This window comes from Corylus avellana, chromosome ca4, assembly GCF_901000735.1.
Source record: "Corylus avellana chromosome ca4, CavTom2PMs-1.0".
NCBI lineage: Eukaryota > Viridiplantae > Streptophyta > Magnoliopsida > Fagales > Betulaceae > Corylus > Corylus avellana.
This window is the reverse complement of record NC_081544.1, coordinates 25,320,621-25,388,811: the sequence shown is the minus strand read 5'-3', so window position 1 is coordinate 25,388,811 and position 68,191 is coordinate 25,320,621. Positions and strand designations below refer to the sequence as shown.

The 68,191-nt window shown below is 36.2% G+C and overlaps 8 protein-coding genes and 2 pseudogenes across 8 annotated transcripts; 8 read left to right on the top strand and 2 right to left on the bottom strand.

Annotated features, from left to right (window-relative positions):
• Positions 1-5,745: 5,745 nt before the first annotated feature.
• On the top strand, positions 5,746-6,102 carry LOC132178285 (early nodulin-75-like). The gene has a single exon (XM_059590726.1). The coding sequence runs from the start codon at positions 5,746-5,748 to the stop codon at positions 6,100-6,102; it is 357 nt and encodes a 118-aa protein (XP_059446709.1).
• A 5,582-nt stretch (positions 6,103-11,684) lies between these two features.
• On the top strand, positions 11,685-12,041 carry LOC132178283 (early nodulin-75-like). The gene has a single exon (XM_059590725.1). The coding sequence runs from the start codon at positions 11,685-11,687 to the stop codon at positions 12,039-12,041; it is 357 nt and encodes a 118-aa protein (XP_059446708.1).
• A 3,773-nt stretch (positions 12,042-15,814) lies between these two features.
• LOC132178282 (early nodulin-75-like) lies at positions 15,815-16,591 on the top strand. The gene has a single exon (XM_059590724.1). The coding sequence runs from the start codon at positions 15,815-15,817 to the stop codon at positions 16,589-16,591; it is 777 nt and encodes a 258-aa protein (XP_059446707.1).
• A 1,824-nt stretch (positions 16,592-18,415) lies between these two features.
• Positions 18,416-25,208, top strand: LOC132178281 (cytochrome P450 94C1-like; annotated as a pseudogene).
• Positions 25,209-30,364: 5,156 nt separating this feature from the next.
• On the top strand, positions 30,365-31,349 carry LOC132179508 (early nodulin-75-like). Its single transcript, XM_059592245.1, has one exon. It carries the CDS (start codon positions 30,370-30,372, stop codon positions 31,144-31,146), a length of 777 nt encoding a protein of 258 aa, XP_059448228.1. The 5' UTR covers positions 30,365-30,369; the 3' UTR covers positions 31,147-31,349.
• Positions 31,350-32,592: 1,243 nt separating this feature from the next.
• On the top strand, positions 32,593-33,552 carry LOC132178280 (early nodulin-75-like). Its single transcript, XM_059590723.1, has one exon. It carries the CDS (start codon positions 32,593-32,595, stop codon positions 33,550-33,552), a length of 960 nt encoding a protein of 319 aa, XP_059446706.1.
• Positions 33,553-40,039: 6,487 nt separating this feature from the next.
• On the top strand, positions 40,040-40,711 carry LOC132178279 (early nodulin-75-like). The gene has a single exon (XM_059590722.1). It carries the CDS (start codon positions 40,040-40,042, stop codon positions 40,709-40,711), a length of 672 nt encoding a protein of 223 aa, XP_059446705.1.
• Positions 40,712-49,115: 8,404 nt separating this feature from the next.
• On the top strand, positions 49,116-49,604 carry LOC132178278 (repetitive proline-rich cell wall protein 1-like). Its single transcript, XM_059590721.1, has one exon. It carries the CDS (start codon positions 49,116-49,118, stop codon positions 49,602-49,604), a length of 489 nt encoding a protein of 162 aa, XP_059446704.1.
• Positions 49,605-55,960: 6,356 nt separating this feature from the next.
• Positions 55,961-58,159, bottom strand: LOC132178687 (uncharacterized). The gene has a single exon (XM_059591189.1). The coding sequence runs from the start codon at positions 58,128-58,130 to the stop codon at positions 56,166-56,168; it is 1,965 nt and encodes a 654-aa protein (XP_059447172.1). The 5' UTR covers positions 58,131-58,159; the 3' UTR covers positions 55,961-56,165.
• Positions 58,160-62,602: 4,443 nt separating this feature from the next.
• LOC132178277 (uncharacterized) lies at positions 62,603-65,785 on the bottom strand (annotated as a pseudogene).
• Between the last annotated feature and the right edge of the window lie 2,406 nt (positions 65,786-68,191).

Here is a 68,191-nt window from a genome sequence, read left to right as displayed (position 1 = left end):
CCTCCGTCTCTGTACATATGGTGCATTTTAGAAATCGTTCTAGTAATATTAATATAACCATAATAATTTTAAAAAATAAATTACATAATACATTTTTTTTATACGATCCGTAAACCCCACATAAACCCAATACGAAATTAACGAATTAGAGCATTTCCATTGGAAGAGCCAAATGCTACTTTTATCTAAAATGACTCTTCAAATATTTAAAAAAACCCTACATTGGATTAGTCAAAAGAAAATGTAAAATAGATATTTGATTAGAGCATTCTCAATGGAATAGCCAAATGTTACTTTTATCTAAAATAGCTCTTCAAATGTTTAAAAAACCCCTACATTGGATTAGCCAAAAGAAAATGTAAAATAGATATTTGATTGGAAGAGCTAAAAAAAAGGCTAAATGTAGCAGCACTTTTTAAGGGAGCCATTTTATTTTTTATTGTTTCTCTCACATGTTTTCTCTTTTTCCCAAATTTTTTCCTACTTTTTCTCTGCATGTTCTCTTTTTTCCAAAACTTTTCCCATTTTTTCTCTCACATGTTCTCTTTTTCCCAAACTTTTCTCACTTTTAATAATATTTAAATGATATAGATAAAAATATAGTTAATCGAATGTGGATGCATTAAAAAATTCATTAGCTAAACTAGATAAAAGTGAGTTTTAATGAGCTATTTTGCATAAAAATTTGACTTATTTATTGAGAATGCTTTTAGGATTGATCTAGGAGTTTTACTCGTTTAATTAAATAAGGTATACATAACATATATATGTCTATTCATAAAAACAGCCGCCTTTGTCATTTTTCAACAAAAAACGTTGAAATTTTCATAAAAAATCTTGAAAAAAGCAGATACATGCGTTTCATCAGATAACTTTAAATGAGATATTAATTAATTAGAGCTTAGCGTACGTATATGCTTATCAAAAACGCACTTTGATGGCCTTTTCTTCTCCCCATCTTTTCCCAATCTGATTATTGCAGGACGGGTACTTCCACTAAGTGTTAGCGTAAAATAAGGAAGCTTAATCTCTATCTGATTCTGTCGATCGAATGCGACTGCCAACAGCCAATGCTGCTTTATTTTCCATTATGTCTGGTAACGTCTAGGGCAGGCTTGTGTATCTGTTCAACCAGATCATGCTACGTGTCTACTCTATCTTATTTTGAGACATGATCAATGCCAGAATATTATACCTCGATCGCTTCTAGAGTACTTTGTCGTATTGCCAGGCTAGCTGCAGCTTTTGTCGTATTGCCAATTTTTTCAATTTTAGTTGCTCTAATTTTCAGAAATTATTGTGATTGATTCTCAGAACCCATATTGAAGAGTACTTCCAGCGTTACGTACGACATGCCGTGTCCAAAGTAGCATTAGATCTATCTTCTTCTAACATGAAAGAGGTCGATGAATTTGGGTTTTGGACATCTCGGGACATATGTTGAATCCCAAAACTGATACAATTTTTACAAAAAAACACCTCCAAATTTTAAAAATAATACTAATTAATTACGTTACGTTCTCGAATTATCATTCTACAGTACTCACATGCATGTACTTACTAGTTTTTCATTTGAATATCCAAATTATCCCTACATTTTAGAAGGTAAGGTGATACTTGACCCCTTCAAATTACTTACTTAATTAGTTATAAGTTATATCCTCGGTTAGATTATATATGGCTTTAAAATAATTGCCAACCAATGACACGTTTATGCATATGCTATATTTTGACTTCAAATACCCAAACCCCTAAAAACTGTAAAAGACAAAAGATATAAAAATATATATAATAAAGAAAAATTATTAAAACTAAAAAGATTGGAAGGGGGAGGGGGAGGATGGCTGAATCATGCCGCCTGCAGGCTTCGATGGTCATATCAGCCACCACCTTCTCAACATTCCTCTTTTCTTTTATAATTTATTTATATTATTTTCTTTATCTTTTGCAATGAAGTGCTAGTTTGAGAACATATATGCATCAAGTGTCACTTTTTAAAATGTAGGGATAACTAATTGGGTCCCCAAGGGATATCTCAATAAGCTGAGGACCATGTCTTATGAAGATGATGTCACTAGTTCGAATCCCCCCTCTCCCCTCTTGTGTGGATATGTCAAAAAAAAAAGAGATAATTAATTGGAAGTTGAATAGGAGAGAAAAGATTACAGATGAGATCCACAAACCTACCACTTCCAAACAATTAATTATTGGAAGAGGATGTGTGGCACTTATAAATCCAATTCTACTCTTTTTTTTGTTAGATTTTATGTTGGTGGTAGATCATGTGTCAAAAATATAAGTCTAGGTTTAGAGTTGGGGTTCAAAACAAAGTTAAAATTTTTTTTTGAAATGGAAATCTGAGGATTTCATTGATTAAAGATCACGAGCATAAAGCTCTTACAGCACAAAACATAAAGCTTTGCAAAAATCATAGCTACATGCTATAAGGTTACAAAGTCATTGATACAAACAAAAATTCTTACAATCAGGTGCTATCTATGACTTCAATCTTCCGCTAACTCATATACAAATACAGTTAAATAGCAGCTCCGAGCATACTAGATTTAAGGCATGGGTAGCCAAATTTTCTAACAATATTTATTTAAACTGGCCGTGAGAGACAACTCCTCACACCTAATTATCCAAGCCGTGAGAAATAACCCCTCACACCTAATTATTCATTATCACTCATAAGGGTAGATCTATAGATAAGAAACTTCTTATTCAAAATAAAAAATACAAACAACTAACAAGCAACCGTAGCGGCCGGGGAGAAGATGAACGACACAACACAATGGAAGGTGGACAGACGCATAGCAGAGAGGCCGAAGTTGCTAATCTGGTTAGAGAATACCTACAAAAATAGAGAGGGAAAAAAAAAAGGGGGAGGGGGATGGTAGGAGCAGGGAGTAGAAGGAGAAGGAGAGAAGAGGGAGCAGATCTACTCCCTCATCCTCTCAAAACTGTTTTATAAAACAAAGTTAAAATTGAAGAACAAAATACTCTGATTATAAATCCGTTTGATAGTCGTTAATTAGAATGTGTCCTTTAATAATTGAGATCCAAGCTAAGAGCTTCGCTCGCGGTCTCCATTACAAGATGTTTGAATAGAGGTCTTCTAGTGTCAACTTTTTATTTTATTTTATTTTTTTAATATTTATTTATTAAGAAACTAAAAATAAAGAAATGAGAGAAATATTAACGTCGATCAAGTCATAATTATAATTAACCCCTAGATATATATGAGAAAGTACGCTTGCTTTTGCTCACAAAAATTCTGGATCATATCACGGACTATAATCATTGATGATCAAGCTGATGGACAGAGTTCAAATTAAATGCACCAAATTAAGCAAACTTCTACCTTATTAACTTGTCTTCCTTTGGCACAGGCATAAGACCAAGATGTACTATTTGTGTTGGATAACCTTCGGGTTGAGGATGAAGTAAATTGGTGTGGGGCCTTAATTCTCAAGACTGGATTTTTAGTTTTTAGTTTCTTATTTTATTTTATTTTTTTATTTTAGCTTTTGTCTTTGAGCTACCTATAACCTAGATCTAGTATGCACGAAGCAGATATGTTTCTTAAATGTAATTATATATGGGTTAGCGAAAGCTTGAAGTCATTTTTATGACTTTGTAATCTTCATAGCTTTTGGCTATGATTTTTCAAAGATGTATGTTCAATAATGAAAGAGCTTTATGCTCGTGAAATTTCATCAATGAAAGTTCCATATTTTTTTTTAAAAAGAAAAATATATTAGAATTTTCGAAGAAGACGTGTAGGTGTAGCTATGATGAAGCTCTGAATTAATGAAGCACGTGTATCAATTCATACTGGTAGTTGGAATTGCATACACGGGGCATGCATTAATCATCGCAATGAATTAATGTGGGCGGAAAAGGAGAATCCAATAATGATGATTTTGATAAGAGTAAGTATAGTGGGGCAATTAACTAATTAATTAATTAATTAGTTCCTTCTGATTTGTATCATATCATACGACGACACATGAGGACTGAGGTCCCTCTTTTTCCCAAGTTTTGGACCAAATTCATTGTCACGTACGTATGTCGACTCACATGTTGGCTTCTTTGGTGTTTCAAATTAACACGCAACTAGTTTTACGACGGCACTTCTCCATTTCCCACTTAGGATAGCGACCTTAATTGACGACGACATATAGCTATAGCTACTTTTCAAAATTTCAAAATATATTAGGCAACAGACTATATCAGTTTTAATTTAAACACTTCTAAAAATTAAATGCCTAGTAATTATTAATTAATAAGAATAACAACAACAAAATCCTAATGTTTTAAAAAGTGGTCACAGGCCTACAGTAAGGCAAAAGAAAAAGAATTTGGGACATTGCTAGATTATCGTACGTAATTGACAGTCCAAGGAAATAAACAACATTGTAACAGCAAAGTTGCAATTTCCTTTGTCGGTGGTCCAATAACTGATCTTCACATCTCTGTGAACTCGGGAGCCAAACTTTGATGTGATGACCCAATTGTAGCTTTCATTTGACCCAACATTCTTGATTATTTATTTTTTATACTGGTTTGAGTTAAATTCAATTTGGCCCATTGAATGATAGCAATGAGTGTGGTAGGGATTTTGTTCAGATCGATCTGTATGTTATCAGTGACAGTGAGCCGGATGGGGGTGGATACTGCCCATGCCTCCAAACTTTATTTTTATTTTTTTAATTATATATAATAAAATATAATTTTTTAACGTTTTTAATTTTTTTAAAAAATTATTTTTTTAAAAATTAATAATATGGACACGTGTCAATTTGTGATTGGTGCTAACGTGGCGTTTCATCAAATTTTGGACGAAATTTAGATGAAAATACTATCTCTATCTTTATGCAAACCAGAAGTATCTCCTGATTCTTGTGATAAAAAGTAAATATAGGGGGCAAAAAATAAAAAAAGTTAAACCACATGAGTAAATAAAGTATTTAGCCCTATTTTAAATTCTTTAATTAGGCTTTATTCTATCTTCTTGTATGGTTTATTTTCTTCTTTTATTTAGTCTAGATTTACTTGTTGATCTTCACTCCCAACCACTTTATAAATAAAAATCAGTGTAAGACTGTTCATGATATACTTCAACACTAAATGTAGCTCTAACCCTTCTTGAGTTCTTTCTCTGCTTTCGCTATCTTTCTCTCTCATATCTACGAAACCTAAAAAACCCAAGCTAAACTATATAATATTATTCAACGTGATCGATCACTGAGTTTTTCTTGTTTGTTTCGATTGATTTGTTTTCACCAATCGGATCTTAGATTTTTCATACATCCTAACAGAACTCTAGTCTACACTTTCTTTTGTTTTTGTTGGTTCCCCCGTCGGTGCTGCTACTCTACACAAACCATACTAAGGATCTTACCCAAACCAAATGGAAAAAGTAAAGACAACTAGGGAGTAATATTTAAAAGAATATATAGAGGATTTTATCCAATTATAAGCAGGCAAAGAGGTGGCAAAACTTTTTTTTCTCAAATTACCTGCCCCAGTCGCAACTTAAGCCAATAGTCCAACTTGTCGACTCTGTGGGATCCAAAGGCAATATTATAATTCTCATTGTGATTCTTGTGACTCGACAACCTACAGACACGATTAAAATATATACGCCATGTACGTGGCGAGAGAAGATACGCTCCGACCCATTATAAAAGGCCATCGAATTGCACCAGTTTTGCTTCATCCTAAACCCAAGAGCCCAAAATGTCTCCCAAATACTTGCTACTATTGTTGCTTGGGGTGGTGCTTCTCACCACTCACTCTCTTGCTGATCACCACAAACCTCCCCACAAACCACCACACCACCCTCCTACAGCGGAGGAGCTCTCCCAGGAAGAAACGGCATCAACCTTGGATGGCAAAGGCCACAAGGGACACAAGCCGCCACACCACCCTCCTGCACTCGACGAGTCTCTTGATGAGAAAAAGCCAGACCCGGAACACAAGCCACCGCATGGGCATTTCCCACGACACCCTCCAGCAGAGGAAGCTAAAGACTCGCACAAACCACCCCACCATGGTGGCCACAAGCCACCGCACAAACCTCCTACGGCCAACTGAGTGCTTAGGCTAAGTATGTATGTGTAATAATATAATAAGAGCTGCTATCGATCATAGATGATGTATCAGTTGTTGTTGCTGCTGCACTTGTACGTCTTGTAGCTTATGAGAGCATGGCATGCACTTAATTTGCTCCAGTTGTGTAGAACTTTCACTGTCACCGCTCTATTTTAATATGATATCTATGCTTATATTATGATTTGGCTTTCTTCTCCGCTGGTAGTAAAAGTTTATATATACTATGGAAACAGTATTTTAGGGCAAATATTCATAATGGTGTTGATTGATGACTGGCACCGAGAATAACATCGATCATCACTATAATATTTTACAAGAAGAACAAATTATATCAATTATATGAGATAAAATAGTTTATTAATTTGACCTTTAACAGAAAAATCATGACTCCAGTAAGATATAATTGTTAAAAGAGCAGAAAAAAGAAAAAGATAAAAAATGAGATATAAGATATGTACAATAGAAGAGTAATATTATACACACTCATATTTCCATACTTTTTTAGGGGATTTTTAAAATCAACATTGAATTTTAATCCAATAAATAAAGATTTAAGTTATTTTAAAAGGCACAATATAATGAGTATTTGTGTAGCATTACGCACAATATAATAGTACATATGAAATCAGCCGATCAACATACATGTTGTTGTCAACAACTGTCCACTCTAGAGTTATATGTTTCTCACTAAAGTAAGGACATATCTTTTAGCTTTCATAATTCTACAGGCCAAGAATCTTTTGAATGTCTCTTATATCACGCTTACAAAATTTTACCATGGGCCACTACAATCATCAGCACCACTAACAATATTGCCGCATCTTCCTTCCATCTTGAGGATTTTTTTATTGCTACATAAATACTATTATTTTGTTGATCTTTCATTTGATTCTCTTAACTTTTTCTTCTATAATTGTACTGCATATTTGACTCATGTCTATTAAAAATAAAAAGGCCGTTGGTTGCTCTGTATCATATAATATTGAACTCATGGACATAAATACCCTCCCTGCCAACGCTGTGTCTGGAAGACGGAATGTTAGTTGTAGACCATAAAGCACATGTACAATTAAAGGACCAATGATTTTAAAACACATGGGTAACACTGAAACAAGGGACTTCAGGCAGATAAAAAGGATATTCTGGGCGCTTGATTATTTATGCCATTGGATATTTGCATAAGTTCAAAAGGATATTCTGGGCCCTTCATTTAGACCATCAAACCCTATATATATATATATAGCACAATTCATTACTTTGGACGACGCTTTGCTCTTCCTATATATATAGGGAAGCATGTCATGATCGATGCATGCATATATGTCTCAAGTGATGAGAACTTGGGCTGGTATGGCTTAATTATCCTATGAAATCATTCATCTTACAACCACGTTTGCCTTCTCTCTTGAATCTGGAACATCAATTTTTTTAACTGGAGATGTTCAGTACTTTTGTGTACAGGATGTAAGCAGCATCCTTTCTTTCATGGACTCTGACATTCTTAACATTACTAGAAAATTCCAGTGAAAAGAAAAGTTTAGTCCAATGAAAAAGTCAGTTGAGCTAATCAACTTCTTCTTTTTCAATGTTTGTATTTTTTTTTTTCTATTTAATGCGGGAGATGGGGATTCGATGGTTGCCATTAATGTAAAACTCTGCCTGCTGGTTGCAAGTTTGCAACTATTGTTATAATTTAAGATAGTTTGCTAAGTCGTAGTTCAATCGACTGAGACCACACCTAATGAATTAGAGGTTGCTAGTTCGAATCCCCCTCTTCCCTTTTGTGCGGACATGTTAAAAAAAAAAAAATAGTTTGCTAAACTATTTCTAGTTAGTGGCAAATGTTGGTTGGGTATTCTTCTAAAAGACAAATTATTGGGGTGTCGGTTGAGTACTGTGGCCAACTACCGATGGTATTCATTAGGCTTGGTTTGGCCAAACCTAATAGTCTTTAGGGGTAATCCAGCATCTCATTTGGAGTTTGGTGGTAGTTTGGTCACTATTTTTGGTGTTTCGGGGTGGTTTGACACTCCTCTCTCATCTTTTATTTTATTTTTTCATGATTTCGTATTTTTAAATGATGTGATGGTGCTTGTGAGTAATGCGTAACATATTGAGAAAGTGTAAAAAAGAAGAAGTAGTAATATACTTAAGTGAACCTAAATTTATTAGCTTAACTTTTTGAGATAGAGTGATACTCAAATGTATATATATATATATTAATGTACTCTTAATTATGAACTCTATATACATTTATCTCTCTAACAATGCTGACTCAATCACATGTATACGTACGTGTCAAAATTTGAACAAGTGATTTGATAACTGTGCATACCTTAATAAGTAAATTAATATATTTTAAATTTAATAAAATATCAAGCCAGTACAGTATCTTTTCTTGGTATTTATTTTGAGAATGAGTTACGATAAAACACGAGGATCTCTTCTTTAATCTAACCACGGAAAAAAACAAATTGACAGATAATGCGACAGAGTCACAGAAACCATCGGAAAATGGTACATGTCGGTGCTTTTAGAATGAAGTGGCATTCTTTAACAACTACATGATCGGTGTGACTCTGTCCTCAACAGTTCACACTCATTTTTGAATGAGCAAGCTAGACGCTACGTTATCTTCCATATTTAATATGGCACCTTAAAGATCGATTGATACCTGCGACCCCACAGATTTTAACAAAAGTTTCAGGTTACAGACCACTGAGGCCAGCCGCCGACGGTGCTGGCCAGCACTAGTCAATTAAAATAGTAAAGGTTTCACTTTGTTTGCATCTTTCTTTTAATTAAGTAACCGGCCTATGTGGGAGATGGAGATCAAACACCATGTGGGAGAATATTCCACTTAGTTTATCGAAAGTAGCGGATCACTGTACATTTATCATGCCGACATATATTAGATTGAACGGCGCATAATGTCGGATCCATACTTCAAATATTGCATGTGGATTTAGCCAAGTTTATCCAAACTAGCTGACATATGACATGACGACATATAGATATAGAGATTGGGTTGAACATCGTCGCACAACGTCGGATCAGTACTACAAATTTGGTGTGTTTTGCTTAATTATACTTTCTAGTCCTACTGAGACGACTTGAGTGGACTGCGTACGTACATGTTACATGACCAATATGTGGAAAGATATGCACAGGAGGCCTAATTAGGATATAATAATAATAATAATAATAATAATAATTCAAGGGAAGATTTAATATTGAACAATTGATACTAGGAAAAGCCTGCTAGGTGCATGCATTGTCAAACTTTTGAACTCAATAGGGACCAAAATGGACCCCTCCTACACATACAAAATACTGAAGAAGAACACTTAATTGACTTTGAAGTGTGCCTACATCCTTTTACAATAAAAGCAAAATGCGTAATGACATATGACATGACGTAGTCTATTGTCTCTCATGCCTTATAGAAGGCCAAGAATTCTTGTTGATTTCAAACCATCGAGAGACCAAAACATGAGTAGCAAATACTGTCTAGTGTTGCTCCTTGGGGTGGTCATCTACGTTCACGTATGTTGTGTAATCGTTTCTAGTGTTTGTAGTTTGACCAGTATCTTATGATCGAGCATCGACATGTTGTGTACTCAATTTGTATGAATTTTTTATCACGTGCGACACATTTCAATATTGCTTAAATTTTATGGGTTTGATAAAAGAGTTTTGTTTTAAGGGTTTTTTTTTTGTCGGAGAAAAGCGAAAAGAAGTTATTTGGTAATAAAAAGAAGGAAATTGATTTTTTTTGTTCAGAAAAATTAAAAATTAGTTTGAATTTGTTACCAAAAGTATAACTTAATTTATGTGTAGGGATTGGAGACAAAACATAAAGCCACATTTCCCTTTTCGCATAAAGCTGCAAACTATTCTTATTATTTAATATTTACACATATAACTATATATGATCACTTGTCTCAATGGTACGTAAAATCTCATTACTCAAATAAAAATCTAACGACATTATATTCAGCTGTAAAATAAAAATAAAAAAGTGAAGAAATTAAAGGCATTATGGGTACGTTGGTCTGATAAAACTTTTTAGAGTATTCAAAATTAATTAAAGATAGGTTTTCTAACTAATTCTCAGCATTTTTTTTTAGAAAAAACGACTAGAATGAGTCCACATGTCATCTTCATCTCTCCCGTTTATTAAAAAAAAAAAAAAAAAAAACAGTCAACACACTACCAAAAAAAAAAACAAGTTAGTGGCACTTGGCTTAGTGTCGTTTCACCAAACTTAAGCAATAAAACGACGCCTCTGAACTAATTTGAACAATGAGGTAGCACTTTTTATGATTTTCAAACTAATTGCACAATTCTATGATTTTCAAACTAATTTCTAGCACTTTTTATAAAAAAAAAAAAATTGAGAATTAGTTCACGTGTCATTTCATTTATTGGCGTATATTCTAAAATGCCAAGAATTATTTGGCATCTCTCATCGTTGAAGAAATTTGTAGGCTTAATTCATCTCATAAAATCGGTTTTATAAGAGATGATTGTCCACTTCTTATAAATATACCTAAGGTTTGATCCACAAGCAATGTGAGATTATTTCTTAACACCCTCCCTCACGTGCAGGCCAATATTTTTTCCGATCCTTGTCACAGGGTAAGTGGGCTTCATTCATCTTGTGGTATGCTCTGATACCATGAAGAAATTTGTGGGCCTAACTCATCTTATCAAACCGGTTTTATAAGAGAGAGTTGCACACTCTGTATAAACATGTCCAAAGTCTTATCCACAAGCAATATGAGATTCAACAAACGTATGTAGATTTATGCCAAAAAATTAACGACGCCTTAAGCAAATGCCGATATATATACAATTTTTAGCGACTTTAATTATTATTATTATTATTATCTGTATCTGTGTAGTGATAGGCAGAGCAACCATGGGATAAAGTAAATGTCGTTGAATTTAAAATAAAGTGGCATTTTTTAATTTAATGGTTACGTCTTCATGATTGGGTACCATTGAGCCCAAAACCAAATATTTAACCACCACATGATCGGTAGGCCTCTATCTTCAACCGTTCACACTCATTTGTGAATGAGCAAGAGACTAATTTAAAGATTGATATATTTGTCTACCATTTTTTAAGCTGATTGGTGGACATAGTAGTCAATTAAAATAATGCCTGTTGGCAATTACTGACTTGTTTTCAACAATCGGATCTTAGATTTTTCATACATGCATCCTAACAGAACTCTAGTCTACACTTTCTTTTGTTTTTGTCTACACAAACCATGCATACTAAGGATATAAAGGATTTTATCCAATAACCAGGCCAAGAGGTGGTATAACCATTTTCTCAAATTACCTCCCCCACTCGCGACTTGAGCCAATAGTCCAACTTTTCAACTCTGTGGGATCCAAAGGCAATATTATAATTCTCATTAATTATGATTCGACAACCTGCGGACTCAATTAAAATAGACCATGTACGTGGCGAGAGAAGATAGGCTCCGGCCCATTATAAAAGGCCATCGAATTGCTCCAGTTTTGCTTCATCCTAAACCCAAGAGCCCAAAATGTCTCCCAAATACTTGCTACTATTGTTGCTTGGGGTGGTGCTTCTCACCACTCACTCTCTTGCTGATCACCACAAACCTCCCCACAAACCACCACACCACCCTCCTACAGCGGAGGAGCTCTCCCAGGAAGAAACGGCATCAACCTTGGATGGCAAAGGCAACAAGGGACACAAGCCGCCACACCACCCTCCTGCACTCGACGAGTCTCTTGATGAGAAAAAGCCATACCCAGAACACAAGCCACCGCATGGGCATTTCCCACGACACCCTCCAGCAGAGGAAGCTAAAGACTCGCACAAACCACCCCAGCATGGTGGCCACAAGCCACCGCACAAACCTCCTACGGCCAACTGAGTGCTTAGGCTAAGTATGTATGTGTAATAATATAATAAGAGCTGCTACTGATCATATATGATATATCAGTTGTTGCTGCTGCTGCACTTGTCTTGTAGCTTATGAGAGCATGGCATGCACTTAATTTGCTAGCTCCAGTTGTGTAGAACTTTCATTGTCATCGCTCTATATTAATGTGATATCTATGGTTTTATTATGATTTGGCTTTCTTCTCTGCTGGTAGTAAAAGTTTATATATACTATGGAAACAGTAGTTTAGGGCAAATATTCATAGTGGAGTTCATTGATGGTTGGCACCGAGAATAACATCGATCACTATATATAATATTTTACAAGAAAAGGAAATTATATCAATCATTTTACAAGAAAAATCCTGACTCCAAAAATATATAATTGTTAAAAGAGAGGAAAAAAAGAAAGAAAGAAAGAAGGAGATATAAAATACAATATAAGAGTAATATATACTACACAGTACACACTCCTATTTTCACACTCTTTTAGGGAATTTTTAAAATTTTTATTGAATTTTAATCCAAAGAATAAAAATTTATCACAAATTCAATTATGGTTTTAAAAAGTACTTAAAAAAGTATAAAAATGGATGTGGAGAAGTGAGTATTTGTGTAGCATTACGCACAATATAATAGTACTTACGAAATCAGCCGGTCAACACGGGTTCGATCAACAACGTACTGTGCATACTCGAGGGTTATATGTTTCTAGCTAAAGTAAGGACTTATTTTTTAGCTTTCATACTTCTACAAGCTAAGAATCTTTTGAGTGTTCGTTTATGGCACTTACAAATTTCTACCATGGGGGCCACTTCAATCAACACCACTAACAACATTGCCGCATCTTCCTTCCATGTTGAGGATTTTTTATTGCTACATAAATACTATTATTTTGTTGATCTTTCATTTGATTTTCTTAACTTTTTCTTTTAAAATTGTACTGCTTATTTTACTCATGTCTATTAAAAATAAAACTAAGTTAAGGAAATGAAGGGGAATTGAAATGGAGAAGATCCTTTTCTGTCTAGAACATGGAATGTTAGTTGCAGAAAATATTAAAGCACGTGTACAATTAAAGGACCACTGGTTTTAAAACACTTGGGTAACACTAAAATAAGGGAGTAGTTCAGGCAGATAAAAAGGATATTTTGGGCGCTTGATTTATGCCTTTGGATATTTGCACAAGTTCAAATTACCCTTTGCCTTACATATATATATATATATAGCACAATTCATTTGGACGACCTTTTGCTCTTCCTATATATATAGGGAAGCATGTCATGATGATGCATGCATATATGTCTCAAGTGATGTGAACTTGGGCTGGCATGGCTTATCCTATGAATTGTCATCTTACAACCTCGTTTGCCTTCTCTCTTGAATCTGGACCATCAATTTTTTTAACTGGAGATGTTCTGTACTTTTGTGTACAGCATGTAAGCAGCATCCTTTCTTTCATGGACTCTGACATTCTTAACATTACTAGAAAATTCCAGTGAAAAGAAAAGTTTAGTCCAATGAAAAAGTCAGTTGAGCTAATCAACTTCTTCATTTTCAATATGGTTGTATTTTTTTTTTCTTCTATTTAATGCGGAAGAGGGAGAATTCAATGGTTGTCATTAATGTAAAACTCTGCCTGCTGGTTGCAAGCTTGCAACCATTGTTATGAATTTAAGCTAGTTTGCTAAACTATTTCCAGTTAGTGGCAAATGGTCGTTGGGTATTCTTCTAAAAAAACAATAAAATTGTTCGTTGGCCGGGTATTCTTCTAAAAGACATATTATTGGGGTGTCGGATGAGCGTGGCCAACTACCCATGGTATTCATTAGGTTTGGCCAAGCCAAACCTAATAGTCTTAATTTAGGGGTAGTCCATCATCTCATTTGGAGTTTGAGATCATGAGTAGTTCGGTCACTATTTTTGGTGTTTCGAATTCGGGGGTGCATGGTTTGACACCCCAGTCTCTCTCTGATCTCTCATATTTTATTTTCTTTTTTCAAAAAAAAATTTTTATTATAAATTTTTTTATGATTTCGCATTTTTTAAATGATATTTTTCGATGATTTCGTATTTTTAAATGATGTGGTGGTGCTTGTTATGAGTGTACGTGTTGTGTTCCACATTGAACAAGTGTAAACAAAAAAAAGGTAATAATATACTTAAGTGAACCTAAACTTATTAGTTTTAAAAAAATGTAATTATATTCTTATTATTTACACATGAATATATATAACGTCTTGTAGTAAGTTCTGATACCATGAAAAAATTTGTGGGACTAGGTCATCTCTAGAAAGGGTTGCTCACTTCATATAAATATGCCAAATGTCTTATCTACAAACAATGTAAGATTATTCCTTAACACGCTTACGTAGATTTATACCCAAAAATTATCGGCATCTTAAGAAAATATGCCGATATATATAAATTTTTGGCGATTTTAATTATTATTATTATTATTATTATTATTATTTATTTATTTATTTTTTGTGTGTAGTGATAGGAACCATGGGATAAATTAAATGTCGGTGAATTTAAAATAAAGTGGCGTTTTTTAATTGGTCATATGCATCTTCATGATTTGGTGCCATTGAGGCCAAAACCAATTAATATTTAACCACCGCATGATCGGTGGGCCTCTATCTTCAACCGTTCACACTCATTTGTGAATGAGCAAGAGACTACTTTAAAGATTGATATATTTGTGTACCATTTTTTAAGCTGATTGGTGGGCATAGTAGTCAATTAAAATAATGCCAATTGGCAATTACTGTCTTGTTTGCATCTTTCTTTTAACCCCTTGTGATGCGGTGTACCGATATGATGCAGTACTAAAGTCACCGAAGTAAGTGGAAAAGGAGAAACATCATGTCCATGTGGGATTTCCGCAGAGTAAATCGATATGATGCAGAAAGTCACCGAAGTAAGTCGGAACGGAGAAACATCATGTCCATGTGGGATTTCCGCGGAGTAAATCGATATGATGCAGAAAGTCACCGAAGTAAGTCGGAACGTAGAAACATCATGTCCATGTGGGATTTCCGCGGAGTAAATCGAAAGTAGCTGACATATGACATGACGACATATTTATATAGATTGATTGAACGGGGCCACACGTCAGACTTCAAATATTATTGCACGTGATGATAGCTTGATTGTCCATGAATCATAATAATGTAAGCTTTTCGCCACTTCGCCACCTACCTCAATAGGAGTTTCTTTTAATTTCCTACTCGATCTACTCAGTTTTGCTCATACTTCCAACTGAGACGCCTCGATGAAGATTGTGAACGTACATGTTAAATGAGAAATATGTGGACGCTCTTCATTTCTTTTAATTGCTTGGACCTTTTGGTGGGAATAATATATATGGATCCCTAATAATATTGAAGAAATAAGCTTTTAATAACTTTGTAATATATATCTGATTCTAATTGAGATTTCATGCTATTAGGACCCAAATGGCGAATGTGCGGGGAAGAGCTAAATTAGTTTATTTCTCATCACTCTAGCCTTCACCAGGAAGAACAGCCTTGGTGCATGCATATTGTCAAACTTTTGAACTCATTTGGATCCAAATGGACCCCTCCTACGCATAGAAAATACTGAAGAAGAACACTTATTTGACTTCGAAGTATGAATACACCCTTTCACAAACAATGCGAAATGCGTAATGACATATGACATGACGTAGTATATTTGGCTCTGATGCATTATAAAAGCCTAACAATTCTTCTTGTTTTCAAACCATCGAGAAAGCAAAAAATGAGTAGCAAATACTGTCTAGTGTTGCTCCTTGGGGTGGTGCTTCTCAGCACTGCCTCACTAGCTGACCACCACGAGCTTTCCAAGCCCCATTCTCCTCCTAAACACAAACCTCCGACCCCACTTGATCACGGGGAGAAGCCATTTCCTGAACACAAACCGCCTCTCAAGGGTAAGGGAGACAAGCCTCCACCGGAGCACAAGCCACCGCATGAGCATCACCCCGGACGCCGTTTACTAGAGTCAGCTTCCTTTGAACAAAATTCAGCCAGTTTGGATGGTAAACATCCAAAGCCACCCCCAAAACACAAGCCACCAACATCCTCACTTGACAAAGAAGAGAAGCCATTCCCAGAACTCAAGCCACCAACCAAGCCGTTTGACGAACCTCCCAAGCGTAAGGGAGAGAAGCCACCACCGGAGCACAAGCCACCCCATGATCATCACCCTGGACGCCGTTTACTGGAGTTGTCTTCTCTAGAACAACAAAATTCAGCAAGTTTGGATGGCAAACCTCAACCTCCCAAGGGAGAAAAGCCACCTCCGAAACACAAGCCACCAACTCTAGAAGATGATGCTCCTAAGCCTAAGGGTAAGGGAGAGAAGCCAACTCCAGAGCACAAGCCACCCCATAATCATCACCCGGGACACCCTTCAGTGGAGGATGGCAAGGACTCCCACAACACACCTAGGAAGTTGAAGGCTCCAACTGCGCCCGAAAAGAAGCCGCCAAGTCCGTCTCACAAGCCACCCCACAAACCTCCACCAGCGAACTGATCATGATCAGTGCATGCATGCATGTTTATATATTTGTAGAAATTAATAAGAGCTGCAGCATATGCTACCTTTCTTATGAGTCACTGTTTCTATACATGGAACAGTTACTATAGCTACAGACATGGTACTCATCTAGTCATCTATGTTCACCTACGTTGTGTACGTACTCGTTTTTAGTGTTTCAATGAATCGTTTTTCTATCACGTGCGATACATTTCTCTATTATTTTTTATTTTTTATTTTATTTTATTTTTCTAATCAATTAAGGAAAAGCGGGTTACAGGGCTAATTGACCACTAAAGGGGTGGGCTCCCCAACAACAAAACTCAAAAGATAAATGCAGTACTGATGCAGTGTGACTTAGTGGGCTGCATCGAAGAACATTAATAATCAGCGGATAAATACTTCTAGATCTCGATTCTATCAATAAAAAATCTTTTTGACAAAAGCTAGATACTATCTAGGTTTTGAAGGAAAAAGAGGAATAAACTCAACTATGGGTAATTCTCATTAATAAAAATCAATAATCAACATAAATTGTTTTCTCTGGAGGTTATAAGCAGATATTTATAGCCTAAAACCCTAAACCTAATAAAATAACGAAATAAAGACTTCCAAAACCCTAACCCTAATAAAATAACAACATAAAGTTGGTTTAGAAAATAAAACAAACTGACAGCTACGCAATATGCATCATTCTCCTATTGTTGGAGAGAATTCGTCCTCGAATTCAGCTGGTTCTTTCCACGGTCCTTCAGATGCCCAATCAACTCATTCCACTCGCCGTTCTTCAAGATCAAGACAAGGTAACATCCCACAATAAGCGTGATGCTTCTCATCATTGAAGTACCTCGATATTTGTCGTGAAATCCCCACATGCCCCTTTGCTGTGTAGACTTGTCATGCTTCTCTTGTGCTTTTCTCTTCCCACAAGCCATGAGAATCCCCAAAGAAATCATAAAAACCCTTTCAATCTTTGACAGAAAAGTCTTCTCCATCATATAAATCTCATCACAATTTTGGTTAGAATAATTTGATAAAATAACATCTATCCCAATGAAATCAACATAGTCAATTGGCTCAACACTAAAATCGAAGACTTTATCTTCGAGGCTCTTATCAAGCACATGATATGTAGAATTGTCGTCAAAAAGTGCAAAACTATCCAAAAGATTTACTTCTTCCAAGGGTTCCTCTTCTTCATGAATAATTGCAAAACTATCCGAAAGATTTACCTCTTCTAAGGATTCCTCTTCTTCATGAAAAATTGCGATACTTTCTGAAAGATTTACCTCTTCCACTTATTCCCCCAATTCTTCAAGCTTTTTAGGACTCTCGATGTCGTGCGGATGATTAGGAACATTTGACCCCGGCACCAAATCAAGTTGAGGTTGAACGTCCCGCAATGATGGTGCCGCTTTCGATAATTTTGCTCGGACCATGTCAACAAATCTTCCCAACAGCTCCTTTATCGGCTCCGGTACCATTCCCTTGATGCCGCTTTCCATGTCTCGTCAACTCCTGCTTGGCTACAAATGATTGACCATCCCCTTGTGAAGGTTTTGGCTTCGCCCATGGGCTATGTAGCAACGTTAATCTGGTTTTACCTAACATGAAGCTGTACGTGTTCTTTGTTTTATCATGGATAACAGCTTTATCATCTTGCCACGGCTTGCCCAATGACAGGTGACAAGTCTCCATGTCGACCATATCACACCATACAGTATCTCTATATTTAGCTCTAATGGAAAAGGACACTAGACAACATTTAGAAACCGTTATCTTGTTTCCTTTTGTGAGCCACTCCAATTGATAGAGAGTAGAATGTCTCTTGGTCTCAAGCCCCAACTTGCGAACTGCTTCCTCCGAGACTATATTCTCATGACTCCTTCGATCAATGATAAGTTTGGCCCCCTTGCCTCCCGTGGTGCATATAGTTTGAAATGGTCGGCACGTATGTTTAATGTATCGGGACACCGAACGACACTTGATCTTTGCCCCCTCCTTAGGCACTAACTCCGCCATCTTCCTAGGTACTTCTTTTTGTGAATTTTTTTTGCCACCATGAACTCTTTGGTTTGCAAGCAACCTTGAAATTTCGGTCTATCGAGTTTGAATCTACTCACCTGCTGATTGGCTTTAGCTTGCGCAAGGTGCTGAAGTCCTTGTGTTCGGTGCGCCGTTAACAAGTTTCTAAATCCATTCCCATTGTGACGACACCAGTCGGATACTGGGGTAGTGAGGTCTTCAATTTGATCCCTCATAGCCCTGAGTCAATCCTCCTTGTATTGCCACCACTTATCATTAAGATTTGCCTTCCACCTCTGCGAATCGCGGTCTTGGTTGGCGACGACAACCGTTCAGTCAAACGATTGCCGTTTGCTCCCTACGTGTTGTCTCCGTAGGCACGTGCACTTCATTTATGTCTGCAAAGCGGTTGCTCCTTCCCATTCATGGAAAGTAACTGAGCTTTGATACCAACTAATGTAGCGTGACTTAATGGGCTGCAGCGAAGAACATCAATAACTAGCAGATAAATACTTCTAGACCTTGATTTTATTAATGATCTAAGAAATATTATTGACAAAAGCTAGATACTTTCTAGGTTTGGAAGGAAAAAGAGGAATAAACGCAACTATGAGTAATTCACATTAATAAAAATCAATAATCAACATAATCTGTTCTCTTTGGAGGCTATAAGCATATATTTATAGCCTAAAACCCTACACTTAATAAAATATGACATAAATACCTCTAAAACCCTAAACCTAATAAAATAATGAAATAAAGACTCCCAAAACCCTAACCCTAATAAAATAACAATATAAAATCAGTTTAGAAAATAAAACAAACTGACAGCTACGCAATCTGCATCAAGTACAAATTCAGAATGATACATCTCTATATTTGCAATATCGGTAACATGATCAATTTTTTTGTAGTACTGAGGATTTTATGAAAGAAATACAAATTTTAATGATTATTGGAACACAGAAAATAATGTTTATTGGCTACTTACTGTTGTGGATTTATCTGACTATATGGACATATCAAAAGGGAGAAAAATGAAAATTGCATTGTACAAAATTTCTTGATGTGCATTAATTGGAACGATGGTGGTCATTACAATAGAGTTTTCATATAAAATGGAGAGGATCCTATTCTAGAATCTGTCAGCCAAAAATAAAAATTATACTTGCAATTGATCTTTTTTTTTTATTGTTTTTTTTTTACTTTTTAATAATATTGCTTGTAAAACAAAGTTGTCCCATAACAATCAAGATTATTATCCGAAGAATGATATATATATATATAAAATGAATTTTGCTTTGACGATCAAAAGAAGATATAACTTTGGAGGTTGACATATATAGTAGAACCAAATTTTGAAGAATATAAAAATCTTCTTTTTTATAATTTATATTTTATAAAAAAAAAAATGTTTTTTTTTTTTTTTTTAAAACATTTGATGAGTGTTTGGTGGGCTTAGCAAATTTTTATCCTAAAATAATAAGCCAAATGTAAATATTATTTACTAAAATTTATTATAGGATTAAGAAAAATAACTTTTGACTTGCATGCATGTGTCATGCCTCGTGAAGGGGGACGGGGCTAAAATAACCACATTTTAGCTCTTTAATTTGCATATGTTAGGCTCTTAGTTTTGTTATTATTTGATATTTTGTTTCTTTTTTGTGTTTTATGTCTTTTTATAGGTTTTTTAAGAAAATGAACCATTTTTGAAAATTTCAACTTAAAGGGCATTTTTGGAAAAATTTGGAGGTTGAGATTGAGCACATGAAGATTAGGCTTGGGCACATGTAGGCATGCGCTCGAGCGCACATACGCCTAGGCTCGAGCGCAGTAGCGCTCGAGCACCAGAGAACGCGCACACAAGATGAAGACTCGAGCGCATCAGCGCTCGAGCGCACACGGGCAAGGATCGCGCGCAGGCTTGAGCTCGAGCGCACCAGACCTGGTATCAAGTGCCCTCATGCACTAGAGAATCAAAATATGCGGCCAAAACTCCTTTTTATCCTCAAAATAGGTTTTCAATGTCCTACTTGTACTAGGAAATAACTCTTCGATTTTATTAGGTTTTCTAGGGCTTCTATGTCTTTCCTAAGCCTATAAATAGACCTCTAAGCCTCTAGGAAAAAGTGTTGAGAAGCAGACACAAGCTCGGGAACTAGATTGAAGGCTAGATCTAGAAGAGTTTGGGTTTTTCTTCTTTCACCCTTTTATTTTTGTTATGTAGTTAGTCTTTTAACTAGGGCTAGTTTGAAGTCCTAATCATCTTTATTTAGGATTACAATATTGGCGCCTTTGCTACAATTATTTTTTGGGTATTTAATTTGATTAATTCCTGTTTACTTGAATTCTTCATATGTGTGTGTCTGATTACCATATAGGTATGTTTGGATTTATGTTATTTAAGTTAATTTGGATGACCGAGTCTTGGGCTTAATAAAGTGACAAAAGAATCCCATCATAGGTTCTTCGGTTAATCAACATGGGGAACTGGGAGTAGATACCATGCCCTAGGCCTTGTGTGATTGCCGATTTCCATAGATTTATACTTCCTTAGAGAACAATTTAGTAGGTACCATGCTAAGCTCTTTGGGGAAGAAAAGAACTAGAGTAGATACCATGCCTAGTTCGTTGCTTAGAAAAATCAATAACTTAAGGAGTAGATACTATACCCTTAGGTTGACAAACATTGGATATCTAGATATAATTAGAATATTGATATATTGTTAATTTTATTTGAGTATGGTTAGCGGTGAATTTCAAAATCCTACTGCTTTTTAGGTTAGTTAATCTTTTGTTTTTATTTCATTAATTCAATTAAATATTTTACATCTATTTAATTCAATTAATTAGTTAGGAAATTACATTCTAAGCATAATTTATCAATCCTCATAGGAACGATCTCGTATTTGCCTGCTATACTATTGTTTGATTTTGTGCACTTGCGAGTAAAACGTACCAAATATTGTCTATTAATTTAGGCAGTTTTGAACTGGTATTTTTTTTCTTCTATTTTTTCTTCTTTTTCTAATCACTGGTACTTAAATACAATGAGGAATTAAGCTTAGAATTGTGTCAAATTCTCCAATTAAATGTTTAAATTCTAACAACCAATATTCTCAATATTTAATAACCAAAATATCCAAATTATAAGACTACTTAGATTAGGAATTGAGCTTAGAGTACCAACCTCAAAAAGTGAGGCCTGAGTTAAGTTATTTTGCACTTTGTTGATTAACATCATATTCCTATATGTGATGACGCAATCCATGACCAAACTTCAATGAACTAATATTAAATTCATTGTCATCAACTCCTCAAAGTCTTTTAGGAGAATTTTCAAAAATTGGGATATCAGAAGTTGGCGATGATGCATCACCAACATTGACATTTGAACTTTGTGCATTTTTTCTTTTGAAAAAGTCAAGTATTGTATTTGACTTTCCCATCATCTACAAATAAAATTTACATGATCATTTTGGAGTCTTTAGAAAATAAAGAAAAAATATGCGTAAGTTAACAATGAACAAACTCACAGGAATAATATAATCATCAAATAGACTCTATGTTAAACATTAGAGTTTAGCCCTATAATTATTATTCTCTTCTTATTCCATTAATCTAGCAACTTACCCACAATTTATAATATTCATATTCACATACAATAATCAATATAATTCTAATATGACATTTTAGAACCTAAACCCCATAGGCATCAATTTCCATTGAACTCATAAAAGTCTAGGGTTAATTAACACTTTAAATGTAATTAACTCATCCAATTAGCAATCTTAGTGTTCACATACCAAAAGCCCTAATTTAATTCATACTATACAAATTAGGGTTTATGTCCATATTAAGAAAAATAGTGAAATTGAAGCTTTCAACCCATTAATCTAACAACCCGGAACTTAAATCATGCATAGAAATCCAATGGGTAGAACAAATTCCCCAAACCATTATAATTTCAAACTTGAAATTCAATGGGTAGAACAAAAACTCAAAGAGAAACTAGAGATTTCAACAATATAGCAAATTCCCCAATATCCCACGCATGAACCCTAATTTTCGGATTCAACCCAAAGTCTTACAAATCCTCACAATTTCTAGCTTCTAATCCTACAAGTATAACGAAATTTACAACAAAATTGTAAGGATTTTAACTATGTCTGGAATCCTCCTTCTTCTTCTTCCTTCACGGCCAGCAAGCAGCAGCTCTCTCTCTCTCTCTCTCTCTCTCTCTTTCTCAATCCGCAACTCTCTCTCTCTCTCTTTCTCTCTCATGTGTGTCAGTGTGTTGGTAGGGAAGAGAAGAGATTCAAGAGAAGAAAGTGAAAGTGAAAGGGAGTATGAGAGAGAAAGAGAGAGAGAGAGAGAGAGAGAGGCTATGGTCAATCAAAAGGAAGAGAGAGAGAGAGAGAGGCTATGGGCTAGGGAGTGCAATGTCCAAAGGAAAAAAGATTTTTTTTTTTTTTTTTTTTTTTGGGGTTGCCACGGCACCCCCAAAGCCTAATGTGGCTCCGCCACTATGGTTGGGTGAAGGAGTACGGAAATCTTTGCGACTGGTATATGCATCTTCTCTGAAACTCACCAACAGAGACTATAAATGTTCACATGCTCGGCAACATCATCACCGCCAACCTGGAAAATGTCGAATAGATGCTTAAAACCTGGTTCGACAACTACCCGAAGGGGAAACCATTTTCTGTCATTCTCGACGATCTTCTCGGCCGCGGAATTTTCAACGTCGATGGCGAGTCATGGAGGTTTCAGTGGAAAATAGCAAGCTTGGAGCTTGGTTCCATCTCGGTTCGGTCCTACACGTATGAGATTGTCACCTCCGAGATCCAATCCAGGCTAATCACTCTCTTACAATCTGTCGCCAGAAAAGAAGATGGAGATTTAGACTTACAAGACGTGTTTCGCCGCTTCTCCTTCGACAACATTTGCAAATTCTTGTTCGGGTTAGACCCAAGTTGTCTCCAGCTGTCGCTTCCCATGTCTAGTTTCGCACTTGCCTTCGACCTCGTGTATGTTAAGGAATGATCCTACCTTGCCTGTGGAGAAGATCTTGGACATGTTTATAAGGGAATAGGCAACCTTCCCTTATAGAACCGGTTTTATGAGATGAGTTAAGCCCACAAATTTTTTATGGTGTCAAAGCCTGCCATAAGATAAATGAGGCCCACACTACTTACCCCGTGACAAGGATCGGAAAAAATACTGGCCTGCACATGAGGGAGGGTGTTGAAGAATGATCCTACATTGCCTGTGGAGAAGATCTCAGACATGTTTATAAGGAAATAGGCAACTCTCTCTTATAGAACCGGTTTTATGAGATGAGTTAGGCCTACGAATTTCTTCAGAAATTATCGGCGGAGTGAGCCATGGCGGCCTCACCGATTATCTGGAAGATCAAACGGCTACTAAATTTGGGCTCGGAAAGGAAGCTAAAGGAAGCTAAAGGAAGCAATCAAAACAGTGCATACTTTTCCGTCCAAAACGACTTCCTCTCAAGATTCATGGCTTCCATCAAGGACGAAAAATATCTCTGCGACATTGTTGTAAGCTTCGTATTGGCTGGACGTGACATGGTGGCCTTCGCCTTGACAAGCTTTTTCTATTTGTTATCGCAGCATCTGGCCGTTGAGGTTGAGATTCAGGTCGAGTTGGAGCGGGTCCTCGGGTGGACTTCCAAGGTGGCGAGCTTTGACCAAATGCGCCAAATGCACTACTTGAACGCTGCAATTTTTGAGAGTATGAGGCTTTTTCCACCAATTCAATCTGATTCCAAGTTTTGCCAGGAGGATTATATGTTGCCGGACTGTACATGTTGATGACAGTCTTCCGAGGAGTGACATTGCACAAAGTTTGAGGAGTCGTTGGCCTGCAAAAGAGGAAAAGTAGGATAAGATCGAGCTGCCGGTGTGTGCCGGCGGTGGATAGCTCCGATGCCTAAGTCAATAGTTGATTTGAGAGAGAGAGAGAGCAAGTAAACAAGAGAGTTTAAGAGAGATTTGTGATTACCAAATAATTGATTGGAGCTTCCCTTTTATTGACATCAAATAGTAGTTGTGTCCCATGATTCTCGGCCCCACTTTCCCGAGGATCCATTGCGCCATGCTGAAGTGGATCGTGGGTTGTGGGTTACTCTACGATCATGATATCGTGGAGTGTGTTAGTGGGTGGCTCGGCCACGCTTGCCTTGGATGTGGGCTCCAAATTTCTTCTCGGGCACATGTGGCCCGAATTGACGCTGACAGCTGGACCACGTTCTGGTAAACATGGGGCTTTGCTTTGGACACTGGGAATATCCCACGTTCATTAGTTGAACGTGGGGTTCCTTCACTTTTCGAAGGATCATTTTACCCTCGGTGGAAGGACTATTGTATCCTCGGTGAGCTGGCTTTGTCTCGGTCTGGCCAACTTCTAATGGGCTTGTATATTGGACAGGGCCTAGAGGTATGTTGGGCTGGAAGTGGCCGATACATTACCCAACAGTACTTTTGTACTCAAAGGCACCAGCGTTACATACCATCCCTACGCAATGGGTCGGATGGAGCGGGTCTGGGACCCGGTTGTCTAGAATTGATGGGTGTTGTTCAACATTATCTGACGGGGACCTGATAATTGCACGACGGGTTTCCACTAAGTGTTGGGGCATAAAATAAGGAAGCTTGATCTCTATCTGATCCTGTCGAATGCGACTGCCAAAAGCCATTGATGCTTTATTTTCCATTATGTCTAGTAATGTCTAGGGCAGGCTTGCGTTGGCCTGTTCAACCAGATCATACCACGTGTCTACTATATCTTATTTTGAGACATAATCAATGCCAGATTATACCTCGATCACTTCTAACTAGCTAGCTGCAGCTTTGTTGTATTGCCAATCTTTTCAACTTTAGTTGCTCTAATTTTCAAAAATTATTATGATTGATTCTCAGAGCCCATATTGGAGACTTCCAGCGTTTCGTACGACGTGTCGTGTCCAAATTTGCATTACATTATCTATATCTAACTATCTTCTTCTAACGTTAAAGAGATGAGTTTGGGTTTTGGACATCTCGGATTCGCGGGGCATATATATATTGAATCCCAAAACTGATACAATTTTTACAAAAAACACCTCCAAATTTTAAATAGTCACACTTAATTACATTCTCGAATTATCATTCAATTCTATTAACTTCTAGTATCCGTACACTCACGTGTATTTACTATTTTTTTTTTTTAATATCCAAATTGTCCCTACATTTTAAAAGGTGATCATACATGATACATGTCAATTTTTTTTAAAAAAAAAAATAAAAAATTATTTACTTATTAAGAAACTAAAAATAAAGAAGTGAGAGAAATATTAACTAATACAGCTCATAACCCCTAGATATATATGAGCAAGTATATACGCTTGCTCACAAAAATTCTGGATCATATCCCAGACTAATAGACTATAATCACTGATGATCTAGCTGATGGCCGGACTGAGTTCAAATGTACCAAATTAAGCGAACCTCTACGTTATATTATTAACTTGTGTTCCTTTGCCACAGGCATATATAAGACCAAGATGTATTATTTGTGTTGGATAAAGCAATAATATTAGAATTTCCGAAGAAGATGTGTAGGTGTAGATATGATAAAGCTCTGAATTAATGAAGCACGTGTATCAATTCATACTGGTAGTTGGTTGTATACAATGAATTGTGGGCAGAAAAGGAGAATCCAATTATTATTATTTGATGAGAAAAAGCCACCAACCGCGCTCGACGAGTCTCTTGATGAGAAAAAGCCATACCCAGAACACAAGCCACCGCATGGGCATTTCCCACGACACCCTCCAGCAGAGGAAGCTAACGACTGGGCGAAACCACTCCACCCCAGCTGGCCACCGCCCAATTAAACCTCCTACGGCCAACTGAGTACTTAGGCTAAGTATGTATGTTTAATAATATAATAATAGCTGCAACTGATATATGATGTATCAGTTGCTGCTGCTGCTGCACTTGTCTTGTAGTTTATGAGAGCATGGAATGCACTTAATTTGTTCCAGTTGTGTAGAACTTTCATTGTCACCGCTCTATATTAATATGATTTCTATGCTTATATTGTGATTTGGCTTTCTTCTCTTCTGGTAGTAAAAGTTTATATATACTTTGGAAACAGTATTTTAGGGCAAATATTCTTAGTGGTGTTGAATGATGGCACACCGAGAATTACATCGATCACTATAATATTTTACAAGAAGAACAAATTATATCAATTATATGTGATAAAATGGTTTATTAATTTGACCTTTAACAGAAAAATCATGACTCCAGTAAGATATAATTGTTAAAAGAGCAGAAAAAAGAAAAAGATAAAAAATGAGATATAAGATACAAAGAAGAGTAATACTATACACACTCCTATTTTCACACTTTTTTAAGAGATTTTTAAAATCATCATTGAATTTTAATCTAATGAACAAAGATTTATTACAAATTTAATGATGGTTTTAAAAAGTACCTAAAAAAGTGTGAAAATAGACGTAGAGAAGTAAGTATTTGTGTAGCATTATGCACAATATAATAGTACATATGAAGTCAGCCGATCAACACGTTCAACAACTGTGCATACTCAAGGGTTATATGTTTCTCGCTAAAGTAATTGGGCGCTTGATTTATGCCATTGGATACTTGCACAAGTTCGCATTACCCTTTGCCTTATATATATATAGCACAATTCATTTGGACGACGCTTTGCTCTTCCTATATATATAGGGAAGCATGTCATGATGCATGGATATATGTCTCAAGTGATGAGAACTTGGGCTGGCATGGCTTATCCTATGAATTGTCATCTTACAACCCCATTTGCCTTCTCTCTTGAATCTGGATCATCAATTTTTTTTAACTGGAGATGTTCAGTACTTTTGTGTACAGGATGTAAGCAGCATCCTTTCTTTCATGGACTCTGACATTCTTAACATTGCTAGAAAATTCCAGTGAAAAGAAAAGTTTAGTCCAATGAAAAAGTCAGTTGATCAACTGAGCTAATCAACTTCTTCTTTTTCAATGGTTGTATTTTTTTTTTCCTTCAATTCTATTTAATGCGGGAGAGGGAGAATTCAATGGTTGTCATTAATGTAAAACTCTGCCTAGCTGGTTGCAACTTGCAAGTTTGCAACTATTGTTATGAATTTAAGCTAGTTTGCTAAACTATTTCCAGTTAGTGGCAAATGTTCGTTGGGTATTCTCCTAAAAGACATATTATTGGGATGTCGGGTGAGTGTGGCCAACTACCCATGGTATTCATTAGGTTTGGTTTGGCCAAACCTAGCTAATAGTCTTTAGGGGTACGTAGTCCAGCATCTCATTTGGAGTTTAAGAGTAGTTCGGTCACTATTTTTGGTGTTTCGAATTCGGGGTGGTTTAACACCCCAGTCTCTCTCTCTCATCTTTTATTTTTTATTTTTCATTTTATTATTATTATTATTTTTTTTTTTATGATTTCGTATTTTTTAAATGATCATTTATTCTTTTTCGATGATTTTATATTTTTAAATAATATGGTGGTGCTTGTTGTGAGTGTACGTAAGTGTTAGGCCCCGTATTAAAAAAGTGAAAAAAATAATAATAATAATAATAATAAAATAAAAAAATAAAAAAGAGAAGGCAATAATATACTTAAGTAAACCTAAACGTATTAGTTTTGAAAAAGGTAATAATATTCTTATTATTTACAGATATAACTATCACTTGTCTCAATCGTACGTAAAATCCCATTCCTCGAATAAGAATCTAACGACATTAATTATATTCAGCTGTAAAATAAAAATAAAAAAGAAAAGAATTTAAAGGTATTATGGGTCGGTCTGGTAAAACTTTTTAGAGTATTCAAAATTAAAGATAGGTTTTCTAACTAATTCTCAGCATTTTTTATTTTAGAAAAAAACGACTAGAATGAGTCCACATGTCATCGTCATCTCTCGCCATTTATTAAAAAAAAAAAAAATTGTCAAAATTACACTACCAAAAAAAAAAAAAGGGGGGGGGGGGTTAGTGACGCTTGGCTTAGTGTCGTTTGACCAAACTTAAGCAATAAAACGACGCCTCTGAACTAATTTGAACAATGAGGTAGCTTCTTATTTTTTTTTAATGATTTTCAAACTAATTGTACAATTCTATGATTTTCAAACTAATTTGTAGCACTTTTTATAATAACATTGAGAATTAATTCACGAGCGTTGAAGAAATTAGTAGGCCTAATTCATCTCATAAAATCAGTTCTATAAGAAAGGGTCGACCACTCTTTATAAATATGCCTAAAGTCTAATCCACAAGCAATATGAAATTATTCTTAAATACTCTCCCTCACGTGCAGGCCCGTATTTTTCCTGATCCTTGTCATAGGGTAAGTAGTGTAAGTCCCATTCATCTTGTGGTAGGCTTTGATACCATGAAGAAATTTGTGGACCAAACTCATTTTATAAAACCGGATCTATAAGAGTGTTGTTCACTCCGTATAAATATGCTCAAAGTCTTATCTACAAGCAATGTAAGATTATTTCTTAACACGCATACGTAGATTTATGCCAAAAAATTATCGGCATCTTAAGAAAATATGCCAATATATATACAATTTTTGGCGGCTTTAATTATTATTATTATTTTAAATGTCGGAGAATTTAAAATAAAGTGGCGTTTTTTTAATGGCCACATGCATCTCCATGATTTGGTGCCATTGAGCCCAAAACCAAATATTTAACCACCACAAGATCGGTGGGCCTCTATCTTCAACGGTTCACACTCATTTGTGAATGAGCAAGAGACTACTTAATTTAAAGATTGATATATTTGTGTACCATTTTTTAAGCTGATTGGTGGGCACAGTAGTCAATTAAAATAATGCCAATTGGCAATTACTGACTTGTTTGCATCTTTCTTTTAACCCCTTGTGATGCGGTGTGCCGACATGATGCAGTAAAGTCACCGAAGTAAGTGGGAACGGAGAAACATGATGCATGTCCATGTGGGATTTCCGCGGAGTAAATCGAAAGTAGCTGACATATGACATGACGACATATTTATATAGATTGATTGAACGAGGCCACACGTCAGACTTCAAATATTATTGCACGTGATGATAGCTTGATTGTCCATGAATCATAATAATGTAAGCTTTTCGCCACTTCGCCACCTATCTCAATAGGAATTTCTTTTAATTTCCTACTCGATCTACTCAGTTTTGCTCATACTTCCAACTGAGACGCCTCGATGAAGATTGTGTACGTACATGTTAAATGAGCAATATGTGGACGCTCTTCATTTCTTATAATTGCTTGGACCTTTTGGTGGGAATAATATATATGGATCCCTAATAATTTTGAAGAAATAAGCTTTTAATAACTTTATAATATATATCTGATTCTAATTGAGATTTCATGCTATTAGGACCCAAATGGCGAATGTGCGGGGAAGAGCTAAATTAGTTTATTTCTCATCACTCTAGCCTTCACCAGGAAGAACAGCCTTGGTGCATGCATATTGTCAAACTTTTGAACTCATTTGGATCCAAATGGACCCCTCCTACACATAGAAAATACTGAAGAAGAACACTTATTTGACTTCGAAGTGTGTATACACCCTTTCACAAAAAATGCGAAATGCGTAATTAATGACATATGACATGACGTAGTATATTTGGCTCTGATGCATTATAAAAGCCTAACAATTCTTCTTGTTTTCAAACCATCGAGAAAGCAAAAAATGAGTAGCAAATACTGTCTAGTGTTGCTCCTTGGGGTGGTGCTTCTCAGCACTGCCTCACTAGCTGACCACCACGAGCCTTCCAAGCCCCATTCTCCTCCTAAACACAAACCTCCGACCCCACTTGATCACGGGGAGAAGCCATTTCCTGAACACAAACCGCCTCTCAAGGGTAAGGGAGACAAGCCACCACCGGAGCACAAGCCACCGCATGAGCATCATCCTGGACGCCATTTACTGGAGTCGTCTTCCCTTGAACAGAATTCGCCCAGTTTGGATGGCAAACGTCCAAAGCCACCCCCGAAACACAAGCCACCAACATCCACACTTGACAAAGAAGAGAAGCCGTTCCCAGAACACAAGCCACCAACCAAGCCGTTTGACGAACCTCCCAAGCGTAAGGGAGAGAAGCCACCATCGGAGCACAAGCCACCCCACGATCATCACCCTGGACGCCGTTTACTGGAGTTGTCTTCCCTTGAACAACAAAATTCAGCAAGTTTGGATGGCAAACCTCAACCTCCCAAGGGAGAAAAGCCACCTCCGAAACACAAGCCACCAACTCCAGAAGATGAAGCTCCTAAGCCTAAGGGTAAGGGAGAGAAGCCACCTCCAGAGCACAAGCCACCCCATAATCATCACCCTGGACACCCTTCAGTGGAGGATGGCAAGGACTCCCACAACACACCTCGGAAGTTGAAGGCTCCAACCGCGCCCGAAAAGAAGCCGCCAAGTCCGTCTCACAAGCCACCCCACAAACCTCCACCAGCGAACTGATCATGATCAGTGCATGCATGCATGTTTATATATTTGTAGAAATTAATAAGAGCTGCAGCATATGCTACCTTTCTTATGAGTCACTGTTTCTATACATGGAACAGTTACTATAGCTACAACATGGTACTCATCTATGTAGACTATGTTCACCTACGTTGTGTACGTACTCGTTTTTAGTATTTCAATGAATCCTTTTTCTATCACGTGCGATGCATTTCTCTATTATTATTTATTATTATTATTATTATTATTATTTTCTAATCAATTAACGATAAGCAAGACTAATTGACCACATAAGAGAACGTGCGAGAAAAAAAGTAAGAAAAGATTTATGAAAAGAGAAAACAGGTGAGAGAAACAATAAAAAATAAAATGGCTCACTTGAAAAGTGTTGCTACATTTAGTTTTTTTTTTTTTTTTTTTTTTTAACTCTTCCAATCAAATATCTATTTTACATTTTCTTTTGGCTAATTCAATATTGTAATGTGTTTTTTAAACATTTGAATAGGTATTTTAGATAAAAGTAACATTTAGCTCTTTTATTGGAAATGATCTTAATGTTGTGGATTTATCTAACTATATAGACATATCCAAAGGGAGAAAAATGGAAATTGCATTCTACAAAATTTCTTGATGTGCATTAATTGGAACGATGATGGTAATTAAGAATACAACGCAACAGAGTTTTCATATAAAATGCAGAGGATCCTATTCTAAAATTTGTCAGCCAAGAATAAAAATCATACTTGCAATTGATTTTTTATTTTATAACATTGCTTGTAATACAAAGTTGTCCCTCCGAAGAATGGTATATAATGAGTTTTGCTTTGACGATCAAAAGAAGATATAACTTTGGAGGTTGACATATATAGTAGAACCAAATTTTGAAGAATATAAAAATATTCTTTTTTATAATTTATATTTTTTTAAAAAAAACATTTGATGGGTGTTTGGCAGCAAATTTTTATCCTAACATAACAAACCAAATGTAAATATTATTTACTCAAATTTATTATAGGATTAAGAAAATTAACTTTTGACTTGCAGGCATGTGTCATGCCTCGTGAAGAGGGGGTGGGGGGTTGTTGTTTCTTCATGGTGATCAGGAAGAGGAAACTGTCTTCAAATGGGCGGTTACCTTACCTAGTAAAGGCATGCAAACAAAGCAACACAAAAAAGAAGATCATCTCAAATATTTTTGCATGATATCTTCATATAGGTGGGTGAAATGTTAGATGTGCTTCACATTCATTAATTAAGATACATATATAGCCCGTGATGATCACTACTTTCTTATGATCATAATCCGTGAACATTTCACAGTCGTTTAAACCTTAATTATATTACTTTTTTATTGACCATATATCTTTTGATATGTCTGCTGCCAATAAAGGCATCAAACCAGTATAAAAAGGTGTCCATTCTTCTTATTTTTCGCCATCAAAAATGTCTTCAGCATGCTTACCACTCTACTTGTTCCTTGGCTTGGTTGTTCTCACCGCTCCAGCTCTTGCTCATTACTTCAAACCACCTATTCCTATTTACAAGCCTCCTCCTATTTACAAGCTTCCTCCATTTGAGAAGCCTCCTCCTATTTGCGAGCCTTCTCCATTTGAGAAGCCACCACCGGTGTATAAGCAGCCTCCATCGGAGTTCAAGCCTCCTCCACTTGAGAAGCCACCACCGAAGTTCACGCATCCTCCATTTGAGAAGCCACCACCGGTGTACAAGCAGCCTCCATTTGAGAAGCCACCACCGGAGTTCAAGCCTCCTCCAATTGAGAAGCCACCTCCGGTGAACAACCAGCCTCCACTTGAGAAGCCACCACCGGAGTTCAAGCCTCCTCCAATTGAGAAGCCACCTCCGGTGTACAACCAGCCTCCACTTGAGAAGCCACCACCAGAGTTCAAGCCTCCTCCACTTGAGAAGCCACCACCGAAGTTCACGCCTCCTCCACTTGAGAAGCCACCACCAGTGTACAAGCAGCCTCCATTTGAGAAGCCACCACCGGAGTTCAAGCCTCCTCCAATTGAGAAGCAACCTCCGGTGTATAACCAGCCTCCACTTGAGAAGCCACCACCGGAGTTCAAGCCTCCTTCAATTGAGAAGCCACCTCCGGTGTACAACCAGCCTCCACTTGAGAAGCCACCACCGGAGTTCAAGCCTCCTCCGCTTGAGAAGCCACCACCGAAGTTCACGCCTTCTCCACTTGAGAAGCCACCTCGAGTAGTGAAGAAGCCTTTCCCTAAACACAAGCCACCAACCCCATTTTACAAACCTCCGCCCCTTCCTAAGCACAAGTCACCACCACCTTATGGACACTGCCCTCCGGTGGAGAACGTCGAAATCCTGTTCTCACATTCCAAAGCTCGGCTTCCACCCATCCCACACCCCAGGCCGCACTAGGCCGCACTGCAATCGCCCACCCCCACCACCGTTCCATTTAAACTGATCAGTTTATATGCGTGCTAGAAATAAGAGCAGTTGAATTGCCAACTCATACTGTGCATCCAGAAAATCATGTACCATTTGCTATATAATTGAGAAAAAATAAAATAAAATAAAATAAATAAAAAAGAAGCTCATGATATTATCCACCTGACAATAGTTAGTGTCCCATGATATATATATAGATCATGTATTTCTTTTAATATGCATATGCTTTCTGGCTTTATATATATATATATATACTGCACTAAGTTAAATAAATTTCAGTGTTTTCTCCGCATATGAAAATTTTGGTAGACAGAGACGAGGCATAGGCCAAGTAAATACCGTTTATCGATCTGAGCATGATTGCATGCAAGAGACATTCATTTTGGTTAGCAATGCAAGTGTTTTTCTTTCTTCATATATATGCATTCCGCAACGGAAAAAATAGAGCCCACTAAATTCGAAAACCCCACTTTTCTAAGGAGTGAGGGGGGTAATAAATGGGGCATTTTAGTTTATAAGACCAAAAGTCCTCGTACGATGCGTTTAATATACAAATTTAATTATTTGAAGGCTATGATGAGAAAACTTGACTTTGCAGAAAGGTGGATTAAATTGGCAATGATGTGTGTTAGAACTATCTTTTATTCCGTTTTGGTTAATGGCAACCTTATGAACTTATTTTACCATCTCGGGGTATTAGACAAGAAAATCCCATTTCCCATATTTTTTTCATAATTTGTGCTAAAGGTCTTTAGTTCCCTACTTAGAAAAGCTGAGCTGGATACTCGTATTACAGGCTTGGCTGTGACTAGGGGAGGTATTAATGTGACCCTCTTTTCTTTAGTAATGATTGCATGTTATTTTATAAAGCAAATCTTTTTAAATGGATGCGGCTCCAAGAGATTTTGCAGATTTATGAACAAGCTTCAGGTTAAAAGCTTAATAGAGAAAATACTTCAATTTTCTTTAGTCAAAACACTAGAGTTGAAGCTAAAGAACATATTTTATATGTGGGGAGTGAGTTCCACACTACATTATGAAAAGTATTTTGGGTTGTCAGCTCTTATTAGAAAATCTCAATCGAGTTAGGTCTTTCTCAACTTTGCAAAAAAAAATTGGGCTAAGATTAATGGATAGAATGAAAAGTTTCTATAATTACAGGCTGGTAAGGATGTGCTTTTGAAAGTTGTGATTCATGCCATTCCTACTTAGAGCACTAGCAGCAAACTCTCTATAACTCATTCTCTTTCCTATGTTTAGGAAAAATTTCAAAAAAAATCATAAAAAAAAAAATTCACATCAGAAGCCTTAAATATATAAAAAAAAATGATTTTCAATGCATTGGGAAACATTGTAGATGCCCAATGCATTATTAAATTATAAAAAAATGATTCTCTCTCCTCTCTCCTTCACATGTCCCAACAAATCTCTCTTCTCTCTCACTAGTTGTAACAATAAAAAGACATAGTATTTAATTCATATAGAAAAAAATAAAGAAATCTATTGTGAAGTGTTTTCTTATAGGAAATCAAAAAATAGTTTTATTCTTTAAATTGAGGAAAAATGGTTGGGAAGCTACTGCTCTCAACTATTTTTTCAGCACTAGCATTTCCCATATTTTTATGTTATGGGCTTCTTAACATTACGAGAGACAAAGAGGAATGAGAGGATGCGGCAGAATATGCCATGGTCCAGGTAGGTACTCACCTCAGTGTAGACGTACAAGTCCAAATTGCAGAACAAAGCTAAGAGTAGAGGTTGGTTAATAGTTGCGCGATTGTACGTGAATGTTTGAAATTTCAACTTCAATCAAAATTTGTCAATAAATGCAATTGCATTTGGACCTAAAACATTGGTGGCTTGATAAATAATATCCATCACAATTAAGCAAAAAATTATAGGGCAAAGCTCATCAGCACAGCAACTTCGACTTAATCTTCAGTTGTAATATTTGAATTCAAATTAATGTATCTATCTTGCATAGTAATAAAGCCAAAACTATTATAAATATATAAATATATACACAATTATAAATATATTTGAATTCAAATTAATGTATTCAGTCGGCAGCATATATATATATATATATATATATACAATACACAAATACACTTGATTATGATTAGAAAAACAAAAAAACAAAAAACAAAAAACAAACTTGATTACATTGATAGCTAGGGTTGATGGGAAATAGGGCTGGAATACTATGATTAATCTATAGGGCTACAGGAGCCACAACTCACAAGGTGTATAGTGAAAGTCAATGACCTTTTGGCAATTTTTGTACATGTCTAAAAAAAAGCCAATATGTCTAGCATATTCTAATACATTTCTCTACGAGTTTGACAGTTAATCATCATTAAAAAGATGTGATAGCAAAAATTCTCCACAAATTTGTTAATATGGTCATGTTTTATAGAAGAGGAAGAAGGGTCAGATTATCTTTATGTACATGAACACCGAAGGCCTTAATTAGAAATTATTTATTAACTTTTACTATATTAAAGCTTTGAAAAAAAAAAATATTATTGTACAATTATTAATTATGGGCATTAAACGACCATTTAAGTCACCTACGGATTGAGCCGCCGTGGCCGTGGGTGTCAAAAGATTTTTTCTAAGGAGCTAGTATGATTCATTATTGTGACAAGTACCATTGAGTCGTAAATTTGAAGTTGGAGTAGTATTGGTGCAATCGGCAATGTTTGATCAAAAATGGAGCTAGCGGTGGAATTGATGGAGGTTTGGTTTTTTTGGCGAACCGGATTTTGAGTTTTTTTTGAGATTTTTTTATAGTAAATGTTATTTTGGCTAACCTAATGAGCGTCTCCAGCAATAATATGTACTCTTTTCTATTTTACCTATTAATTTTTCATACAAATTCTAATTAATAGATTATCTATATATTCTCTTATCTACTTTCTTTTAAATATTATATTTCATTCTTTCTTTTATTAAATTTTTGGTAATGTACCTCTTGGAGAGAAAAAATGGAGAGAAGGGAGAGAAAAAAATATTAAATAAGGAGTAGTACCAAATGTATTTTAGCTAACCTTCAACTAATTTAGCGAAAGTGAAAAGGAAACAATTTACCATTAATTTGTGCATCACCACCGGTGTACATGCCTCCTCCACTTGAAAAGTTACCAACCCGGCCCATTTTACAAACCTCCGCCACTTCCTAAGCACAAGCTGCCACCAACTTATGGACACCCTCTGGTGGAAAATATCGAAATCCCAATATTCAAGCCCCGATTTCTTCCAATAAGAAAGCCAATCTTCCCACACCCCGGGCCGCACCCGCCCCGATTACCTCTTATAAGGAAGCCAATCTTCCCACACCCCAAGGCAGCACCCACACCCTCCCCCGCACTTGCACCCGTATCCGCCCCAATTGCGGCCACTTGTAAGGAAACCAATCTTCCAACACCCTAAGAGGCTAATCTTCCCACCACCACTAGTACCATTCCGTCCACACTGATATATGAAAATGATAAATTATATGCGTGCTAAAAATAAGGGCAGTTGATCATGAGTTGCAAACTCATTCTATGCATCCAGAAAATCATCTACCATATGCTATATTCAGGAGAAAAAAAAAAAAAAAGCACATTATATTATCCCTTCCCTACCTCATAATAGTTCGTACCTTGATTGTGGCCCATGAGCATATATATTAATATATATCCTAATTTCTGTAATGTAAAGGAGTGTCTGCCTCCAGCAGTACTGTCGTCGTTCTATAATATATATTTCTTTCTTTTAATATGTATATGCTTTTTTTGATTGCTATTCTGCGCTAAGCTCAAGAAATTTTTGTGTTGTTTAATTTTCGCACATGAAAATTCTGGTTGACAGACAATTCACAGGCCAAGTAAATACCGTTTATTGATCTGTGGTAAAATAAATTTATTAGGTGTTACGACGTCGTAGGGAGTGCTAACACAACCAAGTACATGCAGACCTAGGTAAGGCAATTATTGTCTTGGGCTGACTGGTCGGAAGATGATTTTATTTATCCAAAAGAAATTAATTTATAAAATAAATAAATGGCCAGTAGGCTACTATTTGGTTGAACTTGTTAGGCCGGATTAAAAGCCTCACTGCAAATTCAATACCGTTTCTGATGGGATTTGGGTTTGTGCGCCGCTCTGTAGTGGCCCAATCCAAACAAATCTGTATTGTGTTAGAATTGCTGCATGGCTCCAGTTTCTTTGAAGTTGGGTATTCACTAATTCGAGTGTGAGTGATGTGGAGTTGGTGAACTATATATATTGGTCAAATATTCACCAAACTAGTTTTAAGGCGCCCTGTATTTAACTATTTCTGATTATGTGATAGTGAGATTACAATTAACTATAATATAATTTATCACTAACACACTTTATATTCTATGGACCCACAAATATAATCCGAATAACTATATTCTAAACTCATCAAATTATAATTGACCTCATCCCTTGCGTCATTCTGCAAATTCAAAAAGACAAGGTTTATTTAATTCGGTAATATTTGAACGTCAATGCATGATACAGATAAATCAGCTAATAAACAACGGGTTCAAGCAGTTTGATACATGTACGTGTTCTGTCGGTGTCAAGCATCACTTTTCTGGCTTCTTCTTCTCTGAATATGTATTTCATCTTCCATGGTTGAGTGACAAACTTGTTCTATTGTTTCTTTTAAAAGATAACCTTGTTCTATACAAGAACTAAGCTTTATACATACAATTTTATAAAGTTCTAAATTGATTAGTCTTTTTTGTAAATGGTATCAGAGCAATTTAGTAATATCATATGGTACTGAATGGTCTAAGTAAGGACGTCAAAAAGTTAAGAAAAATAGATTATAACACCTCAGCAGTCCCACATTAAGAAGACATTAATCATGGATTAACATACACATAAAGCAAATTTTTCTCTACCCCAAGCAACATCTCGAAGAAGCACATCTTGCCTATTTCATTTGCACAAATACCATAATCAATACTATCGTTTGAAGCAAAGGTTTTCAAAGGGTTCACAAAGAGCCTGATTTGTCGCCTTAAATTCGTAGATGTCTATCCTTATAATTAATATTTTCGTATATTATTGAAATGGGTTCTGCATTTGTCAATAATGATGAGACCCTAGGACGAGCCCATGTTCCCACCATCCCTAAAACATTCAGCTATTTAATTAATCTCTTTTAATTATTGTTAGGGGTGTAGACACATCAAAGTCTCCATCTACGTGAGAAATCAAGAAACACGTATGCGTAATTAAAAGACAAATTTTTCTAGTATGAGACAAGAAAGTGCAAAATCTTCGAAATGGACACGTTTACGTAATGGTCCATGCTCAAATCCTAACCAAGTTCAGCAGTAGTATATTATATGATCATTAAATTACCACCGACTCTTTTGATTACCCTTAATCATGCATTCTTATCATGATAAGGTCCACGTGCATGTTGACATTTAATAAGAAATTAGGCGGTTTAACTTTGAAAAAAATGAAAAAAGTTATTCGATTCCTAATTATGCATTTCAAAGAGTCCACACACACACACACACATATATATATATATATATATATATATATAATATACCATCATTAAATTATCACCTAATTGATAATGTTTCTCTCAAATTATCAAAACATTATCAATATCCCCTCCCCCAATAACGAAACTACCTTTAGTAAAATAAACACAAAAAATACTAAAACTTCTAGGAAAAAAAAAAAACTAATATATATAATCCAAGGGGTAGCCAAATTTAATTTTTTTTTTAAAAAAAATCCGTTTTATAAGAAAAAAATTAAAAAATATATAATATAATTTTTTAATAAAAATTTCCTTTTAAAAAAAAAATTTTGTTTAGATTTTTTTTATTAAAAAAAAAAAAAAAAAAAAATCGTTTTTTAAATTAAAATTTTCGTTTTGAAAAAAAAAAATTGTTTTTTAAAATTAAAATTTTCGTTTTTGTTTTCTCGAATTTATAAGGGTATTTTTATCTTATTAAGAAATATATTGGAAAATTTTTATATTTTTGCATGTCTTGGGTGACATTATCACAATTGAAAATTTAAAAAAATATTGTTAATTGAATGATAGTTTGAGAGTGTAGGTAGACATTTCTCAAATTAAAAATATCTCATTGTAACTTTTTGTCTTGCCCTCTATATATTTTCATTGAGCCGCCTTCACGTAGCCAAAAGGAATAGTTAAAGATAATGTCACCTCCACTCAAATATCCCCATTTCCTCAAATTTCCAAGTTTTCAACCGACAGGGACCCAAAACGGACCCCACTGTTACCTAAAATTTAAGAAATTATGCATCTTCCCAAATTACGTGTGGAAAGAAAGGCACGACTTTGACACCCTACACCACCGACGAAGGCGCCAAAACCATTATAAAATGGTGCCCGTTTCACTTGTTTTGAATCATCATCAGGATCATTGCCAAAGATCAATATGTCTAACACACACTTCCTACTGTTGTTTCTTGCCGTGGCTGCTCTCACGGCCACCACCTCCAATGCCGATTACCAAAAGCCACCAACTCCGGTTTACAATCCACCCGTTCCCATTCACAAGCCACCAACTCCGGTTTACAATCCACCCGCTCCCATTCACAAGCCACCAACTCCTCCTGCTTACAAACCTCCTCCGGTGAGCAAGCCACCCACAGAACACAAGCCACCAACTGCTCCTGTTTACAAACCCCCTCCGGTGAGCAAGCCGCCCACAGAACACAAGCCACCAACTGCTCCTGTTTACAAACCCCCTCCGGTGAGCAAGCCACCCACAGAACACAAGCCACCAACCCCTGTTTATCAGCCACCTAAAGTAGGGCATCCAACTCTACCGCCCAAAACAGGAGAATATCCACCACCAGAACACAAACCGCCAACACCACCAAAGCACCTGCCATCCCCGCCTTATGGCCACCCTCCCCCGGAGAAAGGTCAAGATCCTCACAAGCCACCAACCCCGGTGTACAAGCCTCAACCACCAACACCACCAAAGCACCTGCCATCGCCGCCTTATGGCCACCCTCCCCCGGAGAAAGGTCAAGATCCTCACAAGCCACCCCGGAAGGTTTTCCCTCCACCACCATACGGGAAGCCACCTACCACAAATTAATGCCTAGTTTGCACCGCAAGCCTTCGACGCATAACCAATAGAAATAAGAGCTGATGATCGCTACTCAGTATGCAAGCTTCCTTGTATCAAGCATTAATTACTAGTAATAAGGTTTTCTCAGGTCATTAGTTGTTGCAGGCCAGGTTGTTCTGCTTGTAACTGTCTGATGAGCACATCCGAATTTTCTAATTTAAAGCATTCAGTGAGTGCCATCGTCAGTATTTTATGGCTATCCATAATCTATGTTTCTTTTCACCAATGCGTTTGTGTTTTTTCACATAATAGTACCTTCTAATTAAGCTCAATTAAGAAAATTGGTTTTGTTTTTGCTGCATGGAGATTTGGTTGGTGGACAGAAAAAATAGACACGTCACATTTAATTAGTAATGAAATGATGACATATATATATATACATAACTATTTATCTTCCTCTATCCTGTTTGCCAAATCTCAAAAAGATTAACTAAGGCAAAAAACATGAACTAGGTTAGTTAATACTAAGAAACTATGATAATTAAATGATTAAATTAACAGTTTTTTTTATCAATTAAAACTTTTAAAATAAATGATAATTTAAATAAAATGATTTAAGAGTAAGATATGCTCAAAACCGGGCCAGAATATCGCTTAAAAATTTCAGGATATTTTATTGGTTGTGAAACTTGACAATCTGCGCCATGTGACTAATTTGTTGTCAATTTTAAAGCAAAATTAATAAGTGATTGTTCTACTTCTAGTGAGCCTCTAGTGTTAGTGTTATCAAATGATCACTGTGAACCAGATTGCGTGAACACCGAGGAACATCGATGTTATAGCTCAAGACTTGCTAAATGGACAAATTGAATAATAAATGAAAATCTAGAAAACTTGTCCTCGATCAGGATAGTGATGATGATGATGATGAACTAGTAATAAGGGTGCGATTCAAAATAGTGAATGCCTCTCCATTAATGTGGCTTTCAAGTTTGAAACCAACATGGATCGAGGAGACGTACATGCATTTAATTTACAAGAAAATTGCAACACAATCTCAAAGATTTTATTGTCATGGTCCCCTCCTTTTTTTTTTTCAATGCTTCAACTTTAGTAATCATTATGTTAACTGTTAAGGGATCGCATGGGATCCAACCTAAATCTCCTATCGTTCCAAACAGCAAATGATGCACCTCAGTCGACAGTCGAAACCTAACTTCCATGTCATTGGCTAGGAGTTGAAAGCTGAATGAAGTTGAGTAATATATATTACTTTTCACAACTATTTTACATGGGACGTGATGTGATAAATGGGCATAAATAATAGGATTAATTTATTAATTTAGGTTGCAAAAGCATCAATTAGAAAAGAATTAAGAAGAAGAAAAAAAAAATTGAAAAATTAAAGGTAAATGAGGGAGAAAAAACAAATGGTTGCCACTGCATTAACCTCAGAAAAACATGGCATGACTACAACAATGATATTAAAACCAACAACAAAGACAATGAAAAAAAAAGAAAAATGTGACAGAAGATCAACTCGACACGTCACTGAGATTTTTCACTTTTAAGTTTTTAATTTTCGATTTTTTTTCCAGAATAGAGTATTACTTTCTCGTTTGTGAATGATTTTAGGAGTATGAAAATTGAGTCTTTCTATGACACTACTACGTGCGGGTTTTGTTCTTTATAATTGGAATAAATGTAAAATTGATCTTGATAGTTGGCCTAAATTATAAATAACTCTATGTAGTATAAAAAAATAATTTATAAGCACTCAAAATAAATCAAAATAATAATTTATTTCCTAAAATCAATAAGATATTTAGTAACCCAATAAAGTCAATTTCCAAAACATATTCTAACAACTAACAGTGTATAGTAGCTAATCATTCAAATGAGGAAGCAAGTTGGCAACAATCAAAGGGTAAAAGTTATTTCGCAGAGGAGGTGGCGTTGGATGCTAGTATAGTTGATAGTACTGAAGAAAAGAAGATTTTAGAAGATGAGAGATTTTAGAACCGACACACACCAACCAGAAACGTGTGACGAACAATAATGGAAATTAACTGTACTTGCAAAGATAGAGCTGACAGAAAACCTATTAAATAAAAACAAATGCAGGAGAGATATTAACATAACATTTAATGACCTGCATGATCATTACTACAGATACAGAATATGCAACGATTACTTTAGTGCTCTTGAAGTCCTTCTCTGTGCAAAATTGCGAAATATCAATTAAATCAATTAAAGTAGCTGGTTGTCAATAGCTAGGAGCTAAAATATCGGTGATCGACGCTATCCTAAACGACAACAACCTGATAATGATAAGGACAAAGCAAAGCTCCAACACCACAACATTTATGTCATAATCTTCAGTTGTCATATTTGGATGTATTTCTCTTCACACACACACACACACATATATATATATATATATATATATATGCATTTTTTTTTTCCTAATTATATATACATTAACTGCATGTATGCATTTCTCCCTGGAATTTGTCTCCGCATTGTATAGATTGAAGTTACCTAGCTAATTCAAGGAATAACCTTTTTTTTTCTTTAAAACTTTTCTACGCCATCTTTTGCTTTTTTTTACTTTAACCAAGCAGCCCCGGCCAATGTTTAAACTCAGCTTCTAAATTCCCTGATGGGAAATAGGGCTGAAATACTATAATTAATCTATAGTGGGGGAGTGATCAGAAAACATTCCTGGCGCAAAAAAGTAAAAATAATTACGCTGGAATAGCCTGGTGTAGGTTATAACTTATACGCAATGTTATTATTTTGCCGACACTGGCCGGATTCCTAACCCTTATCATGTGCCAAGAATCAAACGTCAGGAACCTTTTTTACTAGTGTTTAATGGCTGCTTAATTCCACGCATTTATAGTGAAAGTGGCTATTTATTTATTTATTTTTTAGTGCAATAATCCCCTACTCTCTCTTCATCATGCATAGTGCCTTAATATGGTCAACTTACATGTCAAAATTTGTTCTCCGAGTAAAGTTTCCAACAGCTGCTTCCACTAATTACCTCCTTTGCGACTTTAGATGTTTGGAATACCATGCATCTGATCAATTCTTGTGCTCCATCGATCGGCTCCACCGCTCCATTCTCCATCTAACATTGCACCAATTAATACTTTCATCTTTACAATGGTACCTATCACATTAATGAATCATACCAAATCAGAAAAAAAAAAAAAAAAAAAAAAAAAAAAAATTGGACCATCTTTTGACACACACGTCTACTGCTAATAAAGGCATCAAACCTAGGGCCAGCTTAACCCAATCCTCAGTGCAACTTAGGCCGTCGTCTAAGCTAGGCTACTGCCAAATTATATAAATTTGTGTCTCGACTCTCTCTTGATCTCTCTTTTCGGTTTCATATATTTATTATTGTTGTGCACGATAATAACAATAATAATTATACAAAAAAATAAAAAATAAAATAAAAAAGACAAAAATTAGCTACAAATTGGTTTAATAAATTGTCAAATCTATTAGCATGTGAGAATCATTTATTCATTAAGTGTACAATTTGTTGGATCTAGGGAATAGGATCATCTCTAGTCCATAATGGACCAGTGAATATTTAGTTCATGGCTGAAATTTCTTCTTAGAAATTCTAAAGCTACAAATAGGACACATGTCCCACTACAAATTTTTTTCTTTTTTTAAAAAAAAAAACTATATTTTAAATTAAAAAAAAAAAAAATAGAAAAATAAGGGATGGCTGGCCACCCCATCTTGGCCATAAGAGGGTGGCTGAACCACCTAATTTTAGCTGGGGGTGGCTTGAGAGCCATCCCAATGGCCGGCCAGGGGTGGCCGGACCACCACATGGCCCTTAGTCCGACCACCCCCAAGGGCCAAATGATTTTTTTTCTTTTCTTTTCTTTTAGTTTCGGCCACCCCCTAGGCTCCATGGGGGTGCCCAAGCCACCCTCAGTACCCACTGGAGTGGTTTCGGCCACCCCCTTGGGCACCAAGAGCCACCCCCATCCGACCAGATGGGGGTGGTCTAGCCACCCCCATGGCCAAAGGGGGTGGCCGAGCCACCCCTAAATGGCCAAGAGCCACCCTCAATTTTTTTTTTTTTTTTTTAAATACATTATTTTTTAATTTAAAAAAAAATTAAGTATGTGCAACATGTCAACATTTGATTGGTCCATGTGAATTTCTGCTAAGTCAACTAACGGTCAACTGACAGAGAATTAATTTGGTCTATTATCAAAACTACAGGGACCTCATGTGATAAAAATCAAACCCCTAGGGGAGAAAAAATAAAGCAACAAAACCCCATGGGTATTTAGTATTTAACCCCTTTTTTTTATTAATGGGACAGATGTCCTATTTATGGCCTTAGGATCTCTTTAAGAGATCATGACCATTAATTGAATATTCTTCAGTCCAAAATAGACTGGAAGGAATCCTATTCCTTAGATCCAAACATGTAATCATTCCATTTCTAAGTGTACAATTGAAGTTCATAGAGAATAGACTTTCCATGAAAGTTAATAATTAAGGTCCCCAACATCATAAATTTTTCAACGTATAAAAATTCTTGGAATGTTCACTTATTTACTTTTCCATTTTCACATTCGTAAAAATCCAACATGCATAACTTTCTACAATGTGGAACCATCAATTTCAATTAAATTGTTACTAGAACATGAAAAATCATTGTCTCCAATGCGCTCTAACGTTAATCTCAATTACATGCCGAAAAGAATATGGAAAACCTTCAAAATACATAAATTTCGATTGTTTGCATTTTGCAAAACATATATAATTAAATATAGAGATAACTCTCAGTACAAAAAAAAAAAAAAACAAAAAACAAAAAACAAAAAAACAAAAACAACGTCGTAGATAACTCTTCAATGTCCCCAAAAAAAAAAAAAAAAAAACAACAACAACAACAACGTAGATAAGTACTCTTCAACGTCCTACATTTTTTGACATCATGTTCCATTATGTTACAAATCACTCTTTATAAATTTCAATTTTCTCTTTATTTTTTTCTTCAAGTCTAATTCTTTCAAGCAGTTCTTAAAATCCTATTTAAGATCAACAATGTCAAAAGAAAGATGAAATGATTACCACATTATCAATTGAAAGTGAGATGTTATAAAAACTTGGATATAGAAATTTAGAGCATTTGCATCCGGCTTAGCAAATATTTAATAAAAGAACACTTTTTTTTGTTTTTTGTTTTTTTCTATTTTAACTATTTACTTACACTATTTAATTTAAAATATTATTTCTTTATCCATTTTCACTATTCCCACATAAGCGAGAATCAAATTAATTTTTTTTATTAATATAAAGTATGCATTGTAATTAGCTACCATACTTAGCAAATCCTTAACTACTTTTGCTAATAAGATGTTGAGTTTTTTTTTTTTTTAAATAATTTTTTGCTCAAAATAAACTTTTAGCTATTTTGACCAGCAATTGAGCCCAATATAAGTGCTCTTATATTGGGACGTGGCTGTGAAAGTGGGTTCAAATAGAATGGGCGTAGGTGTTATTGTCAGGGACTTTATGGGGCAGGTGTGCAGCCTCATGCCAATTCTTAGAGGGTTGTCCAGATCCCACGGTTGGGGAGGCTATGGGAGCTCGATGTGCTTTGAAGTTTTGTCGTGATTTGGGCTTACAAAATATTTATCTGGAGGGGATTCAAAAATTGTAGTCCAAGCAATTAATAGGGGATCCCCATGGTGCAGTTATGGCCAAATTCATGAAGATATCCAAACTATTTTGCTAGGCTTCAAAAGCTGGAAAGTGGACCATGTAAGAAGAGAAGCTAATGAAGCGGTGCACGGTTGGCAAAGGTAGCTAAGAGTGGTGGTGTCTCTAGAATTTGGATGGATGAAATCCCAGAATTTATCCATGATATTGTTATTTTAGAGCAATCTACTCTTATTGTTTAGAGTCCTATGCTCTTTGATGTTTTAGAGTCTTTGACTCTATATGTCTATTTGTTTTTTCAGAATTATTTGAATAAGATTAGTCTTCATTCAAATTTTTTTTTTAAAAAAATATATATATAAGTGCTCTTAATTACCCATCGCGCTCAAAATTTATTGAGCAGGCCCTCATCAAACCAGTATAAAAAGGTGTCCAGTCTAGTTATTTTTCGCCATAAAAAAATGTTTTCTGCATATTTGCCACTCTATAATAGTCTTGAAGAATGATTGCTAATTTCTATAGATATCATTTCACCAATCAGGAATTAATCAAACTTCGAACAAAAAAAAAAAGTTTAGGGAAAACTTCACTTTGCCCCCTGAACTTTCATCCATTTTGACAAATCCTCCTTGAACTTTCAAAATACTCACTTTGGACCTCTGAACTTTGATTTGCTCTCACTTAGGACCCCTCTGTTAGTTTTCAACGTTAAACTCAAACAGTTTGTATTTTTATGCCCATTATACCCTCACATAGTTCACTTGAAATTTCGAAAATACCCAAAACTACAGAACCCACTCCAGCCCAAAACGACACCGTTTTGGGCATCTAATTTTTTTTTTTATTATTATTTTTTTTTTTAAAAAAAAAGGCAAATAAAAACAAATAAAAAAATCGAGGTGGCTAGAGCCATCACCATGGCAAACGGGTGGTCTGGTCATCCCAAAAAAAAAAAAAAAGACAAAATGGGTTTTGGGGGTGGCCGGACCACCCCCAAGGGCCTGGGGTGGTTTCGGCCACACCCATACTGGCCGAAGGGGGTGGCCTAGGCCCTTGGGGGTGGTTCGGCCACCCCCAAAAGCCCAAAAACTCATTCCCCCCTTTTTTTTTTGGCCTTTTGGGGGTGGCCGGACCATCCCCTTGGCCATTGAGGTGGTTCAACCACCCCCTTGGCCAAAAATGGGGTGGTCCTGCCACCCCGGTTTTTCTTTTTTTAAAAAAAAAAATTAACATTTTGCCTTTTTTTAAATAATAATAATAATAATAATAATAATAATAATTTTAATGCCCAAAACAGTGTTGTTTTAGGCTGGGGTGGGTGCTGTAGTTTTGGGGCCCAAAACGGTGTAGTTTCCGATTGAGGGTATAATGGGCATAAAAATTCATTCCGTTTGAGTTTAACGTTGAAAACTAACAGATAGGTCCAAAGTGATAGAAATTAAAAGTTTAGGGGTCCAAAGTGAGAGTTTTAAAAGTTTAGGAGGGCTTGTCGAAATAAGTGGAAGTTTATGGGGCCAAAGTGAAGTTTTCCCAAAAATTTATAAAATGTAACTATTAAAGCAAAGTGCATTTGGAATTATAAAATGTGTTTTCGTAAACTGTCTGTTTTCAAATAATCAAAAGTGACGTACTGATAGTGGTCTTTTAAGTACGTTACTTTTCCTATATATGATTGTTCTTTGAATATATTAATTGTATCAATTATACTAAGGTTAAGATTTTGGAGAACAATAATTCTATTAATTAGTCTCAATCAAGTTGGAAATGAACTCATGTCAAGGTTGGTTTAACAAATCTGCAAATAGATTCTCATTTTTTTGCTACCATTCTAATAATTAAGCTAGCCCAAATGATGAGTGGATGAATGATTATTATATATATAGCAATTTCAAAATATGAAGACTCGTTGAGGACAACTAAATAAATTAATATATGCTAGGCATTGAAAAAATAAATTACAAGTTATGTTTTTTTATGTTTTAAACGATAATTAGTGAGGTTAGGATAATGGTAGAGGAAGCCTCATTTTTGTTTATTTTGAATCTCTCTTATATTTGTTTGGAATTCCTTTATATTTGATCTTTTGAAGCAACCAATTTGCATATTAATTACCCTAAAAAAATGCCAATCTGCCTTTTTTCTATTGGCCGGATACCTTATAACGAGTTTAACAGTTATTCTGATGATTAAAGCTACTATAAAACGATGTGATAGAGAAAATTCTCCACAAATTTGCCAATATATATGTTGATGCATACCGAATGAGTCCCATGCGGCATTTCAATTTCCCCTGGTCCCCTACTCTCTTTTCCATGCATAATGCCTTTAAATGGTCCAAGCACATGCCAAAATTTGTCCTTTGAGTAAAGTTTCCAATATTGGCTACTTTCTTTCTTTTTTTCCGCTTTCCTCCTTCGACTTTAAAGGGAAACCATTCATTTGATCAATCCTTGTACTTTTCTAAGGAGCAAACCTCCATCGGATCAAACAATATTATTGGCACCAATTTTCCAACATTACGGCTCAATGAAACCAAGCAATACCTAACTCATTAATGAATCGTACTAGGAGGAGATGTGAAGTGTGAACCTCTTACTTTGGTTTCTTCTACTGTGTGGAACAAAATGAGCCATCTTTTGACACGTATACAGCGTATTAAGGCATCAAACCAGTATAAAAAGGTGTCCATTCTTGCTATTTTGAATTGCGCCATCAAAAAATGTCTTCTGCAATATACTTGCCACTCTACTTGCTCCTTGGCCTGGTGGCTCTCGCCACCTCAGCTCTTGCTGATTACTACAAACCTCCCAAACATGAGCATAAGCCACCTGCTCCCATTTACAAGTCCCCTCCACTCGTGAAGCCACCACCGGTGTACAGCCGTCCTCCATTTAAGTATCCACCACCAGTGCACAAGCCTCCTCCACTTAAGAAGCCACCAACTTACAAACCTCCTATAGTGGTACGACCACCGCCTTATAAAAAGAAGCCACCAGTACCACCTTATGGACACTACCCAGGACACCCTCCGGTGGAAAATGTCGAAATCCCATACAAGCCGGTGAAGCCACCACGAAAGGTGTTTCCTCTGCCGCCGCCGCTACCATATAAGAATCCACCGATATCCCCCAGAAAGAAGCCCCCACACTACAAGCCACCCTACTACAAGCCGCCCTACAAGCCCCCACCACCTGTCCATCCAAACTGATCAATTTATATGAAAATGATAAAATTAATTATATATATGCGTGCTATAAATAAGAGCAGTTGAGTTGCCAACTCATACTGTGCATCCAGAAAATCATATGCCATTAGCTTAATTAAGTGAGACAAGCTCTAGCTATTGGCCCATGAGCATATCCTAGTTTCTCTAATGTAAAGAAGCGACTGCCTCCAGCAGCTAGAAGCCTCATTCTATAATATATATAGTTCTTCCTTTTATTATGTGTATGCTTAATTTCTGGTTTGCAATACTGCGCTAATTAAGCTCAAGAAATTACTGTGGTTTCTCCGCGTGCATATGAAAATTTTGGTTCACAGACATGACCAATAATTAAGTACCGTTTTAGTGCATTTTCATCTAACTCTCTAAATTTACTAACTTTATGTTTTGGTATCCAATAAATACTTTGACTTAAAAGGTATTTTTATTGAGAAAAAATAATTATAGGATAACAAATGAAGTAGAAAAAATAACATAATAGAAAATAACAACCAGTCACACAAGACACCAAAATTTAAGTGATTCTGCTTAACAAGCCTATATTCACTGGCAGAGCCGATCGAAGAGAAACTCACTAACAAAATGTGGAGTACAAATACTAGTATAAATAAACCACTCAAACCCAAAATCCCCAATACAACCAATTAAGCTCACACTCACATAGTAGTCACATAAAAGAGAATTTATTACAAAAGAGAAAAATCTCTTATGTCCCTAAAGATGGCCGGCTGCGATGGAAGCTGCTGCCCTCTAACAAATTAATTGAATATGACAAGTCTTCAATACATATGGCTAAGTGGGTTAAGCTTCACAGTGAAGGAAAGAAATTACTTCTCCATGAACAGTAGCGGAGCCAAGACTTTGGTTTAGAGGGGGCAATTTTTTATTTTTTTATTTTTTTTTCTTTTTGTGAATGAAAAAAAAAAAAATTGAACAAATTTGACTCGTGCTCGATCAATACGAGCTCATTTAGAATTAGTTTCAGTTAGCTACAAATATATATTTCATACAATTAAACTATATAACAAAACTTATATATATATAGTCATAAATAATTAATTTAAAAACATTATATAAATAATTATATGAATATATATACTCATAAATATAAAAGCTTAATCAATGATAAATTTTGATTGCATACCAACAATTAATTTAAATTGTTGAAAGCTTGAAGTTGAAAGAGATATTGTAAGAAAAGAAATCAAATTGTGAATTGTTGAATGGCTTAGTCTCTGAAGAATGAAACTTTAACAAAAGTCACAAAACACAAGTAGTCAAAAAATTACTATTTTGCAACAACAAAGAAAAACGGTGTTTGTTTGTTAAGAGTGTAGCTCCATACAGTCTACGCCGTACGTTTAATTTAAACCCTCGTAATTCATGTCAAGCTTTAGTTTTTGTAAAAGTGGCGCGTTAGTTCAGAAACAATGAGTGTTCATTTTTTGTTAAATGAGACGCTTTGCATTAATTAAAAGTTAGTTTTGATAAACAAAAGATAGATTTAAACAGTGCATTTTTCCAAATAATAAGAGTTAAAAAAGGATCACGCCGGTGTGAGTTGTGCCCTGTTCTCTTGGAAAATATTTGGCCCCCATTAGTGGGGAGGGTAGGCAACCAAGAGATCCAAAGGAATTCTACCATGAGTAAGTGGAACTATTGGGGGGTGAGGGGGGCAACCCCTGTCCATGAAATAAAAATAAGGCAAGACATGGCTGCTGGAGAAAAGCCACAAAGTTGCAACCATGGAATAAAAGGGGCCCACCAAGTCATTTTCCAACAATTTATTCATGGAGATCAAAAGTAATCTACACGCATGCGTTTTGATATCCTGTACGGCAGTACATTTTTTTCTTTCTAATTAAAAAGGTTGGAAAGGGAAACTAATTATGGCTATTCTATCTGGGCATGAACATAGTAGCACCAACCTGCGGGGAACTGCTCAAAAGGGACCTAGACAGTGAAAACTGTAGACGCACCCTCAAGACCAGCCGAGCAATAGCTTAACCATCCGCCCCACCAGGACATCAATGGGAACCAATGTGATTTATACTAATTAGGCATGTAGATTCTCCATTGCGAAGATTCGAACCCACACCCTAGTACTTACTTAACCACTTGAAAATTTTCTTAGGCTATTGCCACCACCCTTGATGATACGGCAGTATGTTTGGTGCTCTGAAAATATGTTTTTGGTAACTTGGAAGTAAGTGAACTGATGGTGAAGAAATTGTGTTATTGTACTGGCATGATAATTTACATTAACGAATTAAGCTGATTTACATGTATCAGGCATGTTATTTAATTAATTAATGAGGTAATTAAGCCTAATTGATTTGATTAACGATGAAAAATATCTCCCGAGGGATCGACTATACCATAAGCTAGCTAGCCCCATTCAAGAGGAACGATGGCCACCTTTCAACCCATATAATACTATATGCATCCAGAAAATCATGTACCATTAGTTTTAGTGAGAAAGGCTTATGACATTATCCACGTGACAAAAGTTGGTACCACTACAAAATAGTAATAATAATAATAATAATAATTAGCATAGACTTTTTGTCAACACTAAAAGTTCAAATGTCGCAGTTATTGGTCTTTAGTGGCAACATGTTGGACGCTAATGATCATGTCGATGCAGATAATTTAATGATGATTATCATTAGTGTCGACATTGGGGTCCGCCTTAATAATTACATTTCAACGGTGATCATAAATGTTGTTTTCCATAATTTTTTTTTTTTGTTTTTCCTTTATAAATCATTTGGATTTAAACTACATCTATGAGAATAAAAATTCAACATGTTCCAATTTATAAGGACTAAATTAACTTAATGAATTTCTAAATTTATTTGATATATGGGTTTATGCTATTGAGTAAATTAAGAAATATGGTTCAAAACTATCTGAGCACTATTTGCAACCTTACCAAAACCATTTTTTTGGTTATTTTGATGAGCCAATATGGTGAAAAAGTCTTAAAACTTTCATTTTCAGCTTCACCAATTTGACCCCAAAAATAGTGAGCGAACAGTATTCACTATAAATGGTGAGTACTATTCACTTACCAAATTAATAAAAAATTTGTTTTTCTTTCCCTATTTTTCTTTTCTATTTCTCTCTCCTCATTTAATAGTTAAAGAAATAATAAACAAATGTTTGAAAAAAAATAATTAAATGAAATAGTGAAAATAGATCGTTAAAATAGTGAGGCTGTTGGGAATGTTCTAAAAAAGTGAATAATTAAAATAGAAAAAAACGTACTTTTAATTATTTTTGTGAATAATTAATAATACTTACAAACGTTTTACATTTTTGCTAGCTAATTAGTCCCCGCCCGCCCCCCACCCCATGCGTCTCTTAGAGTCAGTTGAACCTTAGGTAACAGCGGCTCCCTTATAACCAATTTTCAAGTTGAACCTTAAACAATTTTTGATATTCTGTTCCCTAAACTTATGGTGCATGTTAGTTTGCGATTTCATAAAAATCATCTATGTTTTTAAAAGATATCGCAAAAGGTAAGCGTTTGACATTGCGATTTAAAAAGTACTTAATCTAAAATAGGAAAAAAATTCTACGACTTCTATAAGAAGGTTAGGGAATGCTTATTTGAAAAAGCGTGAATTTAAACCAAAATCACGATTTCATATAACAAATATTTGATTAAAAATTATTTTTTAACATGTTTTACGAAATGCCTTTACGATTTTAAAATTAACGATTTCAAAAACGCAATTTTTACAATCACACATATTGAAACCGCAATCTCAAACGAACCCTTAGGAAAAATGTCAAAAAAGTCACCCACTACAAAGTCCCTAAGGGTCCGTTTGGCAGTGCGTTTTTAAAAAAATAATCTGCGTTTTTAAAGCAAATCGCAATTTTAGAGTGTTTGGGATTGCGATTTTAAAAACGCAAATTTTAAATCGTGGAAAAATCCGTGATTTCTATAAGCTGACTATAGGGGGTGCTTATTTGAAAAAATGTGAATTTAAACCAAAATTACGATTTCGCTTAAAATAATATTTGGCGCAATATTTACTTATTTGGTCATGCTGCAATTATATGCTAATATTATCCAAACACCCAATTGATAAAAATAAAAATAATAAAAATATATATATATATATATATATATATATATATTTCTTAACATGTTTTACCAAACCCTTATGCGATTTTAAAAAGTAACGATTTCAAAAACACAATTTTTAAAAACATGATTTTTAAAACTGCACTTATTGAAATCGCACTCCAACCACGATAAACATTAGGATCGCTATGCAACCAAATGTACTGGGTTTAACTATACCAATCCGAAGCTTTAGTATATTCATAAAATTATTTTCCTCTCACACTTCTCCATACGACTTCTTTACTTTTCTTTTCCTTCCAACAATAATCCACGATCGTCATCTTGCTTCTATGTCGCCTTTTTGAGTGCCTTGTCGAAAGAGCACTAGCAAATTAACGAAATCACAAACGAAAACGAGAGATAGATACTCGTAGACAGACGAAATCGCAGACGGACAAAATCACAAACAAAAACAAAATCGCAGACTGACAAAAATAGAGAAGAAAAGGACGAAATCGAAGAAGAAAATCATCCAATTATGGATCTGGATCTGCTTCATTCAGAACCCCATTAAAGAACCATAAAAGACTTTCTGGAGAAGTTGAAGACGGACAAAAAGAAAAAGAAAAGTGACGAGAGAGAAAGAAAGTACATTTTTTTATTTATTTTTGTCACATTGGAATCATTTGGCTTTGGAGACTTGATGCAAAATAATACTTTGAACCCACTAATTCTATAAGTCATTTTTGTACTATTTTTGTGTCGCTCTATAAATAAAATAGCTTTTAAAATCATCATTTGATAAAACTTTAATAATAATCGATCACAAACTTAATAATGATTTTAAAAATCACATTATTTTTAGAGTGATACAAAAATAACTTGTAGCATTAATCCACCCAACTTGCTTTGTTACCATGATCATCCATGTTCATGTGGAGATGTGTTGAATTTGTTCTGATTTTTGAAAATGAAGAAAGTCCCTAAAAAATATTGTCAAACAGTCCAACAATTTTTAAAAATTCTGGCTCTGCTAGCTACTCGTAACCATTTGAGAAGGGAAGAAAGTAACGCGGGAATTAGCACTATTTGGTTTTTTACCCAGACGGTGAAGTTTGCTTATGGGTGGCACGGCCATCGATCAAACCAACTGATTATGATGGTTTTTTTTTTTTATTAAGGAACGGGTTACTTAAGGAGATATTTCACATTCTTGATCCGAATAAAATAGAGAATAAGAGAGCAGTTAAAAATACTTTCAAATACAAAGTTAAAAGAGGCTCATTAAACACAAATTTTTTTGTAGTGTACACAACTTGCACTATAAAAATGCACTACAAATAAACCAAATAACAACAGAAATAGAAAAAAACAACAATCCAATCTAAAGATGTGCTGCTGTAGGAATTTCTCCTGAGACAGCGTCACAGCAGAAGACAAGAGACCTCCCTTAACTACAGCAGCAAAACGTAGCAGCACAGCCAGCACGAAACTAGACCGAATCTGAGCATAAAAATAAAAGGACAACAACAAAATAAAAAATAAAAATAAAAAAATACATATAAACAGCCGCATCGGTGGACGGCAGGGCAGCTGACAGCAGCGGGGACAGAATAGGGTCTACTGACTCAAGGGGTGTGTTTGCGAATGAAACGGTACTGTTTCAGGGCCTCCCTCAATCCCAAAAAAAAAAATTCACTTAAAATTAATCTCAATATCTCTACTTTTTATTCCACATCAATTATTTTTATTATTATTATTTAAATTAAAAAATCACTAGAAAATTTTTTTTTACATTTTTCTATATAAAATATATTTATTTACTTTTCTCCACAAAACATTTTCACTAAAACCAATCAAATACTTATTTCTTAAAAAAAGATTACAGTACCATTATAAGGCCATCGACAAACAGGGCCAAGTAGACCACTGCATTTCGCCCTTGCCAGAGAAAACTCGACTAATGCAATCATTGAATATAGTGCCAAGCACACACTTTGCTAGCAAAAAGTTGAATTAGACTCTGCTTTTATTATTATTTTCATGTTATTCAATGGACATAAAAAAATCATGTGAAAAGTATATTTTATATAGCTTAGCTTTATTTTATTAGTTGTTACGTAGCCTTAATCATAAAACTGTCCATGTAAGGAGGAACAGAGCCTTTGCAATCTGCAAAACTCGGAAGAACAACGGTAACTCTAAGAACGTATGCAAAAGATAAGGCATGCTCTAAAACCCTTGATCAACAGCAAACCACAAAAGTAAATTGTCTTTCAGTTCTACAAAATGGCAGCCTTAATATCAAATTTTGCACTAGATGGCTCATGGCTATACACACATAGAGCTTGCATATATGGAGCAATCCACCTACATTTGTGAAAGGCATTTTTCAAGGAAACATAGAATTCAAAAGGAGAAAATATAAACATTCACAACCACAGGTTCCTGACACCGGCGACAGATCAATCATACACAACAAGTTTCTTGTACTCTTCACCAGAGATTGCTAATCTCATCACAGCCTCAGGATTTACGATCCCACCTTCCTCCAAGAACAAAGTCAACAAATTCTTGGAAAACCCACTCACAAGCGCCACCCCACTCTGACTCGCAGGCACTGGAGTCGACGGGGAGTGCCTAAGGTTCCAAAACACAATTTCCGGCACCCTGTTGTATCCTTTCTCCTGGAACTTTCTCTGTATCACTTCATAATCTGTTTTCCATGAATTCTCCCTACCATGCCCATAATCATAACAATGAGACGCCTGATCAAATTCCATATCACTGAAAACAAATACCCTCTTGATCAGTTGGTCTTCTGTCAACTTGCCCTCAACTGCAACATTCAAGATTTGATCAAAAACTTTCTGAAAGTCTGTGTTACCACCCCACTCCATCATTCTTATGAATTCAGTCTTGGCAAGAAGAGTATCTCCTTTAATCAAGTGAAGCTGAGGATTTGCACTAAACGTGATCACTTTCCCCTTCCACGGCTCTTCACTGAGCTCCGAAACTAAAAGCCCCAGCGCCACGCACACCTCCATCGGAATTCCATTCATACTCCCAGAAACATCACAAACCGCAATGCAATTCTTAAGCTTCCCTTTCTTGGCAACATCACCAACCATTCTTTCCCACTGAAGCTCCGCCACCTTCCCACCATCCCCATCATTCAGGGACTGGATAATCTCGTGGGGAAGCAATGCCCCAGCAGCAATCTTCGCCTTCCCACTCTTCACCTTCTCAAGATATTCCCCAAACCTCTCCTTATCGTGCTTCGTAAACAGCCCCTTGTAAGTCTTCATTGCCACCGAAGCAACCCTGTTATACGGCAAGGCATTCCACTCATTGGCGCTCATGTAGACCTCCGGCAACTGCAATGCCTTATGCAATGGACCAAGAACTTGTTTCCGCAATCTATCTCTAACCCTGTACACATAATGCGCCTCTTCGATTTCCTCATACTCTTTCTCACCCTCTATCGGGAAAACCCGCCTTGCAATCCCTTCGCAGATCAACAATGACCTGTCGTACGACGAATCGATGGTCGGGCACCATTTCCCAGCAAGACTAATTTTACCAACCTCCCCACTACCCAAAAACGCCAAGTCCAATTTCAAAAGCTCCGCAAACACATCGCAAACACAATCGAAGAGAAACCGATAATCCGAATCGTTGTTATACCAATACAAAGCCTTAGTAGCCTTGGAAACCCTGGCCTTCTCCTTATCACCTACCCCACTGCTCCGGCTCTCCTCCAATATACCCTCCTCCTCCTCCTCCTCCTCCTGCTCCTGCTCCTCCTCCTCTGTCTCTGAAACAACCCCACTGTATCCCTCACTTCCTCTCTTAAATTTCCAGGAATTCGCATTCCTCTTCCGGGAAAACATTTTCATTCCCCTCCTTTCCTTCCAGGCTTGCTTTGCGAGTTTGCGGACCTCGGGTCCTTCAAGGAGCCTATAAAGAATCTCGGGCAAGTCCTTCAGGTACCCGAAATCGGCGAGAGCCCTGATGTTGAGAGCGAGGGTTTTGGGGTGGGCTTTGTGGAGCCAAAGGGCGGAGTTGTAGAACCCTTGTTTATCAGACTTTCCAGTGCCTCTCACACCCCTCAGATTGAATATAAGTTTCAGGGTGGTCAGTGCATCGTGGGCCCACGCCAGTTGGAGCCGTCGGATCAGATCCTCCGTAGGGGTATCGGGCACCACTTGGAAGAAGAAGTCCAGGCAGGCGTTTCCGGTGGACAAAAACGTCGGGGAGAGGTTTTCCGTCAGACCCATAGGCGGTCTTCCAGCGTGCGTTTTGTGGGCATCATCGCAGGTCGGTGGGTTGCATGTGTGGATTTGGAAGGCTATGGCGGCCATTTCGGTGGCGGAGTCGGCGATGTTTCGTGCGTCTGGTGGGCCTATGAGACGTCCAGCAGATGCCATTTGTTTTAGGTTTGCGCTGTGGAGGTTCCGCAGACTCTCATTATAAAACTGAAGAGTATCGCGGGAGTCTAATTCCCTGTGGTTAGGCATATGGGTATTCACACGTTTCCTCAAACTGCTCATTAACACGTTTTGTTTTTTTCTTCAGATTGATTTTTCGTTGTACGTGGCGAGTGGTTATTGGCGAGTGTTACTTCGTCTCTTGGAGTTAGTTATACGCGACAGGATCTCATTTTCTTGTTGGACACGTTTATACGTTCGTAAATGACGTGCCACGTGATATGAATAGAATTTTCAATTTCTTTTTGTCAAAAAGAATAAAAAAAAGGTAAAGCTATTACTTCACCAATAAGTTATAACCAATACCATAATAATCTATTAATTAATTTAATTTAAATGCCATTGTAGGATTTGGGGCGTTCTTTCAATTTTGGCGTTCATTAAATGGATCTACCATTCATGCTTTGAAATCAAATTAAGATTTTAGCCTTACATGCAATTAAAATAAAGAAATAAATATCTTTTGCTTGTTTCATAGTAAAAAATTTCTCATTTATTTTGATACAAACCATTTTTTGGATGTAAAATATTTTTCATAAAAACTATTGACACTATTATGTGTTGTGGGTTTTTTTTTTTTTTTTTTCCTAATTGAATAAGGAAAATGGTTATAAGGAATAATCCTTATCACTCTTGATTCGAAAGGATGAGAGAATTGGGGAACCAAATATCCAAAAAAGGGTATGCTCCTCAACAACATACCCAAAATGAAATAAAACAATGTAGAAAAACATACAAAGGTTAAGAAATTGGTCAACCAAGTGACTCGATCCTCTTAAAGGGTCGCACGAGGCAGTTACAGAAGCAAAATGGGCACAAATTAAAGCAAATTTATCTGAACCCCCACATAGAAACAACAACAGCCAATAGCCACCCAAAAGTAACTGAAATGATAAATGCATTGTCCAAGTCCGAGTCTAGGACTAAAGAGAAGAGAGGCATCAACATAAAGATGAGAACAGAAGTCTCCACCACCATATATGAACAAAATACAGGAAAACAAACATTACAAAAAACATGGTGTTTTTTGACGTGACAAACAGTAACACACTTTTGTTACGTCGATAATTCTTGACATGGCTACAGTGACACGTCAATAAAAACTTTATTGATGTGGCGCATTTCCGCATGTCAATAATTATTGACGTGCCATTATTTCACAAGTCAAAAATTAATTAATTAATAATATTAATTATTTGTACCTATATTAAGTAACAAAATTTAATTGGTATATGTATAATGGGTATATCTCATCATATATTAAGAGATATATTCAAACCCATTAAAATTTTATAAAACTAGTTAATGCTCTTGTCTCTTATATGCAATGCTTTCACTGTATATAGTTATTATATATATATGCTTTATATTCTTTCATTTATAGTTATTAATTAATAGTAGGTAACAAAATATATATGGTTATTAATTAATAATAAAAATTATGCAATGCTTTTATTTTATATATATATATATATGTGTGTGTGTGTGTGTGTCTGCGCACGCACTCTTAATTTGTATTCTTTAATTTATTTGGAAATAATTAATATTAGGTAACAAAATATATATGATTATTAATTAATAATAAAAATTATGTAATGTTTTAATTATATGATGACTTTCTTGACGTGCCACATGTGACACGTCAATAATTTATTGACATATCTACGGTATACACATCAAGAAACCTCATCGAGAAGGCGCGAGACCAACTGAACCCCTTTTTTTTTTCTATCCTTTTCCCTCCTCTTTTTCTGTCTCCTCCTACATGCGCCCACAGCCTTCCTTTTCAAATAAGTAGTCATTTTTTTGCTTTCTTTTTCTTTTCCTCTTCTAGATGAGATCTCTTCCTTATTTTCTTTCCTTTCTCCTTCTCCTTTCAACTAATTTCTTCTCCCAAATTCCTTCTTTCTACTTGTCTTTCGGTTCTCACTTTTATATATATACATTCTTTTTTTTTTCTTCTTCTTCTCACGCCCACCTCCCTTGTTTGTAGCTTAAACAAAATAAAAGAAAAGAAGAGAAGGAACCTGCAAGAGAAGAGGAGAAAAGGTGAAAAGAAGAAAGAGAAATGGAGAGAGAAGGGAAGGGGTCTAAATATTTGGGGATTTTAAGGTATAAATGCTTGAATTTGAGTTATTTTAGATCTATTAGTCTCTTATATAGAAGTTTTTTTTTTTGTTCTAGTTAAATTTGCTAAGCCACTTTTAGATTTGTTCTTCCACATTATTTGGGGGTTTAAAGTATTTTAGGAATTTCTACATGATGTTTTGAGATCAGAGTACTTGTGTAGTGAATTCATGATTAGATTTTGGGAATTTTCCTTCAATAGTTAGATATATATGGGTGTTCAACATTTTCAGGGATTTATATGGGTTTTAAGTTGCAACTGGATTTTTGATGATAAACATGATTTTTTATGATAATTGAAAAAAAAAAAAAAAACTATGGAAATTTTTTTTAAAAAAAAAAATTATGATTTTTTTAAATATTTTTTTAAAACTAACACGTCAATAATTTTTTTTACGTGCCACTTTTTGACAAGTTCATAAATTATTGACATGGTGAAACTGTCACGTCAAAAAAAAAAAAAAAAAAAACTACGTGCTAATTTCTGACACGTCAGTAATTTTTGACGTGTCAAAATTGGCATGTCAAAAAATTGGAATTTTTTACACTCGCCTTATTAACCTTTGACACACGTCAAAAAAGGTTTCTGACGTGTCAATATGCGTGACACGTTAGAAACAATTAGTTAACAAAAACCTTTTTTTTTTTTTTTTTTTGTAGTGATAGATTGAGTTTGGGATTGTGATTTTGCAAGAATAATATGTGTTTTTAAAATATATCGCAAAACTTAAGCCGTTTGACATTGAAATTTAAAAATTAAGCACTTAATTTAAAATAGGAAGAAAAAAAAAATGCGAGTTCTATAAGCAGGTTAGGAGGTGCTATTTGAAAAATCGCGAATTTAAACCAAAATCACTATTTCACATAAAAATATTTGATTAAAAAAAAAAAAAACTTTTTTAACATATTTTACCAAATGCCTTTGCGATTTTAAAAAGTAACAATTTCAAAAATGCAATTTTTAAAATAACGATTATTGAAACCACAATCTCAAACGGACCCATAAACCCAAAACAAAATACAACAAAATTACTGAAAATACAAAAAAATAAATAAATAATACAAAATACTAAATACAAAATAACAACAAAAACGACTGAAGAACATCAACAGCGGCCGAAACACCGGAGGGAGAACGTATTGACCGGAGCGTGAGAAAGACACTCCGGCAAGTGAATCTCACGCACCGACACAAGAGATTCACACGCCAGCTCGTGGTGGTTAGAAGGGAACGTGGCGGGCGGCGTTGGGGTGCTGTGGGCATTAAATAAATATAATAGTTACCAAGAAAATAAGTGTGGTGGGTAGGGGTGTAAACGAGCCGAGTTTGAGCGAGCTTCCCTTGTTTGGGCTCGGCTTATTTAAATTTTACTCGAGCTCGAGCCGAGCCGAGCCTAAGGACTAGCAAAAAAATCGAGCTTGAGCTCTTATATTTAATTTAATTTATTAATTTATTTTTTTATTATAAATTTAAACTTCACGTATTCTTAAACGGCTCAAGAAGCGAGCTTGCATATGAGCATTTGCTTAGTCTGGCTAGCGGACTATAGAGCTCGAATCAATATAGCAAGGCATTTGGTTTTGAAGAGAGATGATATGCATCATTTTATAATAAAATGATGCTATTAGAAAAAAAGAAAAAGAAAAATCAATTTTTAATATTAATATGAGGAATTATGTGAATAACTACCAATTTGAACTTTATACGAGCCGCTGACGAGCTTAGCCGAGTCGAACCGAGCTAGCTTCGTTTAATATTCAAGCCAGGATTTATGTTCACAAAATGCTTCATTTAATATTTGAGTCGAGCATAAGCCGAGCTTATGCGAGCCGAGCCCGAGCTCACTCGCGAGCGGCTTGTCTTTTTTATCCAAAAATAAAGAAGTATTGGAGAGTTTTCGGCATCAACCGAAAACCATCTAACCTTGCTTTTATTTTGCAAGAACCTCATTGCTGAACAAGAAGTCCCTTCACAACTTAGCCATGAAGAAAATCGTTGAGGTAGCAAATTCTTGAACATAAATACGCACCAACCGAACTCAAACATATTATTAAGAATAGCGTCTTCCCTAGCTTCCATTAGAATTTCCTCCATTAGAACATATTTTTAAAGTCTATATATATATATATGTAGTGGAAGGCATTAACTTCGAAGATTCCGTTAGAGAACTTGATCCCAAGGCAAAGAAAGAAAAGCAACATAAAAGAAAATGCCATGAGCGAATCGGCCTGCAAAAGCTGAAGCTGACTCAATCTATGTATCAATCATACACAGCAAGTTTATTCTATTCTTCACCAGAGAATGCTAATTCCATCACATCCTCAGGATTCGTAATCGCACCATCCAAGAACATATTCAACATATTCTTTGAAAACCCACTCACAAGTGCCACCCCACTCTGCCTCTTAACCACCGGAATTGCATGTAGACGGATGCCTAAGGTTCCAAAAAACAATCTCCGACACCCTCTTGTATCCTTTCTCCCAGAACCTCCTCTGAATAACTTCATAATTTGTTTCCCATATGTTCAAATTGTGCCCATACCTGGCGTAATAATGACGCTGCCCAAACTGGGCCAGACCAGACACATTATCAAAATCCATATCATTGAAAACAAACACCCTCTTGATCATTTGGTCTTTGGTCAGCTTGCCCTCAACCACAACTTGCAAGATTTGATCAAAAACTTTTTCAAAGTGTTGGAATATTTTATATTTTCTAAATTAGGTTTATTAATATTTTCCTTAATAAGTTATTTTTCTTTATGTTAGAATATTATTCTCTGTTATTATATTTCTTTGTAAGGTTGATTTTCTTCCTTAATTAGCTTAGATCAACTTTAGGGTTTCTTGATCACTACTCATTGTCTCTCTATAAATAGAGAGTTATGTAATATTGTTTGATACAGTGAATATACAAGATGTAGCCCATACATCTCTCTTCGCTTCCGCTCTCTTCTCTTTGTAGCCCATACGTCTCTCTCCGCTTCTTCTCTCTTTTCTTTCTCTTTCATATTTTAGTATTTTATATTCTATATATATTTCAACATGGTATCAAAGTCACGTTTCTGTTTGTGGCTTTCAATAAAAGTCTTATGACATTGGTGTTTTCTAGCATTAATTCTCTTATGACGAACTTCCAATTTTGTTGTGATCCACGGCTTTATTCATTGGCGAATCTTGGCACAATGCAGTTTGGCCATTTATAGGATTTTTTTTTTTTTTTTAACAGCTAGTTTCCATTGTCCAGCCTCATTTACAATTGCGGCTTGGCCCTTCACCCGATTCTTTTAACGGCTTGTCTCCATTCTCCGATATTTCTCCGGCCGTCACTTTCAGCCTTTCTCGTCTTTCTTGTTGGCGAATCCTAGCACAATGTGGTTTGGCCCTTCACAGGATTAACGGCTAGTTTTCATTCTCCGACCATCATTGTCAGTTGCGGTTTGGCCCTAAACCAAATTCTTTTAGTGGCTTGTCTCCGCTCTCCAATATTTCTTCAACCATCACTTTTAGCCTTTCTCGTTGGCATTGTCTAGATCCAACCATCAACTTTGAATGACTTTAATTTATTATCTTTTCCAAACTCAAGCTTACACCTTGAGTTTGAGGTAGGATGTTGGAATATTTTATATTTTCTAAATTAGGTTTATTAATATTTTTCTTAATAAGTTATTTCTCTTTATGTTAGAATATTATTCTCTGGTATTATATTTCCTTGTAAGGTTTATTTTCTTCCTTAATTAACTTAGATCTGCTTTAGAGTTTTTTTATCACTACTCATTGTCTCTCTATAAAAAGAGAGTTATGTAATATTGTTTGATATAGTGAATATACAGGATGTAGCCCATACGTCTCTCTCCGCTTCCACTCTCTTTTCTTTCTCTTTCATATTTTAGTATTTTATATTCTATATATATTTCAACACAATGCTTCCACTGCATCGTCCTTATGACTTGAGTCTTGGCAAGAAGAGTATCTCCTTTAATAAAGTGAAGCTCTGGATTCGAACTAAACATGATCACTTTCCCCTTCCAAGGCTCTTCACTGAGCTCCGAAACTAAAAGCCCCAACACCACCTCCATCGGAGTTCCATCCATACTCGAGAAAACATCACAAACCACAATGCAATTCTTGAGCTTCCCTTTCTTGGCAACATCACCTACCATTCTTTCCCACTGAAGCTCCACCACCTTCCCACCATCCCCATCATTCAGGGACTAGATAATCTGGTGGAGAAGCAATGCCCCAGCGGCAATCTTTGCCGTCCTACTCTCAATGGCTTTCTCAAGATATTCCTCAAACCTCTCCTTGTCGTGCTTCGTAAACAGCTCCTTGTAAGTATTCATGGCTACCGAAGGAACCCTCTTATACGGCAACGCGCTCCACTTATTGGTGTTCATGTAGACCTCCCGCAGCTCCAATGCCTTATGCAATGGACCAAGAACTTGTTTCCGCAACCTATCTCTAACCTTGTCCACATAATACACCTCCTCGATTTCCTCATACTCTTTCTCACACTCTCTCGGGAAAATCCGCCTTGCAATCCCTTCGCAGATCAACAACGACTAATCGTACGACGAATCAATCGTCGGACACTATTTCCTAGCAAAACTAATCTTACCAACCTCCCCACGACTCAAGAAAGCCAAATCCAATTTCAAAAGCTCTGCGAACACATCGCTAACAGAATCAAAAAGGAACCGGTAATCAGAGTTGTTGTTATACCTATCCAAAGCCTTAGCAGCCTTAGAAATCTCCCTCTCTTTCCTCAATTCCCTAGCTTTCTCCTTATCCACACACTCCAATATCCTTTGCTTGTCATCCTCCGAAGTGACCATCCTCTTCCCCATACTACCTTCTCTCTTAAATTTATCAGAATTCTTTTTCCCGAAAAACATTCACCTTCTGCAGAGTGAAATTCTTTTCGTCGTTTTCCTCTTCAATGAGGCTACCTTTGCAGGTACTCGGACATTGGGGCCTTCAAGAAGCCGATAGAGAATCTCGGGCAAGTCTTTGAGATACCAAAAATCGGCAAGTGCCTTGACATTGAGAGCCAGGGTTTTAGGGTGGGTTTTGTAGAGCCAAAAAGCAGCGGTGTAAAACCCTTCTTTATCGAACTTCCCGATGCCTCTCACACCCCTCAGATTGAAAATCAGTTTCAGGGTGGTCAGGGAGTTGTGGGCCCAGGCCAGTTGGAGCCGTTGGATCAGATCCTGCGACTGGGTATCCGGCACCACGTGAAAGAAGAAGTCCAGGCAGGGGTTTCCGGTCGAGAAAAACGCCGGGGAGGAGTTCTCCGTCAGACCCATCGGTGGTTTCCCCTCAAAGGTGGGGTTGTGGATGGTATAGTGGGTTCCATGGGCATAACCGTCGGTGAGATGGAAATCGTGGAGTCGGGAGACTATGAGCCTACAGCAGCGTTTTGTGCGGAAGAGCGATCTCCAACGGCTGGTGGGCCTAGGAGCCATCCAGCAGAGGCCATTGTTGCATTGGGTTTAAGGTTTTGTTGTTTCCTCAACATCTCTATTATTTGTGGGGAATTTATATCCTGTGGTTTATGTAAACATCCTATAGCTTACACTATTGGCTTTTCTCGGAGAATTTTTTTTTTGTGCTACGTGGCAGGTATATGCGCCTCGTGTTTATGGTTGGGTAATTTTCTTTGCCACGTGGCAGGTAAATGTGCTTTGTGTTTATGGGTTGGGTTGCAGGCGATTTCATCTCTATTTCTTGATGGTCACTAGGCAAGGTTACTGGTTATATTGCTCGTGCCGGTGGGCAATCAAAAATTAAAGTGAGATATCGCGGAAATATTTTTTGTTATATTCTATAAAGAATTACTATTACTTCCGACTTCCGACTTCCGACTTCCGAGTCTCTGATAGTATAATATATTCGAAATATACATACAAATACGGATGCATTTGGAAAGATTTTAACAAAATCCAACAAATTCTTTTTTAGGGTTAAATTCACTTTACTATCATTAAATTGTAGGGTTTTTCAATTCAAACTCTAATATTTAAAAATTGGCAATCTACCCCTAATGTTTCAAAAACTTTCAATTCAGACTTTCTGTTACTAATTTTTGTCAAATTAGACGAAAATCTATAAAAATACGTAATTAATAATTATCTTCAATGCTTTTTTTTTTTTTTTTTTTAATTTCTGTTCAATTAGACGAAAATTAGTAATTGGGGGTTTGAATTGAAATTTTTTGAAATATTAGAAGAGTACATTATTAATTTTTAAACATTAGAATTCGAATTAAAAAACCTTACTTCGGAGATAAAGTAAATTTAACCATCTTTTTTAAGTTTATACGAAATTAATGGCATATAACAAGGGCCTAATTAATTAGCAAATCATAAATGTTGGCCAACCAGTCTGTTATTCAACTCGTGTGCAACAAGGAAAGTCACGATAATGTCGAAAATATCCTTGGCTTTCCTAAGTATCATAACCCTCTAATTCTCTACTAAGTTCGTATCAAACCAAAGGAGAAATAATATTCTATTTGACACGATAATTTTACATTAATTCATTTGGGGGTGTTCAAACTTCAAATAGATAAAAATTAAGGCCCTCTATCTTGCGATCTGTGATGGTGGCAAGAAGCCCATAACTGGTATGCATAATATTGGGGCCTTGTACTAGTCGTAGGCTTCTTCCTATAAAAGCCCAAAAACTGAGAGGAATTTTTTCTTTGGAATTCATCAGAATCTTTCATTCAAACAATTCAAGAACAATTCGTTAATAGCCCATTATTTGCAACTTTTACTACATTTGAAAGCCCACCCGTTTCGTGGGCCACGAACTGAAGCCCAATTTCCCCGCATCTACTACATCCCAAGAGCTTCCTTGATCACTAGCCTTCGGGTTTTAACTAGTGCCTTGAAAAATTTTGGGCTTATATAAAACATTCTGATTTAATGTAAAATGGCAGATAAACTGCCCAATTAGTGTCAAATCATTCTATCACATCTAGCATTAATGTTATTCCTTGTATAAAATCTCTTCATGATTTGGGTTCCCATCTTATCTGAATCAGATTGTGACAATGGGCCCACAGGCACACCCTTTTTCCTCACTGGAGGGAGAATATTCTGCTTGATCCAATGGTACTTATTATAGGTATTGAGAACAGCCAAACAGCCAAGAGAGCAGCTGCTGTTCGGTCATGGCAAAAAGGAGGAGGTTTTTGCCACCAATAAGAAGTTTCCAGCTACCCCAATCCTATCAAACTTAAGTTTACAAAATAAACACAACTACATCTGATTATTAATTTAAAATATTATTAATCTTTAAAATAAAAAATAAAAAAAAAATTGAAGTCCCAAGTCAGGGGAAGCAACCACCCAAGAAGGGGTGGCTTACCAGCCACCCCCAGTAGCCATGGGTGGCAGCAGGAGCCACCCTAGATTTGTCTGGAGTGCCTCGCGGCCACCCCAACCACCGCTGGGGGTGGCGTGAGGCCACCCCAGAGAGTAGGGGGCCACCCCCTTGGTGGTGGGGGTGGCCGCGCGAGCCACCCCAGATCCTGTTGGGGTGGCCCGCGCCACACCAGATCTTGTTGGGGTGGCACGCCGACCACCCCCAACAACATTTTGGGGTGGCCCGCGGTCAGAGCAACCGGAGAGAGACAGAGAGAGGGCGAGAGATACTCACTCGGGGTGTTCCCCAGGCCACGGGGTGGCTCTCCGACCACCCCAACGCCGCCCTTCTCGTCTTTGTGTGGGTTTTCTCTCCCTCTCTCTCCATCTCTCTCTCTTCTCGCTAGATCTGAGCAGTGATGGTCGGGACTGCATGGCGGCGGCGCAATTTGAGATGGGCAGCACCGGTGGGACCAGGCGGCGGCGGGCGGTGAGGTTGTG

What these genes read in the sequence shown, in the direction of transcription:
- LOC132178285 (XM_059590726.1), top strand. Translation starts at nt 5,746, where the DNA reads ATGTCTCCCAAATACTTGCTACTATTGTTGCTTGGGGTGGTGCTTCTC.
- LOC132178283 (XM_059590725.1), top strand. Translation starts at nt 11,685, where the DNA reads ATGTCTCCCAAATACTTGCTACTATTGTTGCTTGGGGTGGTGCTTCTC.
- LOC132178282 (XM_059590724.1), top strand. Translation starts at nt 15,815, where the DNA reads ATGAGTAGCAAATACTGTCTAGTGTTGCTCCTTGGGGTGGTGCTTCTC.
- LOC132179508 (XM_059592245.1), top strand. Translation starts at nt 30,370, where the DNA reads ATGAGTAGCAAATACTGTCTAGTGTTGCTCCTTGGGGTGGTGCTTCTC.
- LOC132178280 (XM_059590723.1), top strand. Translation starts at nt 32,593, where the DNA reads ATGTCTTCAGCATGCTTACCACTCTACTTGTTCCTTGGCTTGGTTGTT.
- LOC132178279 (XM_059590722.1), top strand. Translation starts at nt 40,040, where the DNA reads ATGTCTAACACACACTTCCTACTGTTGTTTCTTGCCGTGGCTGCTCTC.
- LOC132178278 (XM_059590721.1), top strand. Translation starts at nt 49,116, where the DNA reads ATGTCTTCTGCAATATACTTGCCACTCTACTTGCTCCTTGGCCTGGTG.
- LOC132178687 (XM_059591189.1), bottom strand. Translation starts at nt 58,130, where the DNA reads ATGGCATCTGCTGGACGTCTCATAGGCCCACCAGACGCACGAAACATC.